The 60,692-nt window shown below is 40.3% G+C and overlaps 4 protein-coding genes across 4 annotated transcripts in view; 1 reads left to right on the top strand and 3 right to left on the bottom strand.

Moving 5' to 3' along the window:
* Positions 1-16,806: 16,806 nt before the first annotated feature.
* LOC311500097 (monocarboxylate transporter 12-B-like) lies at positions 16,807-24,371 on the bottom strand. Its single transcript, XM_084561276.1, has 8 exons — positions 23,746-24,371; positions 22,335-22,438; positions 21,883-22,026; positions 21,317-21,412; positions 20,968-21,124; positions 19,216-19,923; positions 18,872-19,131; positions 16,807-17,823 (listed from the first exon to the last, which is right to left on the bottom strand). The coding sequence occupies exons 1-8, from the start codon at positions 23,892-23,894 to the stop codon at positions 17,630-17,632; spliced, it is 1,812 nt and encodes a 603-aa protein (XP_084417402.1). The 5' UTR covers positions 23,895-24,371; the 3' UTR covers positions 16,807-17,629.
* A 2,395-nt stretch (positions 24,372-26,766) lies between these two features.
* On the bottom strand, positions 26,767-54,870 carry pank1a (pantothenate kinase 1a). The gene is made up of 8 exons (XM_084562310.1): positions 53,934-54,870; positions 42,008-42,154; positions 41,598-41,803; positions 40,284-40,537; positions 37,873-38,049; positions 36,377-36,500; positions 34,519-34,644; positions 26,767-34,404 (listed from the first exon to the last, which is right to left on the bottom strand). The coding sequence occupies exons 1-8, from the start codon at positions 54,202-54,204 to the stop codon at positions 34,345-34,347; spliced, it is 1,365 nt and encodes a 454-aa protein (XP_084418436.1). The 5' UTR covers positions 54,205-54,870; the 3' UTR covers positions 26,767-34,344.
* A 2,438-nt stretch (positions 54,871-57,308) lies between these two features.
* LOC311500127 (C-signal) lies at positions 57,309-59,641 on the bottom strand. Its single transcript, XM_084561341.1, has 4 exons — positions 59,279-59,641; positions 58,176-58,353; positions 57,967-58,061; positions 57,309-57,842 (listed from the first exon to the last, which is right to left on the bottom strand). The coding sequence occupies exons 1-4, from the start codon at positions 59,603-59,605 to the stop codon at positions 57,651-57,653; spliced, it is 792 nt and encodes a 263-aa protein (XP_084417467.1). The 5' UTR covers positions 59,606-59,641; the 3' UTR covers positions 57,309-57,650.
* A 523-nt stretch (positions 59,642-60,164) lies between these two features.
* nphp1 (nephronophthisis 1) overlaps positions 60,165-60,692 on the top strand; it is a 7,983-nt gene continuing 7,455 nt past the window's right edge. Inside the window, exon 1 of the mRNA XM_084561747.1 lies at positions 60,165-60,481. Coding sequence (XP_084417873.1) covers positions 60,416-60,481 — 66 coding nt within the window. The 5' untranslated portion in view covers positions 60,165-60,415. The remainder of the gene's footprint in view (positions 60,482-60,692) is intronic.

Below are 60,692 nucleotides of genomic sequence, written 5' to 3'. Positions count from 1 at the left end.
GGGTGTCCTGTGGTGTCTGTCTTTGGGTCCTATGGGTTGAGGGGAGGGGCCTCTGTGGATCATCCCACAGATACTTGATCAGTTTGGGATCTAGTGAATTTGGAGGCCAGGTCAACACCTTGTGCTGTTTTTCATGTTTTTTGAGTTGTTCCTAAACCGTTTTTGTGTGTGTGTCTGTGTCAGGCTGCATCCTGCTGGGGATGCCATCAAGGAGTGTCATTGCTATGGGGTGGGGGTGCCTGGTCTGGTCTAGGTGGGTGCTACATGTCTAAGTAACATCCACATGAATGCCAGGTCCAAAGGTTTCCCAGCAGAACATTGAATAGTCACAAGTTGGTCAGTGTTATTTACTTCTTCTGTCAGTGGTTTTAATGTTGTGGCTGACTGGTGTAAGGTTTAAAAGTAGGAGGGTTTGTCCTTCAGGCCAGAAATGTGGGCTTCCATGCCTCTTCCATCTCTTCCATCTCTACCTCAGCCGTTTGCTAGTTGGTTTGTGCACGACGCACAGAGCTGACGGCAAACAGACAGACCGCGGTTCAACCCCAAATCAGATGCATATTCTGAACTGTCGAAAGAATGCTCCTAACATTCAACTGATATCATCCCAACCCACGTGTCTTAATCTCAACATTTGGACTGTCACAGTCAGACAGCATGTGTTCAGTTCTGAGTGAAATGAACACAAGCCATCTGAGCCTTACTTACACTCCCAGAAATGTCAACTTCAACTTTGTGTGTTCTCCAGTCTCAAACCAAAGCAAGAAGAAACTGAAACTGAAACACACGGCCTGTAAGGACCAAGAGGTTCTTTCTCTAAATTAAAGCCTGGACAGCCACAAATCATGTGTGTGAACCAAATCAAGTGATCATCTAATAGCCTGTCAAAATCCTTCCTCTGTCTTCAACCATCGGCCAGAGTTTGAGAAAAGGTGTATATTTGAACTTTAAGAATGCTTTGAGTAGAGAAACACTGAAACCTCTGTGATTATCTCCATTTGTTCGACTCATGGCATAAAGGCTATGAATACATTGTTCAGAGAGCTATGTAATTCATGCAGGGCCATTCTCAACAGCTCTATCAGCTTCAGACATGGTCTGGCGACACATCATACGAACTGAAACCTTTACTCTGTGCAAAGTGACAGGAAATGAGGCAGTGGAAGAAAAGAGCAAATGTACAAATGCTAACACTGTAAACAGTAATATGCTGTATATGTGCACACACAATTTTCATACCACTTTACTTCACGTGCATATGAAAATAATGCAATACTAAAACAAAATGTCAAACAAAGACAATGGTGGATGGGCATGGAGGGAGGAGCCACCTCATTTCAACAGCGTGGTCTCATGACATTTTCTCACCTGAAACACTGACTTCTGCTCTACGCCTCATTAAATTCCACTCCTCTCCCGTGCATGTGTAAAAAAGAAAACCCACCACAGACTGAATAAAAAGAGCAAAACGTGATATTTCAGAGGCAGGATGTAGATATTTAGATGAAAGAAGCAGAAACAGTAGAATGTTGCACTCTGTGTTTCCCCTGCAGAGGGTCTGATAAAAAAGATTACACTGTTACTACTGTAAAACATCATTATCAGGATGATCTGTTAAATGAGAGTCAATATTAACAATACTACAACATTAACTTATTTAGGTGAGCCAAAACCTTTTCGAAGCAGGTTTGAAACTATATAGAGTCATTGTATTTAATGTTTTATGTGCATGAGTGACAGGATTTGTGCATGAATCACACATTACTGTAAGCATAATTAGCAGTGCAATGATTGTTAAAGGCTATATATATAATATTGAAAGTCTCTACACAAAATATGAGGTTTTCAACAAAAACAAGCTGCAGTTTTGTTTATTAGGAGTAAAAATAATGCCGACCGAGAACAGGAAATGAAACCAAACCGCAGAGGATTATGGGTAGAGGAAGACAGGTGTCATTCCTAATGCTTGGAAAGTGTTTAAATTACAGGAAGGCTCCTTCATCATTATATCATTTATAGTGCTGCACTGACTAATAGGTTTTAATGAATATAAAATATCTCATTAGCAAAGGTTTTATGAGGTTTTATTATTGCAAATGTTGTACAGTAGTACATATAACGTGGTCTGGATAGGAGCGCCGTTGTATCGTATCACAACTGCGATCTCCTCCACTGATGTGGGATTGTTTCGTGTAAACTGAGTCACAGATTTGCAGCAACGTGGCGGCAAAGATGTTATCAGACAAGTGGTATCTGCCCCTCTGCAGCCATTCCCCGAAGCCACCTCCTCCAAGCAATAAATGACCACATGAACCACGAAAACAATATTTCAGCATAGACAAGAAGCCCTGTGCCGTTACACGACAGTTGGAAGTCGAGGCTCTAAATTTTGCAAATGAGCCCTGGCCTGTGGCTTTCATCTAACCTCATGCAATTTTAACTGGCATCCACGCCAGAGAAGAAGAGGCAAGCTGTCATTTAAGATGATGCAACGTTGCACTTATTTGCTTTGATTACAGGTTGCTGACACTGCTGTGAGGCACATGACCTGTGCTGTGTGCAATTTCTATTTCTCCTTGCAAATAGGAAGATGAGCACACATCATAAATCCAACAATTTCAGGTTTATGCGGAACAAAACCAACTTTGGAAGACAGTTTGTAATTTTCTTGAAATGTTCTTCTTTTCTTTTCATGCATTCAACCAACCGCAAGTATTTTTGTAACAAAACACAGAAGTTAAAACTTTGTGGGACACCGCGTGATCGACCTCTTTAGTTTTTCATATTTAGATCAGTACCCTTTATTAGCAACAAACCTCTCAGATGCACACATGTTAAGTGCATGTTCCACCGTGTGCCATGTCTGTTTGTTTGTGTGTGTGTGTGTGTGTGTGTGTGTGTGTGTGCGTGTGTATGTGTGTGTGAAGTTTCCACAGAGAACAGTGGGCTGACTCAAAATGAGAGATCAGGGTTTCCTCTGCGAGCCTGCAAGACAGAAGACGAGTGGAAAACTGGTTTCACACACAGACACAATCACACACAGGCACAGTATTCTATGAAACAATACAAACATACACAAGCGGCATAGAATAAGCACTTAAACTGAAACAATGCAACACTCACTCACAGTATACTGTACACACACACTGATTACTGCGCACACCTTTGTTAATAAGGCGCGGCCCTCCTCAGCGGGGCACTGTTAGAGAGCAAACGCAAACGGCAAAAGGTTAACTATGCAGGAACACACAGAGGGGCTAAATAAACAACAGGATCGCCACAAGAGGTCAAAGGTCAAAAGGGATATTATAAAGCAAAAACATGGAACAGGATTTTAGGTGCATGCATGATTTGTGCTTTTATGAAAGCAAGAGGGGTTCAAAGATTTTCATTCAACAAGTGAGTTTACATTATGTAGACACTGGTTGAGAAATTTGGCCTTTTCAGACAGATGATTCTGTCTCATTTCATTTGAATGTAATGCAGCTACAGTGGCTTTACGGGTAACTTTGCAATCTCCATCTTCACTCTACAGATTTGTGAAGTCCAAACCGCATGTGAACTGCAAAAACCTCTTTAAGCTTCATGTTTGAATGATTGTTTTTGAGTCTTACCAAAAAATACACACAGACATGAACCCCTTTGATAAATGTATTAGGCATCTGCATCCAGGACTCTTTGCCAGCAGCAACTTTGAGGAATGCCTGAGGCTGACTTTCTGAAAACTCACCAGATAAATGCGGACTGTCCTGCAGGGATGCATGTAATTTCCATTGAACGGTCAGTCTATTTATGGGAACCAGATTTCACAGAGGAGGAGCTGATTCAAATGGAAGACTAGATGCAGGGGAGGGAGTCTCTGCAGCACTATGAGACACCAAAGAGGGAAACTTTTGCTGTCTTGAATAAGAGCTGAGCTGTGAAGCTACAACAAATGAATGTGATAAATTCTGCCAAACTTGCTCAAAATCAACTCGAAGGAAAGACTAACATGACCCAGACTGAAACAGATAGGGCCATGAAACATTGGGCCAAAAAAAGCAACATTAATGGGACATGCACTATTTGCACTATTACTAATACTACAGAGTACTTTATTTGCATCACTGTCAACACTACATATTTTATTGTTTCATGTTTTATACTGTACTCAACACGCTGCTAAAACTAAACGCGTATTTGTAATCACCACACCCACTTTTATACATAGCCAGTCTACTGCTGCTGTGTATTTTGAGCTAATGCAACAAATCTTCTCTCTCCATCTAAGCCTAAAACACCAAGTTGACATAAACTGAAATCACTAATTAAAGGCATATCCTTATTTTCTGTATACGGTAAATAACATTACAGTGTTAGATGTCCACGTTGAGCATGGCCACTGTTTCAAAGAATGAGGTACACACTTGTAAAAATCATCCCTGTGTGCCGTTCACACAAGTTTTCCCACGTTGTATGATGTGTACTGTATCTGCACAGTACAGCACGCCTGTTTGGTATTGCGACACACACTTTCTCATGTATTTAAGAAGTCATTTGCAATCAGTAATGAGAAACAGTAAAGTTTGCTTTCTAGAGGGCAAGAGGAAAGGCCGGCGCTCACAAGCGGAGCCCTCCACATGGTTGGGCTTTTAAGTGCTAATGAGAGCCAATAATTAACTGCTCATGCCAACTTTCAGGCAGAGGCTGAGCTGTGTGGCCATAAAACAGAAAGCACGAGGTGATGAGGTTTGTTTGAACCCTAGTGAAGTCCTACAATAAAGACAGAGCAGTGGAAATGAGCATAAAATGTCATAGCAAACACATTTCCATGACTTGTGTTGGAAAACATCATATAAAGGAATTTGATTGGAAAATTGTACTCCATATCTTGGATGCACATGAACCTGAGCATAGTGTTTCTAAATTTGGGATAATGAAGACAGCTGAATTCTGATTTACAGAGTCAAAATATATATATGTATATATAAATATTGCTAATACTATGTTTTTGCTCTGAATCTTCACTAAAACGTTCTTCCAAATGTTTGGTCGAGCTGCAGTCATTCTGTGAAGTACAGTTTTTTTAAGGTTAAATATAGTTGTAATCAAAACTCTTGTGGTGAACATAAAACAGCAGGTGAGAAAAGGCAACAGCCTGCAAGACAAAGAAATCTGCCACAACAAAGCCGCACATCTTTAACTTTTCTTTTTGTGTTTCTTTCTGCAACCTTGCTTGTTTTTCATCTGTGTTGTTTTATCGCACACTGCGAGGTTTTAATATTTAAATGCAGGTGCCCCCTCCGAAACCGTGGCTCTTTCAAAGAGAGACTCCGATCCTGATCTCATCTGTCTTCATTTTCTGTGAGTCCTCGTTCTCTTTTCTGCACTGTTTCTGTCTCTCCTGATGCTTCAGTTTCTTCTTCTGTCTCTTAACCTCTGAGGCAATTCTCTGCAAAATTGTGTGTGTGTCTGTATGCATGTATGTGTGTGGGAGGGTGGAGGGACTGGAAAGGTTATGGTGTTAAAGGTGTGAAAAAGTATGTGGCTTTCTTTTACCTCGATTGGCTTTAACGAGGTGAGAGAAAACCCAAATAATTGCGTGGCCAACTTACAGCGACATAAATCACAAAGACACACATAAGCCCAAACACACGCACAAAAGTGTCTGCAGGAAAGTGACCACTCGCACACATTCATGCTTCATGTCTCCTGCACTTTTTGAAATTGTTCATTTTAGATGAGGAGGCCACACACTTACAAGCACACTTCCAAGAAATTACTTATTCTGTGGTCTAAGAAAAATACACCGCCTGGCCAAAAACAAAGGTGCCAACAAAAAAAGGTGACACACACTAATATTTCGTTGGACCGCCTTTAGCTTTGATCACAGCACGCGTTTGCTGTGGCATCGTTTCGATAAGCTTCTGCAATGTCACAAGATTTCTTTCCATCCAGTGTTACATTAATTTTTCACCAAGATCTTGTATTGATGATGGGAGAGTCTGACCACTGCTCAAAGCCTTCTCCAGCACATCCCAAAGATTCTCAATGGGGTTAAGGTCTGGACTCTGTGGTGGCCAATCCATGTGTGAAAATGATGTCTCATGCTCCCTGAACCACTCTTTCACAATTTGAGCCCCATGAATCCTGACATTGTCATCTTGGAATATGCACGTGCCAATAGGGAAGAAAAAATCCATTGATGGAATAACCTGGTCATTCAGTATATTCAGGTAGTCAGCTGACCTCATTCTTTGGGCACATAATGTTGCTGAACCTAGACCTGAGCAACTGCAGCAACCCCAGATCATAGCATAGGCACTAGGCATGATGGGTGCATCACTTCATCTGCCTCTCTTCTTACCCTGATGCCCCCATCACTCTGGAACAGGGTAAATCTGGACTCATCATACCACATGACCTTCTTCCATTGCTCCAGAGTCCAATCTTGCTCCCTAGCAAATTGAAGCCTTTTTTCCGGTTAGTGGTTTTCTTAAGGCTACACAGCTGTTCGGTCCCAATTCCCTTCACATTGTACGTGTGGAAATGCTCTTACTTTCACTATTAAACATAGCCCTGAGTCCTACTGTTGTTTTTCTGCGATTTGATTTCACCAAATGTTTAAAAATCCTGATTGATCGTAATCGGCGAGCACATTTCTTCCTGAAAGACGATGGTTCCCCACTATCCTTCCAGTATTTAATAATGCGTTGGACCGTTCTTAACCCAATTTTAGTAGTTTTTACAATCTCCTTAGATGTTTTCTCTGCTTGATGCATGCCAGTGATTTGACCCTTCTCAAACAGACTAACATCTTTTCCACGACCACAGGATGTGTCTTTCAACATGGTTGTTTAAGAAATGAGAAGCTACTCATTGCAACAGTTGGGCTTAAATAACTTGTTGCTAGCTGAAAGATAATTACCCATGCAGTAATTATCCAATAGGAGACTCGTACCTATTTGCTTAGTTAAATCCAGGTGGCGACTTCTTTTTTGGCCAGGCAGTGTACATGTCCCTGTTTGCATGTCCAGTAACTCGATAATGTGCGTGAGGCTGTTCTGAGAACGCAGCCCTGACAGTAACAGCACCATACTCCGATTTGTACACATTAACGACGCGGCAGTCGCACACAAGACAATCTTTTGTGAACATATCGGTCGTGCGGATTAGTAGCCAGTAACTTCACACTAAATTCAGTCATCTGCCAATTTGACACCAAATTAGTGAGGATGTGTGTGAACGCAGGCTCCCAAACAGAGCTGCACTGTCAAGATGAGAAATGTCTTCAGTAAAATAATTGTGAGGTCATATTAAATGAAATGCTCCAAAAACCCAGTTTGCTTTACTGTAGAGTGCACAGGGTCTATAAAAATCATGTCGAATACACCAGTGACTGTAGACAGAGTTGTCCCTTCTCACAGATGAGTCTACTTTGATAACATACTGGTCTTTAGTGCATCTTTACCTCATGTTACACCAAAATACAGCAACTAAACTTAACTACTAGCGCCCCCTTGAAGGTAAACCAGTGTAATATACTGTATGAGTATCAGTGAGTGGTGTTAGAGATACTGAGCTCAAGATCATGTTGATTGCAAAAAGTGAACATGACAGCCACATTTGTGAAAAATAGCAGAGGCTGGAATATCTATATCCTGTAGCTTTGTGTTAATGGAAATAAGCTACAATTGTATGTGTGGAAAATAGTTGTTCATGAAATTATATTTGGTGGAGAAGATTCCACTGAGCTCCTTTAAACGCAACTAAAGAGAAAGTTTAGTAAGGGAGATCTGCTCCCTCATGTTATTTCCCCTCCTCTGTGGTGAGTATGGGTTCTTCCTACTACTCTACTTCCTCTTCACTTCCACTTTCTCATGCTGTCAGACTCACTTCATCCTGATTTTCTACATCACCTCTCTTGTCCTATGACCTACTGTCCTGACTTCTCTGAGACATTCACTCTCTGTGCTTTACATTCATTGTCAATCTATCACTCTGCCATCAGACGTCTATCATGCAACCTTCCTCCTCCCCGTCTCCACCTCTCCCAGGTCGTCCAAGCAGTCTTCGTCAGAGGTCCAGCTGTCTTCATCTGCTTCTCCACCGTCACCTGTGTCTTGACTCCAGGGGATCCTGTCCCGATCTTCCGTCATCATCTGGGATTCAGCTCAATGCTTTTATTCTAAAATGACAAATCAACGTCCTTTCAGTTCAAACCATTGGTGGTGATTAAGCTAATCAGAGCCAGGTAAATATCCAAGTTTTAATCTGTTGTCTGTGGTGACATTAGTCCATTGGCACATCAGTAGCAATGTGTTTGATATCTATCAGCAGTGATTGGTCTATCGTAAACTAGGTCGCCCGGCTAACTGCCAAAAATGGATAAATGGCTAAAACGGATGGATTGCCCTTCCAGAGAGACCTCAACTGCTACCACCAGTCAGGCTCACAGAAATTTCTTTTTCTAGCTGCTACAAGTGCGTGAGAGTAGGGGGTACATGGCTGGAGGTCAAATGTCTGAAGGGGTACTTGCTGTGAAAAGGTTGGGAACCACTGGTCTATCATGTAGGTATACCTCATATACTGTGTTTGTGTAGACTGAGGTTCTGTCCTGCAGTTTTTAATTTGTTGCTTTAAATGCTGCATAAAGATTACTGTAATGAAGTTTGGTTGTAGGTGTTACAAACCTGAATAATGATTCGGTGGTTTTTCCTCAACACATTCACAAATGCACTTCTAACTCTCTTAAGATGTCAGAAAACCATTTCACTGGTTTCAACAAATGAGAACATACCTGAATATGGGGAGAAATAATCCAGTGAGTGATTTGGTGTTCTTTCCTCAGCTTTACTGGAGTGAGGGAAAAACACAGCAGAACATAAAAGCAACCTGATCACTTCATCACAGGTACGTTAAACGCCAAGAAATAATGGAATGCAAAATAAACATAGAAAACATTTTAATATTACTGATTTCAAGCACTATTATGGTTTTTAAGCATATGTTTTTTTACCCTTGGTGTGCAAGTTATTGGATAGTGTGATCTTCCCATAGCATGCATTTATGTAGCTGCTGTCATTTACAACTTAAAACTGATTTGAGATTATATAATATTTTTCATAATGTCATATAAAGCATCAGTCCAGCTTCTTATCAGCAACTGTGGTGACAGTAGCCCACCTGCACGAAAACTCCTCAATTCTTCTATAACTCTTTGAGATCTATACCTTAACAGAAACTCCACTTATCCTTGCGGCTTAACCTCGTCTTGGTGAAAATTATTTTAAGAATACCCATGAACATCTGGTGTTTTCCGACATAAACAGCGTGTCCACATGGTGCCCTCACTTGGCCCGGAGAGGTAATTTATGCGTCTCTCATGACTGTTTTTATTGAGATGTTCTGAGTTCCGCGTTAACCTGATTACAACGCCATATCTCCATAAGTGTTGTGAATACAGCCCCCACCAAGCAAGCCTGCAGAATCTACCACTGCCTGTTTTCCATGCAAGAAAAAAACTGTTTTTCCCGTATTGGGAGTGGTCACTTAGGCCACATTTACACATAGCCGGGTATTTAGAGAAATGAATATTTCCTCCCCTCCGTTTTCAATAATAACATTGTGCACACAACATCGTTTTCAAAAAACTTGTCATTTACATCAACCCGCATAAATACACCGTCGCGCGCCATAATAACTATGCCAAACCTATGGGCGGCAGTATAGGGAAAAGAATAAAGCCATGCAAGCCAATCAAAATCCTCAGAATCGACACCAACGAATAACACGAGCGACATCCTGTTCCTTTCAAAACAGCAAACATGGCGCGAGGTCACATGACGTTAAGCATTTTCTGGCGCATAATGTGACATTTGAGAACCTAAAACCCCGCTTCTCCCAGTTGACACGGCAACACATAACCGGCGTTATCAGAAATCTCCACTTTGGCCGGAGTTTTTAGAAATAATCGTTTTCTGTGATAAAAACGGGGTTTTCGTGTAAATGAGAGGCCAAACCACAGGGAAATAGCTGCGTCTTCCCTTCGTGTAAATGGGGCCTCAATGCATTCTGGCTTAAGGGGTCGACAAAGGTCGCTTTCAAATGTAAATCTATCTATCTATCCACGCTGAATTGATTCCTCAACTGTCCTTTTTCCAGCTTCGTGTTGAACAATGATATTTTGCGTTTGGTACATCCCTAGGTGCATCTTAACAGGTTTATTTCAATACCAAAATAAAAGTAACTGAAAACACACACAGTGGGGAAGGATTGGACCACATGGTTGACCAAATAAAAGAAAGCAACAAACAAAAGGTCTAACTGGCATCAACCAATAATCCTAGTGTGTATGAACAAAAGTTACCAACGTGAGGAGGTGCAGAGGGTACCCATAGGCCCACGTCTGAATAACCACAAGGCAGGTAACAGAATCAAAGTAAGCAGCAGTCAAACAATAAAGCAGTCAAGCCGCAGAGAGTGATCCTGGGTCCCTCTTCATGTAGGCCCATGGTACTGACTGGACAATGTGGGTCCGAACCAACCAATCAGCAGGCACTGCCAGACTTCCCAGGTGGAAACCAATTGTGAAATCAGCACCTACAAAAACAAACAGGGGAGGGGGAGAGAGAGAAAAAAATACACCGAAAAATCCGCTGCCCTCTGCCTGGCGCGCAACACATTCTAAAGAAAGTAAATAATTCATAAGTCCCAGTAAATGTTTTATTGTGAATTCTGAAATTATTTTTAATTCAACCCGGAATGAGCAATAAACAGCTGTTTAGTGGGAAATACCGTTCTGATCCTAAACACATGACCTTAAGTTATCCAGAGACATCAGAACTTATAAAGAAGCCATTTTCCCTAATGGGATAATAATAAAAAAATAAACTCATAATATGGACACACGCAATAAAATGAGTACTAGATAGGTTTGTACTTGTTAAATAAGAACATCAGACCAGATTCAAATGAATTTAACAGCCTTTTAAAGTCACATACAACTAATCTAATTATCATGTTTCTATACACATCTGACAGTGTCCTGCTCTTTAAATGGAGGGATGATCAGGTCAGTCCAAGCAGTTAGACTTCATTATAAGTTCAATTCCCTTACACATTAATCTCTTTCAAGTACATTGAGTTTTCAGCGAGCTACAGTGAGCTCGTTAATCAGAGCAGAGAATACCCACTTATGTGAATCATAGTTGTAGTGAATATTGTTCTCACAGCAACCACAACAAGCAAGAATGAACCCAATCTACAAGTAACACATTTTCAACATTAATCCTCTAAAATGAAGACTACCTTGTTGGTTCGGTCAATGCATATCTGGTTCTACCTCTATCAGAGACACAACAGCCGCTTCGCTAATCTTTTCTGGGTGTTTTCGTCCAGGACTGTCGCTCAAAGGACAAAACTTGCAGTCTAGAAACTGTTTAGGCTGGCATACGACTACTAAACAAAAGTTCAGAGTACAAAGTACGTCAGTGTAAGTAAAGGCATAGAATAGGAATCTCCAAAATGTCTGATAGAGAGGTGTTTTACTTAATCACATGGGGTCAAAAGTGAGTTTTAAAGTTTTAGGACAGAGTTTATTCTCTGTCCAGCGACATAATTGACAAACTATGGGTAAAGAAAGAAAAGACTGAAACTTCAATTTCTAAAAACCCTGAGTATAACTTAGAAAGCACTCCACAGATACACACAGCTGTGCTGAATATAAAGTGTGGTGACAAGTGTTGACTGATCTAAGATATTTTAACTGCCACATGATCTCCTAGGCTCCAGCCCCACCCCGCGACAGGACAAGCCGTTACAGAAGATGAATGAACGAATGAATGATCTCCTACAGATTTCAGGCCAAAGCAATGAGCAGGAATTAACCCGGCTGGGGTGAATACATCCACGTGTTGCCAGGTGTGGCTCCATGGGCCTGATCTGAACATCACTTTTGTAAGATGAGTTTTGCTCATTTGGATTCAGTTACCTGTTGTTAAAAACAAGATGAAGGTGCTCTAATATCATTATCTTGTCCGGGTCTTGCGAGCCAGAGTTCAGGTTTCCATTCGAGGTGGAGGTATGTTTATCTTAAATGCACTTCTAACAAATACTCTTGGGTTTTTGCTGTCTTTTTGGGGCATGAACTGTTCAGTCAATATCCTCAGATGAAGCTCTGTTTGTGTCCGTGCAGTGATTCAAACAACACATTTATCTGATAAGTGGTTCACAGTGTCAGATTAGGTGATTACAGAGTCATAAATTCTTGGGTGAGACACATGACAGAGTACATGCTGGTCTGTCCTCCACTTAAGGCTCATTCCTGACCACTTCTTAGAGGAGAGTGTGACCATGAATCATGTGCAGCTCCACCTTCTTTTGCAAAGGAAAGGGTTATAGCACTGAATGCATTGTATGGAGTGAAACATGAAAGCAGCATCATGTTTTCACATAGCTGTAACACGCTATTAAGACACTTGCTCTCCAAGATGGGGGTGTGTTTCTGCAGTAATCAAAGGAGTTCAAGGTTTTTCGGGCATGACATGAGTGACAGTAGAACGGAGCATGGGCAGGTGGATTGGTGCGACGGGAGCAGCAACACAAACACTGTGTCAAGCCATCGTGATGAAAAGGGAGCTGAGACATGAGGAAAACCTTTCAGTTAACCAGCTTATCGACATACCACCTTAGGGTGGTGACGGAAAAGATGGCATTGTGTACACACCGAACTGAATTATGTCCACAGGGGGGCTGGGCTCAGGCTTAGAGAAAGGATAAGGAGCTTGAGTATCCTGAGGGAGCTTGGAGAAGAGCAGCTGCTGCTTCGCGTCCAAAGAGGTCATTTAAGGTGGTACAAACATCTGGTCAGGATGACTTTTGGGCGCCTGTCCTCCCTCCCCTTGGAGTTGGCAGGAGTCCGATGGAAGTATTAGATATCTTATCTTGCCTGGGAACAACTCGAGATCCCTCATGAGGAGGAAGTAGCAGAATTCCTGGGGAGAGGGAAATCTGGAATACCTAGTTTATCCTGCCGCCACTGTGATCCATCCATCAATCTGGTTTGGGTTTGATGGAGGGATATTTTGGACGCATTATACAAATGCACAGAAGAAGAAATCATTCAGAACTTAATTATGATAACAAAGAAAACTGTTTCTTTTGACTTTTTAACTAACTGACAGACTTAAATAAAAACTCTAAAGCTGCAGCCTAAACCATGAAGGAATACTTCAAACATAAACATTGCTGTGATATGCTTATCCTCCACTGTTATCTACCAGAAACTTAAACAATGACTGCAGTAGCTTTTCTAGAGTAAATATGCCAGCTGAAATACTACAAAGTAATGAACGAGATAACAGATGGCAAATAAAGTCTAGCAGATAAAGATAAGACTAGGGAACGTACAGAGGAAGTGTCTACATGTGTCCTTTTCATCTGTGCTTCCTCGGGAGAATCTTGTGTTTTGTACAGTGTTTGCCTTCCCACAGACAAGTGTGTGTGAGTGATGTGGTAACACACGCACACACACACACACACACAGTGGCATTATGCACCTGGCTGCAGCATGACAAAGTTTATCAGAGAGTGAATCTAGTGTAAACCAACAACGCAGGTGTCTTGTGTGTGTGTGCATGGTTGTGTGTGTGAGAGATGGCTGACACCAGTATGGCTGTTCTGTAGTTCAACCATGCTTAAATTATTTTAGAAAATGCATTTAGTTACATCAGTTCTTGTATGACTTGACTTTGAAAGGTTAATAAATGACCTCTATCGGTGAATCTTTACATGCTGTTTTATGTTAATTTCTAACGGCCAGTGAACACATTTTGGTGTCTGGACTGAAAAAACTGTTAATGTTTTGAATATCTCCACGACGTATCACTTTCTTCCCGTACATCTTTTTGTTATTTCCAGGCAGGAACTTGTATATAAACGTCAGTGGGCACAATGCAAATTTGAACAGAGCTATTAAAGTACCCTCAAAGCATGTGCTCCCTCATGGTGGCAATTTGTTCAAATGCTGTGCTCCAGCATCACGTTGGCTCTGCCTCCCCCATGTGGATTAGCAGTCTACAACCTCAGAGCAGAGTGAGCCAATGATGCTGATGCGTGCATGCTAGCGGTGCAGGCAGAAATTGGATACATATGTTTGCAGCATTTAATAGCTTCAGATCAAACAGTAAAACAAAGGCCTCTGCTGCAGTCTACTAATAAATTCTACAGCCATTAATCAGTTAAATTAATTCAGGCGTGAACATCAGACAGACAGAAAAGCAGAGGGGAAGTCCTTTTTTTTTTTAGTGTTCGGGGATGCCAACCTCAGAGGAAACCCCTCCTCTGCCTGCCTCCCACGCATCCACCTACACAGTGGAAACTTCTGTCTAAAAAACACACACACACACACACACAAACACACGTACACAGCGTTTGACGACGAGCGAGGCCACCTGCCGAGGCTTTCAGGTGACGTAACGCACCTTCTGGCAGCCATATTGCAAGTCTTGTTCTCGGAGGAAATGATTAAATGGCAAGTAAGTACATTGTGTTTACTAAAGTAATGCACGTAAATGCACATATCTGTGCTTTCCTTTAGTGTTCTCACTTTGTTAGACTTCTACTCTGCTACACTGCACCACTACCCCACATTTATCTTCCATTGTATCTGCATGTGTAGTTGACATAAAACATTTGAGCTTTAACAGTTAGTTAATCCTGTTTTCCTATTCTGAGTTTGACCTGAAGGCTTCACATTGAGCTCTGGGTAAATGTGATGTTATTTCATTTAACAAAAGAAAAAGTTAACATATTGAAAATGAGCAGCTGATTAATCTATACTCATTCATTTCAACTCTGTATTTAATAATGTAACTGTGAAATTGTGTGTTTTTTTCATGCTGACTATACGTTTTTTTCTGATAACACATCTTCTGCCTTCAAACAGGGTCATGTTTACTTTGCTCACGAGAACAGTCCATATGAACAGCCTCTTGTGGTATTCACAGCCTCATAAGGTTTACGTGTTGTGCAGACTTCCCATGCCGTAACCACATGCCCATAAGCTCCAGCTGAATGCAGAAATACACTTTCTCAAATAACAAACTAACACTGTTAACTTCAGTGTCTGAACACACCATTCACTACACACTGATCTATACAAAACTCAACTGTCTCACCAGAACTGGGCATCACAATGATCAGCAGTTTGTACTGCTGCCTAGAACACACTCCTGCTTGATCGTTTCGACAAGACGCACTCAACAAGTTACTCTTCTCAAAGTGACGTTGAGTCAACTTTAGATTTTTCAGACAAAAAGAAGGAACCTGTGTTCATAACAACCCGTGCCAGCTCAGCTGATGATTTATCCAATCTGCGATCCGCCTTTGTTGAAAACAAACCATTACAGAAGTCATGATGACAGACAACAGACGAGAGTTAAACACGAAACTGTTTACTGGAGACACAATTATAACTTATCAGATGTATGACTTTCGGAGAGAACATCACTGAACGCATGAACAGAGAGACCACAAGAAGCTTTGTTGAGGTGCTCTCTTCTTCTAGACTGTGCTACCAAACCTTCCTCACAGCATACTGCATAGATCACAGCTGAATTCAAATACCTTGATTGATCGTTGCTCTGTACAAAAGCCACTATTTTAAAGAACTGAAAGTGATTTAATTCGGGGTAATGTCTGTGTGATGGCTTTTTTCTTTTCTTACTAATTAAACACTTCACAAAAAGAAAACACAAGATCAACTGTCACGCAAAGAATCACACAAACTACGACACACACACACGTCACTGCTGAGGATGCAGAGAAGACACACAACGGTGGTTGCAGCAGCGGAACAATGCAGGGCTCCCCGTGTGGGGGTGTATACACACAGAACGGGATGTTCTCACAATCAAAGAAAACTCAAAACGCTTGAACAAATCCACTCGACCCAATGCACACACACGTGCATAAGGGTCGACGGGCAACGCGGCAAACACACACAGTTCACAGACCTACATGAAACACACCTGTACTTTTGTTATTTCAGTTTTTACTCACAAAGATCCAAATTCCTTCACATTTGTAATTATTTTGTCTTAATCAAATAATAAAAAAAAACATTTAACCTTTTTCTGTTCCACTAAAAAGACTGAAGTTGCAATGTTCATGCATCCTCAGTTGAGATGCATCTAAAACAGCAGACTGAGAAGCGTGTTTTTAAGGAGAAAGTTTTTGTTGTACACTTGTTCTGCTTTTCACTCCCCTACTGTCCAGGAGCAGCTGACTGATGGTAAACCACGTCTCCTGCCCCCTAGTGGCTGAAAATACCTACTCCACATTGAGCTTGTAGGTTAAGCGGCAAGACTCCGTCCTTAGGGCTTCTGAAAGGGTTAATGCCAACTCTAGAAACTCTTGCCAACTCTGTTTTTTCTACCACCAAGAATTCTGATAAAATATCGAACAAATATGTGCGTCACTGATGTATCCCTTTTTTCTTCTTCAGAGTGATGGAGCATGAAACTAAACCCTGGTGTGGTGTGAGAATTTGCCTGCACTTGTGTGAGGGAGTGGGTGTCACTGTGATTGTAAAGTGGCAATAGGTAAAAAATACAATACAAAACCATCTTCTTTGTGATTTTTGTTATGGATCTGGATGTTTGACATTTAAATGCATTATAAGCAACATTATACTTTTGTTACATATACACACGTGAACAGAATTGTTGGTACCCTTCCGTCAAAGAAGGAAAAGCCCACGACAAAAGCCTGGACAAAAATGATGGTACCCCCTAGAAAGGACTGAAAATAATTTGACCAACTATACTTTACTATACGGAGAAGCTACAGAGGGGTTACCTTTGAGGAGCTGTATGCTCTCATTGAAAATACCGTTTGTTCATAATCAAAGTTCATCTGTATCACGCACATAACATAACACTTGCTGATCAACATTGTCTGCTGTCCACAAGTTAATGCTAAGGTGAAAAACAAATGATTAAACAGAGAAATATGATGACTAGTCAAACCAAAGAAATATCCTCCATAGAGAAACATTTTTTTTTGTACTTCCTTCACTGCCACCAAAACAAGGAAGTGACACTTGGCGGTAGGAGAGATAAACAAAAACAGCACCACTATAACAGTATACATATAACAGAAAAAGGGCAATACTTGCAGTAAACAGTTTTACTGTTGGAAATGTTTAAACATATATTTTCCATAAACTTAAAGGGAAACACTATGATAGTCTGGCGACCTGTCCAGAGTGTACCCTGCTTCTTGCCCAGTGACAGCTGGGATAGGCTCCAGCCTCGCCGCGATCCCCCAGAGGACAAGCAGTTACAGAAAATGAATGAATGAATAAAGTGAAACAGAATCCAAATTAAACTGGTGTGAACAGTTTGTACACTTTAACACCATCTACTATCCACATTAAGCAGCGACCTCTTAAGTAACCTTAACGATACGATAACGATAACGATCGACCTCAACAATAAGACGTTGCAATATAGAGACACAAGTTCTGAGAGCTTTGTTTCTACTGGCCACTGTTCTTGAGCACATCCACACATAATTATATACCTAATTGTATTCTTTATAAACTCTTCTGCACAGACGGAAGACATCTAGACTGACACCTCATATATGATCATATGATGCCCTGCTGAAGTGCAGCAGCAGCTGCAGTGTGACTGGGATTTAAATGTGCCGCTGAGTTAGACTTGGACCTCCGGCAGCGTCTAACCAACATGGCAGATGCTACGATCACAGAGCTGAAGATGAAGGAAGCTCCACTGAGGAAGAAGGTTGCTGTATAGCTTCCCGTCTGGTCTACTAGCCAACCTGGAGACAAAGAGGACAGAAACATCAGTGGAGGAAACACAATTTTCTCTTAGTAGAGACAAAATGATGAACACGTCAGATCAATCAGACTGAGAGCTAAACCTGATCTGATTGCTTCTCTCTGGGTGGAATAAATACATGTTTGCTCCATACACATGTTTGCTGAAACATGGTGGTAGTACAATAACAAGCTGTTCAAACAAATAAAGTGAAGTGAACAAAGTCCAAATGAATGAGGCAGCACCATGAACGAATGAACTGAACAGAATGCTGTCAGCAAAGCAGCGGAAAACACTGCCTTCTTCTTCTGTTATGTCCCAGCGGATTCAACGCTACTCAGTGGGGAGAACCACTTTGTGTAATAGGTTCCATTCTGATTGATGTTTTATGGCATGTGAACACAGTGCCACTTAGAAGTATTTGCGCTCTTCAGAGTTTTTGACACATCTGCATAAAAATGACTTAAAACTTCAGCAGCTTTTCACACAAGTCCTGAAAGTAGACGCAGTGAGGTTCTGACGTTGGAATGCTGTGTTGTTTCATCTACAGACATGACACCGCTCATTTATTCCAAACAGTTCTCTCATCTAGCCACAAAACATCTTCCCTATAGTCTTCTGTCTTGTCCACATGATGTTTAGCAAACCGCGGATGGGTAGAAATGTTCTCTTTGGGAGAGCTTTTGAACTGATGGACTCTTTTAGTCTTGAAATGAACTAGTAATCCTAGAGGTGCACTTATAATATGTGATATTGGCCCATTTTCCTGAATAAACAAATACCAGTATAATATTTTTCTTCCGTTTGTTTAACTGGGTTCTCTTTGTCAACATTCAGGACTTGTGTGGAAATCCGTTTTGATTCATTTTGAATTCTGAAGGGCACGAAAACTGGGCATTTTCAGATTATTTTCTTAAGTCTATGTATGTTGGAACTTTCTAATCAGAATGAGTTTGATCAAATTAAATACATTTTCCCAATGTAAACGGGGTCAGGGATGCTCGAAGAACACATTGAAACGATGCAACAGTAAACTCATGAAGCCTTACCCCCAATTGGTGGGCTGATGAGGTAGGGGACGCCATGCAGGAAGTAGACCACACCCAGAGCAGAGGTGAGATAGGTGGGGCCCACGGTGTCAGAGATAACAACTGGCATTAGAGCAACATATGCACCATCAAAATACCCGTAGAGTAAGGAAAACAGCACCAGCAGGAAGAAGGAGTGGAGGAAGGGCATGAACAGACAGCAGATGCCCTCCATGAATGTCGCCACCATGTAGCTCAGCATGCGATACTTCTTCAGACACCTAGAGGCAAAGTAAACCAATCAATACAAGGCTTTAATTCAACGCCAACATTTATTTATCAAACAGAAACACACCCCTACTTACTTCCTGTCTGTGATCCATCCGAAAGTAATATTACCCACAATGCTGCTGACGCCAAATATGGACATGAGAAAAGCAGCGTGCTGATGCTCCACGCCAACACTGAGGGCATAAGGAACCATGTAAACTACTGGAGCGCTGCAGCCGTACGCCAGAAACAGGAAGGACACGGACAGAATCAGGAAGTTGGGTATCACAAGAAAGCCAATCTCCTCCCTGGACTCGAGCCAAAAGCAGTGACCTCTGGATGAAGTTCTTGTCTTCAGTAAAGTTTGTGGAGGACTGGTTTGATGGAAGTCATCCGTCGGTCCAGAGTCTTCTTTCTTTGCATCCATGTCTGCTGGCTTACTGGAGTTCGTGTTTTCCACCAATTTCAAGTCCTCAGTCGTGCTACTGTTGGGTAGATCTGAGAATTCGATCTCTCCCAGCACTGCCTTTGTTAGCTTGTTGCTGAATAAAATGCATTCAGCCAGCTTCAGATCTGGATCAGGCTGCCTTGGGACTGGTAGCAGTGCTACGTTCCCCTGGCCCAGTTTATCAGTGTCAAATCTAAAGTTTTTAAGTAATCCGTTGGCTATGAGGAGCCCTTGAGTGTTTATTCCCGGCTGCTTTGACTCGACTTGGCTGCAGTCGGTGGATGTTTCTTTAGTGGTATCCAACGTTGTCGTCATGCAGTCTTTCTCCAGGTTTGTCGTCTTATTCTCCCACATCCTTCAGCAGAGAATAAGAAAATATTTAGGTATATTTTACCTCTTCAATTCAAGGTCAATACCACTCTCTTTCTGTGCATTAACTGTCGACCTCATGTCATGAAACCATTAGCTTACCTTAGCCTACAAACTGGAACCTGAGGAATACAGTTCAAAACTAATCAGCACCTGTGGCTTTTACTAAATTTGTCATGATATCTGTGTTTGATCCACATTCAATCAAAAATGAAAAAGGAACACAGGAAGTTGCAAGCTGAAGCCATTTAATGGCTGGAAGCAGTGCCTATTTGTTGTCTCCGCTGGTTGCCCAGGAACCTCTCATCAGTCCACAACTTATTTTTAACTATTCAGTTTGTGTAGAGTTTAAACAAACAAAATGTACAGAAATGAATTATTTACAGCGACAGTCTCGAAGATCTCTGTTTCATTCTGTTTGGTGGCATCTATGGAGATAAGCATTAATGGCAGGTCTATTGTTAACCTGAATTCCTGCACAAATGTCTCCACAGACACACAGTTCATCAGTGGGTCATTGGATCAATCCCTATTGTGATTCCTCATTTGGCAATAGATAGTAAGTTAACAGACAAACAGAAATCTTCAAGATTAGCACTTTAAGAGGTTTATGGCCTTGTTTCTAATCTTAGTCCATAGGCTAAGCTAAGCAAAATGCAAAACATGCTATGCTCTGTTTAATTCTATATTAAATGTAGTGGATTTGAAGCCATTTGTTCATTTGTGGATTTTCTCTAGAACAAGTGGTGGCATCTCAACATTTTTAAATCCAAAACAGACCTCATCAGTCATGAGGTTATACTTTCTTGCAGTATTTAAATTAAAGCATCATATAACTATTGCACAATCCCAGCAGCCTCAGACAGCAGTATTTAAAGTTCCATTTAAGTTTCAATTAATTCATTAATTCTCTTTGGAGAATATGCAACAGGTCAGCCACTATCCTCCGGGTCTGACTAAGAACAAACTGCATAGTCAGGAATGGATAGACTTGTACTCTGACTTCAAATCAAGGAGGATGACGACTCACCTTTCACCTGCTCTTGTTTCCAGCGGCCTCATTAGAACACCGCAAACACACAGGTTGGAAACAAATCCTCCAAGGATGAGCAGAGCTCCTCTCCAGGAGTAATACTCTATGAGCAGCTGGACTACAGGAGCCAGGAGGAAGGTCCCGATGCCACTGCCTAAGGATGAGGTGAAATTGGATTTGATGGAACGAAACAAGGTAGGCAAAGAAGAAGGGAGAGACTGGGACAGGAACGTAAAAACAGACTAGAGAAAAGCGCAGCAAATGAAGTTAGTAGGAAGAAAAAGGGAGGAAGATGAGGTGTAGATGACAAGAGAACAAAATAGCAGGTAAGTAAAGATGTCACTACCAGACAGGGCGATGCCATAGGCTAGAGCTTTCCTCTCATTGAAGTACCTCCCAACCATCGCTATGGCTGGTGTGTAGCTGAGAGCAAAGCCGAGACCTGTTGAGGATGGATAAAAGAATTTGGAGTTTGGCAAAAAGCTGCCAAGTGTTGCCAGATCTGAAAAGAAGTTTTTGGGCTGTCCAAAGGATTTCAACATGCAGATGCTCCCTACTACACATGCAGGTGCTTTTGTCCAAATGGACTAACAATAGTTATGATGAGCTTCTCAAGAACAGAACTGTCATCAAAAATTAGCAAATTTTAAGATACTGAAGTTAGATATTTGTTTTTATCCGTAAGTGGTTGCATGAAATTCAAAGCAGCTGAAACTGTCTATGAACTACTGAGGTGTAATGCATGCTTATCTTTGGTCACCATCTGATATTTTGCTGTCGTCCATCACTGAACTCTTTATGTATTACATATTATATCTTTGTATATATGGAATCAGGGCTAATGAAGCATACACGGACAGATAATGCTAATAAATCACCCAGGTATTTTAAAAAGTTAATGTGCCTGTGTACCTGTGAGGACACCCATAGACGTGTAGAGATACTCCAGGCTGGTAGCAAACGAGCTGAGGATCAGGCCAGCTGACGAAAGCAGTCCTCCCAGAACTACTGTAGCTCTGCAGGACAGACGGTTGCCAAGGAAACTGCCCAGAGGAGCTGCAAACACAAAGACAAAGGGTTGCACAGAGGGTGTTAATAATCTCCTGTGGTGTTGAGGAATGAACTATATAATACTCTAAAGCAGCGTGCATATGGTGTAATACCATTGGTGTTCTTCCATATGTGATTATACTATTCATTATTGCGATCTTCATTTTTCTTTCTTTGTTTTTAGCAAATTGGGAAAAAAAGTTTTGCATGTTTTGCATCTGCCTGCCTGCTTTTTATCAACATGTTCAAGTATTTTTTTTTTTTTAAGTCTGGTCTAGCAGTGGCACTGATAGACTTGCAGAGGCCTGTCTTACCACACAGCATGGTGGTGGAGTCGATCAGACTGTGGATCCAGGCGGTGGTGGAGTAATCCTTCTCAAAGTGCATCTGGAACTCCACGAAGAACATGGAAACACATCTGGATAGAGAGAGAAGAGGAGAGATGGTCCAGATCTAGTTGGTTTTTAACATTCTTTAATGGGGCACTAAGATAATCACACTAGTGAGACTATGCAGACTTATTACATTTAGAATGTTATAAATGTGTAGAGAAAGTATTTGGCAGATAAAAAAAAGAGATCAGACTACTGGTAAGGATGCCTCGTATTGGAGCTTTTCATGACGCATAATGATCTAGAGAGTTAAGAGAGTTAAGAAATAAGATTTAACCGACATGTTTTTCAGTTTAAGGCTGTCATTCAGAGCCAGCAGTCTGATTGTTTTGTACTTGTTGACCTGTTTTTTTATGACTCTCATTGTCAGTTGTGTAGCGGCAGATAACACGGGCCAGGGTGTAGTTGTGACCAGATGAAAGAAAACGAAACTCCATTGATTCAATAAAGTAATAACTATACATATGATTTGATCAGTGTGCTTTCATCTTCATTTGCAAACCTGTTGTCTTTTCTTGCTCTGTTTGCAGACACAGCACAGGAAAGGTGCCAGTAATGGTACTGTTCTGTCTTGAATATGTTAAATGGTGGAGGCAAAAGAGGACTACAAAGCAAAGCTAAAAGTTGAGCATCTAACCAACAGTTTATAATCAAAGATTCTGTTGACTATTAAGGAAAATGTGGCTTTATGAGGGTTAATTATACAAGTGAAATTATCTCCTGTACAGACACATGGCAGAGAAGCACTCTCTGAGTCGTCAAAATAAATTTCTTTGTTTTTTGTCTGAAATCTGTCCCATTATCGCAAACTATAAAATCACAATGAGCTAATTGGTGGAATGTACTTAATTAGAATTCTAATATATTTTGCAGCTCTCTACCTCACTATTTACTCCACTACATTCATTGGATCATCAAATATTTTGAATGATCTTTTAAGCTAAGTGAAATGCCAGATGAGAAGTGGAGGTAGCGTGCTGCTTGTGCAAAGCTGTGAACATGGAAACATCTCAGCTGGGAGTCTTAATGGAAAAAGAAAAGGTGGCTGCTGGGACAGGTTAAAACTTTGCGCTGAGATGGATTGAACTGGTGCCAAGTTCTAACACATAGGCGTTAAGTTAATGACCATGACTAAGAACATGTTTTAAGAATAAATGCAGCGGGTTAAAAATTTCTTGTACTTGCTCTTTCATTATAAAACAGACAAAATGTGTTGCTTCTCAAACTCTGGGAAAACCTCACCAAGTCTATAGATGTATGTGTGTATATAATTTGTCAGGATAATGAAGAGTTTCACACCTCTAGAGAGAAACACACATGACACACTCTTCACCTGGTTACTGCACGGATGCAGATGGTGGCGAGGAAACAACTGGCGACAATCATCCAACCCCAGCCGCCTTCCAGTGGGGTCGGGGCTCCAGACGGCCCTCTGCCTCCTTTAAGCCTCTCCTCCGCGGAAACTGCCATCACTCCGGCCATTCAGGAACCTTAACAACCGTTATTCCCTTTCTTTGTGTTCCTTCGTCGTTGTCGTCGTCCTCCTCCTCCTCAGCCCCTGAGAAAAGAGAGAAAATTAATTAAATCATGAACACCAGCATCTTATTGATTTAATTCAGTGCAAATTAGTTTGCATCTGCATGCCTGAGTATTATGCACAGATTTCTGCAAAGAAATGTGCATGTTATAACGAGTGCACAAGAAGACAGTGGCACAACATTTAGCATCAGTAACAGAATTATTGCAGCATTATCCTGTCAATATATAGCAGATTTTTGATCTCATGAAAGCTTTTTTACTAAAATGCTAATGTCTCTATGATGTAAATTACAGCTTACAGTGGCAATGTTAATATGGTGATGTATAGCAAGTATAAAACAAACATGAACACCACTGTTCAGCATGTTAGCGAGCTAACATTTGCTTGTCAACACTAACCTACAATTCACTGAGCAGAGCAAAGTCCATTTTCAGGCATAAATGAAAGGAGTCACTAAAATGATTACAACTCATCCACATGGGAACAGGATACCTGTACTTTACTGGCTGTAGTTTGGTTTCATTCCTTGTATCACACAGAAAAACAACCTACTCATCAAACAATAGCCAGAACGGCCATTAAACAACAGGTATCCCCACCCATCATCTTATTTACATCTCAAAAGGGAAACTCTTGCAGTTCCCGGTAGTCAGACCTTTTTACTGTCCTCATTTAAATGTAACAGTGTCTGTGGTATGAAATGTGTTTTTACCTGCATGTGTCAAGCGTGTTTTCCTGATTTTTCAACTATTTAGATGATTTTGCTGACTGGGGTTTAGTCTTTCTGGATGCCCTCAGTGGTCGAGCTAAAGCCCACAGCCACATTTTTCAGTTAACAACAGCAGCCAACACCCTTATTTACTAGGGAAAAACAGTCAAAGAAGTCAAATAAAACAGCTCTAATGGTGAGTGAAGACCATGTTTATGGCAGAGAGGTATGCGAGAATGTTACCATCATTTTTGCCTTTGGAATAATGGGAATTAATGCGATAAAGCTATTTTACTGATACAGTTTCATTTTCATGTATAAGAATGCAGCAACATAATCTCGCTTTTGGTGCTAACTGTTGGATCTTGATCGCTCTCATTTCACCCCCTTTAAGGTGTCAAGCTCATGTCGGTGCAAACCAGTAACAGCGAAGCAGCCCATTTTCATTTACATGCATGTGTACATTTCCATTTGAAAAGCTCCGACTTTCACACCAGCTGAGCTGTTTTTGAATTTCAGCTACTCGGCTGGAATTTAGCAGCATGTTGCTAAAAAAGCTGGAATAAAGAACTGAAACCTATTTCAATTTACAAATAATTCCACTGCCAATATTATTTAAAACATAAAAAGAAGTAAATATGTAGAGCTGTCCCATCTGTCCTCCTGCTCTCATGTGCCCGTCCAAAGGTTTCTGTACAGCTTAATTTTGCTTTGTCAACTGTTGCTTAGTTTTATCTCTTGAACTAACAGGTTGCAAAGTTTGCATGTGTGTGTTGAGTGACAGCATGAGGACGTCACAGAACAGACCACTGCTGAAAGGTAAACTAGCACTAAGCCATGAAAACAGACGAGTTTGCAACAGCTTTGTTGATTCATGTTTGTCTCGAAACAAAGCCAGGGATCATGGTTTAATTTGTCGTTTCATTCATTTGAAAATTAAAATGAAAGCCCTAAACCTGGTTCTCCAGTCTCCAAGATTTACATGTAAACTTACAAATTAAGTATTTATTTTGCAGGCTTTTGCAGTGTGGGGATCTTTTAGGACACTCAGTGTGCTAAATAGGGTTTGTAGTCTAAACAGAATAAACTGGCAGAAAACTAAAATGTAGATAGAGAAAGAGAGACAGACTGGGAAAATAGGGAGAGAATATAAATAGCACAGTCAGTTCAAGCTGAACAAGATAAGAAAAAAGTGTTTAAGTGTTTTTACTTACGTCAGGCTCCAGTCTCTGCTCCTCTGTGTCACCACTACATAGCTTAGGTGTTCATCAGAACCTCTAAGAAATGTCATAAATAAAAATAAACCTAGAAAGTTTTCCTGTTGCTGCCTCCACTGCAAACGCCGTGAAGGTGCTCTGCAACACAACTGAGTCAGCAGGCTGAAGATATGAGGGGAAGCAGGAGGAGCCGGAGTAGACCGTAGAGGAGGAGAGGTCCCTAAATACTCCCACAGACATGGGTGTTTCTTAATGCTAACGTTTTTTTTCTTACTTTGTTTTAGTTGATGGTGTTTTTTATTGCTGTGTTGTATAACAGTCACATAATAGAACACTGCATGTCAGGTACAAGATATGTGTGCAAATAAATATGTACATATTTTATTTGCTGTAGTAAAGATAATGTTGATGTCCTGTCTTTACATTCCTTCAAAAACTTTTTTTTTTGTGGAATTTATTTTCAAGTTGGCAGAGAAGGAAGTACAATTTAAAACCTCTTTAAAATTTTAATAAGTTGGGATACACATATTTCACTTTTCTTTTTTTTTATTCCCTATCAAGTAAATAATGTAATTATTATTATTATGTAATAATTTTAAACGGAGCATACTAATATGTCTAGTAGCCTAGCTTAAGCTAACATTTGTCAAACCATACAGTAGCTTATGTATACTGCTTCATTTATTTTTTCATTGTTTTATTTCTACATCCTACAAATTAATAAAAAAAAAAAAGCAGGTATAATCATTAAGCTAACCACCTGGCTGAGGCTAATAAGCTAACCACCTAGTTGAACCTAACAGAAATTATCAATACTTTTTACTTTACTACTTTTAAGATCAGTTGGAATGCATTTAAATTATTTCCTATCACTTAAAACCAATGTCAAGTTTACACTTGTTTTTATGTTGTTTATTTTATTTTCCTGATCCATAATTAGTTTATCAGTGTAGCTGGCATATTTTCAAGCTGGCTAGTACAGTAGCAGCCTACCTGAAGCTAACTTAAAACTATACTTGTTTCTTTTTAACGTTGGTTGGTTTAATTTTTCCTTTTACTTTATTAAACGTAAATTAGTGGCTATTTTACACTTAAAATCAGCTGTTTCTGTAAATAATTTTATTTTCCAATTCCACGCAGTTGCCATTTAAAAGCTAGCTACCTAGTGGAGTACCTAAGCTAACAGTCATTTCCTCCGGCCTAATTACTCTTAACTGAAGCTAACGAGAAACTAAACTGGCAAGATAATATTAGTTATCCACAGTGCCACAGTAAAAGTATGAGCAATATTAGCTAACTAAAGCAGGTAAGCTACAAAGCTATCTGGTGAAAGTCAGCTGGAGATAGGTGGCCACAGCTAAAATGGCTGGAGCTTTTGTGGATCATTATCTATAGTTGAAACCAGATGTTTACATACACTGTGTTAAAAGACACAAACATTTTTTCCTCACTGTCTGAAGTTAAATCAGACTAAACCTCTCCTGTTTTAGGTCAGTTAGGATTACCAAAATTATTTCTATTTGCTAAATGCCACAATAATGAGAGAGAGAATTTGTTAGAGAATTTTGTATTACTTTCTTCAAAGTCAGAAGTTTACATACATTTCCTTAGTATTTGGTAGCATTGCCTTTAAACTGTATGACTTGGGTCAAATGTTTTGGGTATCCTTCCACAAGCTTCTCACAATAGTTTGCTGGAATTCTGGTCCATTCCTCCTGACAGAACTTGTGTAACTGAGTCAGGGTTGTAGGCCGCCCCACTCACACACGCCTTTTCAGATCTGCCCACAAATTTTCTATGGAATCGAGATCGGGGCTTTGTGATGGCCACTCCAAAACATTGATTTTGTTGTCCTTAAGCCACTTTGTAACTACTTTGGCGGTATGCTTAGGGTCATTGTACATTTGGAAGACCCATTTGCGCCCAAGATTTAACTTCCCGGCTGATCTCTTGAGATGTTGCTTCAATATTTCCACATAATGTTCTTTCCTCATGATGCCGTCTATTTTATGAGGTGCACCAGTTCCTCCTGCGGCAAAACAGCCCCACAACATGATGCTACCACCCCCATACTTCACAGTTGGGATGGTGTTCTCAGGCTTACAAGCTTCCCCCTTTTTCCTCCAAATGTAACGATGGTCGTTATGGCCAAACAGTTCCACTTTAGTTTCATCAGACCACAGGACATGTCTCCAAAAAGTAAGGTCTTTGTCCCTATGTGCATTTGCAAACTGTAATCTGTCTTTTTTTATGTCGTTTTTGGAGTAATGACTTCTTTCTCGCTGAGTGGCCTTTCAGTCCATGTTGGTACAGGACTCGTTTCACTGTGGATGACAGTCTCTTACCAGCTTCAGCCATCATCTTGACAAGGTGTTTAGCTTTTGTTCTGGGGTTGATTTGCACGTTTGATTCGGACCAAAACACGTTCATCTCTGGGACACAGAACCCGTCTCCTTCCTGAGTGGTATGATGGCTGGACATTCCCATGGTGTCTATACTTGCCTATAATTGTTTGAACAGATGAACGTGGCACCTTCAAGCTTCTGGAAATTGTACCCAAGGATGAACCAGTCTTGTAGAGCACCACAATTCTCTTCCTGATATCTTGGCTGATTTCTTTTGATTTTCCCATGATGTCAAACAAGGAAGCAGTGTGTTTGAGGTGTAGCCTTAAAATACATCCACAGGTGTGCCTCCAGTTAACTCAGATGTTGTCTGTTAACCTATCAGAAGCTTCCAAAAATCATCATCAGGGCTTTCCTTCATTGTTTAAAGACATAGTAATCTTTGTGTATGTAAACTTCTGACTTTGAAGTAATAAAAAATTCTCTAACAAATTCTCTCTCATTATTGTGGCATCTAGCAAATAGAAATAATTTTGGTAATCCTAACTGACCTAAAACAGGAGAGGTTTAGTCTGATTTAACTTCAGACAGTGAGGAAAAAAATTTTCTTTTAACACAGTGTATGTAAACATCTGGTTTCAACTGTATTTAGTAGTCTCATTCTTCCATTACACACATTTATTTGAATACTGTGCTTTAATACAGTGCTGAATAAAAAAATCTTTATAATCTCTCATCTTTAGGCCTTTCAGGTCTCTAGCCTTTCTTTACAAATTATGTAAGATTTTACAAAATTACACATACGTTATGTAGCTCTAACCCAACAGTAAAAAATTAAAATTAATCTCAACTAACAGCTAGAGTAAATTATGACTGCATTCACACTGAATGTACTTTAACCTTCTATAAATGTTGATATTAGTAAATATATTTTATACGTTACCTCATAACTGTATACTTGTCTGCTTCTTGCCCTTCCTTTTTTTTATATGCAAGTGAATAAAAATATTTAGACACACCATCTCATCCAGTTTTAGTTTAATTCCTTTTCAGAGAAAAATGTCTTCACTTCAGTACATACACATTGCACAAGGCATGGAGCCTTTTTTTCTTTTCTTTTTAACCCTTTCTTTTTCAAACCAAAGTTAAAAGCAGCAGCAGAACTGACGCTAACAACCAGCACTGGGCTTCCCAAAACGTCAACCGAACAAACAACCGGCACTGAAATCCAGCAGACAGAAAATATGCAACCAGACTGTGGCCACCAAGAGCATCCAAACAACTTAGAGGAAAGATCTGGTTCAACAAGCCACCATTCAGAGAGAATTATCGGTAACACATGAACTTACAATGGATGGCATAAACTTTAGACAATCACAGAAAGCTATTGAAAAATGCATCTAATGAGGAATCTCATAAACCATACACCACATGTAGACTAAAACAGACTCCTAAAGTATTTACTAATAATGTTTGTCACAGCTCTTGTAATATTACTGTTAAAGGTGATAAAAGTGGTTTGTCTCGATGCGTCTTCAGTCTGCGTTGGGATCGAATACAGTGCCAAATCGTGCAAGGGAAACCTGGCCCTGAACAGTTAAAACGACGTTTTCAACAGACAGATTGCTGGTGTAGAATATATCATATTATTATTATTATTATTATTTACAAAAATCTCTGTACAATCAAATACACAAGGGTGAAAAGGTCTGTCCTGCTTGTCGAGCATTCCAAGACTGTTTTGAAGGGTGGATGTGTTCAGTTAACAGGATGTATGACAAGATTAAGAACAGCACAAAAGGTCAACAAAACGAGGGTTAAAAATATAGGAAGGGGAACTTTAGGTTATGGTAACTCGAATGCAACATGAGGTTTGATGAGTCACAAAGCTGTAGTTTTTTCATCCACCAAGAATAACTGTTACTGTGGCTCAGTGTGTACATATTTAGGTTGCACATACTGTGGCTTTTGGTGAATAATCATGTCCCAAACATCCTGGTACGAGCATCCACCTTACAAAGTGTTAACAGCTAAATCAGCAGGACAGAAACTCCAGGAGGAGAAACGCTCTCCGTCAAGATTCAAACAGGATTGCAAACAGGAGGGCAAAGCTAACAAACACATTTTTTAGAACACATTTACAAACAAGTTAAATCAACTCTGATAGGGAAGAGTTTGTTTGGAAGGGACGAAGAGATCGATGGTTGAGTTACTGCATAGCTTGTAGGTTAGATTTCACCATGGACGACATATTTGCCCCGAAGCTCCTTACAGTACAGAGAAACACATACATAAATGGTCCCAATAGGAAATGAACCCCAAACCCCAAAAGTGTTAGTTGATTTTTAAACAGCAAACACTAAAATAACAACTTAGACCACTTTTAAAGCAAACAAACACCCACTCTGTTGTCCAGTGACAACAGAAACCCCACTGCGTAGAAGTTAATATACTTAAAGGACTGAATTCTTGATTCACATTGTATCTGTTAGAGTGACAGAAAATACTTCACATACAGTGATGCTGCTTTCATTGTCAGGTCTCGTGTTACTTTGAGTCTGACTCAAACAGTGATGCTGCAGCAACAGTTAGGTCAAAAATACAGTTAGTGTCTGAACTCGTGGTATTCCCAAGACATTCTGTAACACTGGCTTTAACAGTCTTGTGGAGACATACAGGTACACTTTAAATGATCATCTATGTTCTGCATAGAGGACATGTCTCATATTAAAATGACAATAAAACATGGAATTGACACCGGGCATGAGCCAAACAGCAAGCAGTTGACTGTGAAGAGATACAACAACTGGTGTTCACTAATACATGACAATGTGTTGAGAGATTTCATGCACTGCAGGTATGCTTTCAAAAGTGTTGCAAATGTTTGAAAAGATTGTTGCAGCCTGACAGGGGTTAAATCGAAGGGATTTACAGTTTTGGGAACAATCACACAGGTTCTATTGTGCCAACCAAAAAAAAATAAAAATAAACTCACATTATTACTAATCACTGGCCACAAAAAACTGCAGAACAAAAATATTAAAAGGACATACAGTACGTTAAAAACAATGTTCCCCAAAAACAAAGAAAAATGAGAAAAGAGAGGTCGGAAAAGATGTAGAATTCTGAAATCCACTGTGGTACTCTAGGAAGATAATATTGTTTTTGTGCTAAGACACACATGGGGTCAGCAGTTGAGTTGTAAATGCTGTTAACTGCACTGAATCTTCTTTTACAGAATAACGGCAAAACACACAAAACAGCAAAGCAAGAGTAAAACCCAGCCACAAAAAAAAATTATCTGCACCCACAACGTTACAAAAGCACTGAGATGACGTTCAGCACGTGTCAAATACACAGGAAACTGAAGGGCACAAACATGATGCAACCAGGATAACACACGCACACTGAAGGCAACTGATTGAGCTTTAGCAGATTAAAAGAAGAGGGTGGCACAAGAATAAACCAACACCAGCTTGATTTCAAAGAAGCGGAGTGGCACCTGACAGGTTGAGGTCACTATTGTCATCCAAACATGAGCTGGAGCAAGGCAAGTAAAAACAGAAAAACAGCGTTTGTGTCACTGTTTGAAGTGTTGTCACAACCAAACACAGAGATGACTCGATGATTCCAGAGGAAACGATTTCAAAACACTCAAACTGCAATTTAACACTTGGAACACTTGCATAAGTGGTGGCATTGGTGTTATTTAAGCCGATGGGTGGTTAATGAAGCAGAAAAACAACACGATCCTTTAGCATGATCTATAAATGTTGATTCAGTTACACAAAAAAATACATTTAAATGAGAAGTGATGATAAGAATAATAAGAAGTGAGCAGCCTATAACCCAAGTGCCCCATGTGTTTTTTTTTTCTTTGTACAAATTAACCATGAAAACAACAAACATGTTAGCAGCAAACATGTTAGTCTGGGTCAAAGTGTAGTCTTCGTGTATGTTAGATGATGAAGCAGAGATAACAACAAGCGGTAGCTTGTTTTTGTCAATAAGACCTTTAAAATACTTGCGTAGCCGACATGAAACTAGGTTTTCCCCCTCTGTAATCCAGATGAATTACTGTAGGTGATGATTTGGAGGTATGGGTGATTTTAAGAATAACTGCAAACTGGGGAAAGAGCACAGTTCCTCAGCAGGAAGTGAAGGCATGTAGACAGTGGTACCAAAGACAGACTGGACAGCTTTATAGCTCAGCTGCTTTGACAAAAAAAAAAAAAAGAAATGAAAGGCGGTAAAGGTCCAGTCTGGGAAGGGAAGATGTGAGGACCATGACGTTACAGAAAGAAATACACTTGTGGTCCACGTTTCTCCAAAATTGCTGTTACTGATTAATTCTACAATTATGATGACTTGAAATCCTACTGAGAATGAAGCCTCTTTACAGCTGTCGTTGCTACAAATAGTAAATTACATTTCCTATAAGATGAGACATGCATGTAACTTACAATTCCCAGCTTTGCTGCGGATCAAGTTCCTTTAAAAAGGCCATGGCGTCTCTAAAATAAGACTAGCAGACACACATGCTACTTTCAAGTATTTTTACACCTTTATCCTGTTAATAGATTATTTTAAAAATCGCTTTAATTCTGTCTGGGGAGCACGTGCTAGTGTGGGCTAACAGGCAAGGCTTCCCTGGCACATTATTCTTAGGTAGAGGCATGCAAACTGAATACGTGAGGCCATCTCCCTGTCCAGTGTCCTTTCATACACCTTTGTTTGCATAAGTATGGTGACCAAGTGCCCTTTAACTGAAGCTTAATCTATGTGGACTTGGGCACGTTCCAGGTTTGAAATTAAGTACAGAGTATCTGAAAAGTAATTTCCAGTGGGGAAATTAGTGGGGGGAAGTTGGAGGGGGCTAAACTTCAGATACTGAACTTGGAGAACAACCACCAACAATATCTGCACCCTCAGAACAGTCTAAACTGTCTGACAGTAGGTGAACTTATTCTGCAGATGGCATAATCAGTGTATTTTACATTAGCGGTGACTCTGGGCAAAAAGCATCTTGGTCCCCCCCTCTCTCAAAAGGTGTGATACCATTCTTCTGTATCTCCATCAACAGCCGAGATGCTCAACCTTTTATCAAGCCTCATTAACTCACACTGCAACATCCGAACAAGGCAGCAGGGTGGCACAATATTCAGAGGGAAGGAGGAAAAGGACACAATCAGATGGCAAAGCACTGCACATCACAACACAGTAGCCGTGGTGATGCCACTCTACAGAAATTAACAATGCACTCCAATCTGCTGAAAGACAATGTCTTGGTCCCGTCATTGAACACTAAACTCAGCAGGTTGGGCGTGCATGGCAACATGGTGGTGTTAGAGTTGTGTATGATTAGGCAGAAGGAGGAGGGACAAAGAAAGAAAAGCAAAGGCCAAATGTAGTGGAGCAAAAGAAAGACAGTTTTTTCCCATGTGAGCTGAAGGAGGCAAGTATTGTATGAATCTCAACAGGATTTGGCTTCAGTGCACTCCTTAGAAGACTGTAGCATGGCGAGCAACACTTTGTGCAACCACAAACTACATCCTGACCCTCTAATGATGTTTCTGTGGTCACAGAAAAGGTATTTCCTTGAGTCGCTGGTGGTAAAAAATTACTTCTTTTCTGTGCAGATATTTTATCCTGTTGCACAAATAGTTGCCCGGCACGCTACCGTCCCCAGGACCTAATGCTACAGTAGCTATTCACACAAACACACAATAACAAAAAAAAAACTAAAAAAAAAAAACAAACACTAAAATACTTTAAGTCTCTGCTTCCTGATGCAGGGCTGATTACAGGAATCAACAGACCTGATTACAGGAAACCATAAATTAAAGATTACAATATTAAAACCTCTATGATAGGGAGAAATCTAGGAGAGGGATGTTAGAGGTTATCATTATTTACAATGTTAAATTATTAAAATGGCTTTTCTCAGTTTCTGCCTTTCTCTCTCTCTTTCTCTTAGTGTTCCTTTAGTGGTCTCTGTGAATGGGACCGCTCAGCAGCGTCAAAAGTCGGTGACGTCACAGCATTGATAGTTGGTGACATTGCGGCGTTCAGGGGTGACATCGTCTTGTCGAGAGTTGGTGATGTCGTGACGAGATTTCCTTCACGGGTCCTCTGTTGCCTTGAGCAGCTCCATCAGCGCTCCCACAGCGCCAAAATAACCCTGGAGCAAAAAGACGAACATGTGAATACATACACTTTAAAAGAAGTGATGCAGGTTTCTGAAGGCGATTTCATTTCATTACATTGAACTGCAGCTTTTTGGTCAAGTGCTCACCTCATGTTCCAGGAAGAGCGCTCTCAGCTGTCCTTTGGACCAGAAGTCCATGGCATAAGCTAGCAGTTTCGTGGAGACCGTGTTGATACGAAGGAAGTTCCCCACAAACACCACGCGCTCGATTTTCTGGGATGCGGAGAGACGTACAAATATGCAGATTATTCAAAACCTTTTATGCGTGTGACACCTAAGCAACAACAACAGCAACAATCAGACAGTTTACTAAGGAAAACTGTCTGATTATGAACTGCAATGTTTTGGTTTGCTTTAATCCACAGAGATGAGTTAAATGATGTTGTTTATATTTCTCTCTCCTCTTATTTCCTCTGATCTCTCTACAGATTGACTGATAAAGACCAAAATTATGAAAAAAGAGAAGGAAAAATAATATTGTTTCCTAGTCATTTAAATAGCAGCTCCAAATGATGTGCTCACCTTCTTCAAACCACATGGTGGTGCTGGGGAGCCAATAAACTGGTTACGCAGTATCTCATGTAGTACTAGTTAGGTAACCACAGTAACAATTACATGTGCTACTATCCAAATGTTGATTAAAATGTACAACATAAAATGAAAACCTTTTCTTAAAGCCCGGGAATGTCTAAAGTGCTAAACTCAGCTATGACTATCTCATTTTTGTGCCGTAATTAACTGAGTTATAACTGAATTTCCTTAAATATATTTCCAGCTAATAACCAGACATTATGCAATGTCCTTAAAAGAAGATGAGCATTTGGATTTATACCAATACTGTAAAATTATTAATCCTGTTTGCAAAATTGTTTCAAATAGATAAATCATTGCAAAACAAGGATTGTAAAAATTTATTTTTCCTGGTGTTTAAATAATATTTGTTTAACTCACAGTTTGATTAACTTAGAGGGACAGAGGTTGTCCTCATGTTGTAAATTGCATTGCGTAATATTCACTTCAGAACAAGGGACTGTGGGTGTAAAAGCTTGGCTCAACTAGTGCAGTGGGACAAGTCTAATTATGAGGTAATTCACCTCTGACAGAAGTGAGGTCCCTTCCTGCACATTTCTTTATTTGTTTATAGCTCAGTCATGTCTTTTAAAAACTAATTAGCTGTTTAATGGCCAGTATGTCCCAGTTTGCTGACCAGATAGCAGGTATGATTATTTTTAATGTCTGCATTTTAATCCTAAAACCTTTCAGGGAAGCACAGTTTAGCTTTGTACAGAAAAATACACTTTAATTTTACAGTCGATGGGCGTGAGCGTCTTCGCTGCAGCTCTGCGTGCAGTGATAGCCCTGTACAATGCTGCTTGATCGCCATGCCACAAGGCAACACTGTAAAGAAGCTCACAGCACACAGAAAGACTCGGACTAGTCCAGGAAATCTGAGTGAGACCGTTTCAAATCCAGCTCCTGTATACACTTCCCACTGAAATCTTATAAGTTAGTAAACTGTTATGGCAACACCCACGATCCCAAAACTGCCTGACAGCTCATTGTTGATTATTTAAAACTCATGACAGCTTGGACATAAACAGTGCACTGGAAGGAAACAAACAGTTTTTGAGGCTCTTTAAATAAAACCTCTCGTTTAAAAATAATTATTTTATATAATATATCGTACTAATCAATGTTAGGAAGTCACAAATATATATTAATAGTGTGTGTATAATCAGAATTGGGTTTATTTTTTGTTGTTAGTCATGCTGAGTGACCAGAAAAGCTCCAGTTTAGGTGTTGGTGGATTTCTGATATGCTGACAAGCTAAACCTGGCAGTGTGTTTGTGTTTCTAAGCATTTCAACACCAGCATATGCTCACTGTTGAAGACGATCATGTCGCCCATATGTTTGTTATTACATAACAGGGTGTGGAGGGTGTACCTCATTGACAGCACACATGCGTGCTATGGATCCTATGTTGTTAGTGATGGTGACCAGCGTGGCTCGGGCCAGGTCTTCCTTACTGATGCTGTCTCGCTTCTCTTTGCTCATCATGTGACCAAAACTGTAAAACAACATGTAACACAAAATCTGTCATATTGTGTGTGAACGCAGACACATACTCATCTTGGAGTACTATTTAAATCTGATGAATTCTTGAAAAGTTAAAAACAAAAAACGAAGACAAATGTCACAACAACCTTCAGAAGCAACAGAAAACATGTCTTGTTTGCCACAGACAGAATGGAACACCACCATAACAAGAAACACTGGTTGCAATCTGACCACTGGGACAGAATCTGTTGTTACTTTGCTTTATGGATCAACCTTTAAACCCAGAGCTGCAGTAGGTTTATTATGTACAGTATATATGCTGAACCCAGATTAGCAAGTACTGCTCATTTCATCCAGCATTTCATGCATGTCAGCATAAGGTGTCTTTGTATGTTGTTCTTAACTCTGTCAACACAGTTTGGATATTTCATTTTCACCATTATGTTGGGATTTCATCGTTTGATGAGGAGAAATGAATACAGATGTGTTACTTTAGGGTTGTAACCAAATCACCAGTTTCTAAGTCAACCTTGATTAACCATCCATCCTTTTTGTCCAACAGGCTAAGCATGGTACTCCAGACATCCTTCTCCCTTGCAATGCATTCTGGAACCACATTAGCAATCCAAGGGCATTCAACAATTGAGATATGTTACCCTTCAACAGGCGCCCAGGAAGCATCTTTATAAGATGGCTCTGGCTTCTGTAAAGCGTCTTGAGACCATTTGTATTGTCATTGACACTACATAAATAAAACTGAATTGAACTGAACCAGATGCCCAACCCACCTCAACTGGCCCTTCTACTCCAAGCTCCCTCCCAATGTCTGAGCTCCTAATCCTATCTTGAAGGCTGAGCCCAGCCACCCTAAGAAGGAAACTCATGTTTTGAGTCGCTATGCAGGATTCATACAGACAGGTGATGTTTAGATCCGTTTGGGCAGGTAAATATTCAACTTTTTAACTTGTTTTATCTTTAATATCTGAAACTCCAAGGTGAATGCTTTTGTGTCTTTTATATTCATCTCTGATTAAAAAAAACAGATTAGATTAAAGATTAGATTAAAAAATGTGCATATTGGTCATGGTTTGGTAATAAAATCAGCATCCCCCAATACTGGGTGTGACTTTACTTCATAACTATTTAAGTCAACAATGATTAGGAGGCAGTCTTGGCAAAAAGGCACTGACATTAAGTCAGTGGAAAGAATGACCCATCCATGCTATGTCGGGCAAAGAGTTATTTTTTCTCTTTTATCTTCATCTTTTATCTTGATCTTTGTCTATAACAGGACTTGTAACAACAACAACCTTTTTATGAATGATCATTGACGCATTTAGCGTTCAGAAGAAGTGTATCTCCATCAACACTGTCACACTCACCTGGACGCCACTGCAGAGCCCTGTAGACCAAAGCGCTCGTAGTCTCCTCCGTAGATATCTTTCACCAGCTTGTCCACGTTTGTAGAGTCGCCCTTGCTGGCCATTTCCAATGCCTCCTCGAACGTCTCACAGCCCGTCAGCAGACAGCAAAGGCCCAGGAATGTACCACCTCCCAGACTGGAAGTAAGAGAAAGAGAGGGGTTAAAACAGAGCGCAAAGGAGACCATACTAGATGGAGAAGGGAGGAAAAAATATGCTGATGAGTTTGAGAAGGCATTGGAAAAGTTGAGAGTGGGGAAGACTATAAGGAAAAATAAAAGAAGATGGGAATGAGTAGATGAGAACAAAAGGGCAAGGAAAGGAAACAGCACTGAAGATGTGATTGTTTGCTGCCCGCAGTAAAATAGATAAATGAAAGAGTGTCAGAAGAAGTTATCTCAGACAATGCAGATCTGATCCTCAAACCCCAAGAAGACTTCACTGCCTGGTTTACCAGTTTAACAGACATCACATGAATGTCACATTGGTCATTTTTATCTGTAAAACGTGACACGAATGCTCGAGATAATAAACATCAGGGTGGTAAGGGAGGAGAAATACAGTCAAATACTTGGGCAGCTGTTTTGAAACTAAAAAACACCACACCACCTTGACTTGACCTCCAACACTCACACCTAGCAAACATATTAGTTTGCTCATGTTTTCCATTTCCTTGTACGACAAGCACGACAAGTTGAATTAAAGGGGCTTTCACACTAAGTCCAAATTATCCACCTTTATTCAAAATGTCCAGCTCGGTCCTCACAAATATAGTTTAACAAGTACACACACAATGTTACGTCATGGTGAGCAGCCGCAATAAGACACAATTGCCTTTTACAGAACAAGGAAGTTACAAATGAGCGGCGGCGGTGTAGTATGACAACTCATGCTCAAACAGGCCGTTTGGTTGGTTGGACTAGTTTCACAGATGAACAAACTGTTCAAGTTTTAAATAAATCTTTTTTTTCATCAACAGGTTGTCAACATGTCTGGGAGGGACTGTTTTCTCGTCAGTTTTTACACTATCTAATCACATCTAGTTCAACTGTTACATAAGTGCGAAGGTACACCAGGTGATAACAGGTGTTACTGCTGGAATTCAAACAACTGCTTCAGGCAGAAGAGCTAAAGCTACACCTTCACCTTTGAACATATTTACTGATGAAATTCCAAGTTCCAAACTCTTAAACAAAATATGTTTTTTAGTTGTGAACAAACTTAGGCCAGACTGGAAAGATGCTTGACAATCTATCTGTGGAAATCGTCCTCTCCTCCCTTCTTGCCAGCACCCGTTTCCCAATACTGAAATCTTGTAATTCATTTCACCCCAGTGTTTCAGTTTATATGTTCATTTCAGAGCCTGGTTATGTCGTTACTGTAGTTTTATTTGATTTCAAATAAAATCCATAGTTTTTCTGGTTGTTTGAGAAGGTAAAATTGTCTCTGGTTTAAATAATAAAAGTGTAGGTGCCACTGTGCTGTGAAGGTTTGGGTTTTTTTTCAGTTTAACTTCCTCATTTTTACTGTAATTTGCTTAATATTTGTTTCTCCTCACTCAGGGATCTGTTTAAAATGTTAACAAAAGTCAACATCAGCTACTGCCTTTTATTTACACACTCTACACACAGCGCTGCAAGAGAAAGGCCCAGAGCATCCTCAGCAACAAACACCATCCAGTTAGCTCTATGCTCAGGTGGAAGGTCTCAAGATTCAACCTGAGGGCATCAATAATTACAGGTCACGGTTCTATAACAGTTTCTATAACAGCCACTATCAGGATGACAGAGAGGGACAACCAGACTGGAAGGAATAACCATATCAAGAACACCTCTCTACAAACAATCACATCACACACCTCACAGACTGGACTGTTTCTCTGATATACAGAGAGCTATTATTTTTATTCACCACAATGTGCAACAATGTTACCTACTGGGTACTTTTATATTTCTTGTTTATATTTTAGTAATAATAGTGTGTATTTAGGATTTATTTCTCATTCTCTGCTGCTATTTAAAATGTTTACCTTAGACTGACTCAGGGAACCTTGCACAAGTATTCCAGTGTACCTGTACTCCCTTGTACCTGTGTAAATGGAAATACATTCTATTCTATTCTAATCTATTTATAATTTTACTTTTCATGCTCAAGGAAGCTTTCTTAGAAAATGGTTTGGCTCAGACTGGAAACCTGCTTCCACCAAACTGCAGTCAGATCTTGATTAATTCACTCTTTAACTAACACTTCTTCCCTCCCTTCCTGATCTTGAGACTGAACAATGAACCGAAACCGAAACCCCTCTTCCCGTGATTTTGCTGCTGTTAATTGGTGTGTGTGTATAAATATAAATAGGTGTCTGTCCTCCTCACCTGGTCCCAGTCACCCGTTTGTAGTTGTTCTCAGAGTACACTGCCAGTATGGAGACCCCAGAGCCGATGTTGACCAGCAGCATAGGGAAAGGATTGTCCAGCGTGCAGGGCTTCTTCACACAGCTCTGAGTGTCTGACGGGTTCTGGAAGTAGTAGCACTCCGGGTGTCCGTTGAAGCCCATCCGGTCGACGAACAGTAGGCCACGGATCAGGCAATCCAGCTCATCCAGCTTCAGCAGCTCCAGGTCAGCCATCTGCAGCACAAAACGAGGAGGCTTAACAAACTGAAAAGACGCTATTTAGCTGCTAAAGACTGGGCGTCTAAGCCTATGTTGGTGTAGGCATACATACTTCTGCGCTGGTGTGTCGGACTCGCTCTGTAATTATGCTGCTAAAACGCTAGTCGTCTAATCAGCTATGTTGAGTTTGTCTGTGTACGTCAAACCACGGCGACTGCTAACAGGCTGGTCATGTTGGAGTTGGAGCTAATAAATACTGAACGGTCACTTTTACTTAAATCACTGCAACACATAGAAGAGAGAAGGACTCTGAGAAGATGGTGTGTAGGAGGCACATTTCAGATCAAATACTGCTGTTTTAGTCTGAATCCCTGCAGCTTGACATAAACTACAGCGAGGGGTATGGAACTATAGTGTATTTAGGTACCTGCCTATCTGATGCAGAACCAAAAATATGTCAGATCTGAGCTCCATAAACTCAAGTTAAGTGCTGCAGTGCCAAAAGAGAGTTCATTGATCCTACTGCACCACAAGACAGGGTCAACGAACTCAGGTAGTGAGACAGGCAGATATAAAAAGCACCAATTACCAAACAGGTAAACATTTGGGAAAACACCAGACAAATGTGTTAAGGTCATTTGTACGTCTCAAATTCAAGGACACTGAGGCAGAGAGGAATGTTTGCTCAAATTAGAGTGTAACTGTTAAGAAATATAATGCTGTTAACTGTAAATGAAACAGAGATGACTACGAGGCCTAATTAGTATCACAGTAACTGTGGCTCCAAAGAACAATTTAATTTACAGTCATAATTTTTTCCTGACTGTTTATTTTCTAGTCAATAAATGTATCATCTTCTATGACAAATGTTAGACAAAGAAAAGTAAGACATCGATTTGAGGAGCTGGAACTGTGAAATGTTTGTGTTAAAATAGTTTGAAGAGTAATCAATTAAAAAATTTTGGACAATCAATCAATTTATTAAGCAGTTAACTGTTGCAACCAGGCGTTAAATAAATATTTGTACTTTATACTAAACAGACTTCTTCTGGTGAGTGTCTGGTCGTACACTCACCGTTCTGAAGTCATTCTCGAACTTGTACGCTCCTCCTCCTGTGGCGCAGAGTGTTGTGTGCAGACTGGAGAAGTTCTTGTCGTGTCCCATCTGAATAAAACGGGGCATGGCCTGCGTTGGGAAACGGATGAAGTGCAGGTTCCCCGTCCTGCCACACATGGTCAAGTTCCTCAGCTCCAGGTGGACGTCGCGGACGCCCGTTTTACCTGAGAGCGCAAGGAATAGTGGTTATTAAAACACAGGTTTCCTGCCTGATTTGTGTTGTGTTTTCATTTTAACATTCTAATGACCTAAAGACTATTCAGTGTGGTGAGCTGAAGCTTCAGGATCTATCTGGTCCTATCCTATCTGAGAGCACACGGGTGCATGTGTGTGTGAGTGTGTGTGTGTGTGTGTGTGAACAGACATACCATAGGCCACGTTTGAGGTGAGGTAGCGGCGGATGGACTTGAGGTTTTCCACTTCTTCTTGTTCTTCCTCTGCAGTTATGTCGACTGGCTCAAAGTACACCAGCTTGACCAAGGTCCCACCGATGTCCATACCAAACCAGGGGAAGGCTGAGATGAAAAGAGACTGTAATTAATCTCTTTGCTTTTAAAAAGCAAGACATCATACAGATCAGCATGACAAATCTGCATCTTTAAAAAAGACTATTCACTTAATGCATGGGGAAAAAATAAATTTACAGAGCTAAACCCACTGTAAGATAAGTGGACGTACAACAATATATTATGGATAGAATAATACCAGAAAATAAGAAGAGAACAAGAGAAAAAAAAATAAGCTTGGTTATGAATTTATGTTCATATTAAAATTCCGTTTCATTTGCTACATGTGCACTCAAATGCAACACCTTCTCTTAGTTTCTGCTTCTCTCTATGTTGTAGTGGGTTTTGATGAAACGTTTAGAACAAGAACAATAGTCCAACAAGAACTAGAATGCCCATCATATCAGACAATGCCTTTAAGTGGCTTATTTTGCCCAAGCAACAGTCCAACACCAGTTTTGGTTATATCTTCAGACTTTTCATTTTTATATAGAATAGTTAATTCCAGCCCAGTCAGTCACAACCTGTGATTAACCTGTGACATATACTCACTTGCAAAACATTAGGTACACTAGTGAAAATGTATTCTAATCCAACAGTCTTGCACTAAAGCTTAGCTTCATGGCTGTTCTAATGTTCAGTTTATGTTGAGACAGCATCAGAGAGGCGGTGATTCAACTGTCTGATCATTTGGGAGTATGTAATTTGTGGTGCTAGAATCTGAACTGAATTAAATTAAAATTAAATATTAAACTAAAAAGAGTTTGTCAAAATAATAAAAACATATGTCGTTACAACACAATACAATTCAATAATAACACAAACCCCAGCCTCTCAGTTATTTTCAACAAATGCCAAATACCATAATGTTCATGAAGCTAACATTTAGAGCAGGCCGTTTTTACAGGTTTACCTAATGAAATGCAAGTGAGTGTATCTCTGGTATGAGCTCACATCCTACATGCACATGCAGCAGTAAAGCAGCAGTAACGTCGGTGCACAGAGAAGGCTGGAGATGAACTGAGAAGGGTCTTGACAGTAACTTGGTTCGAACATCGAGTTCAGCACGAAAATCTTCCAGCACAACTGAACAGGAAAAAAAAAAAAAAACACCACCACAGCTCAACAATACCCAAGGTCGCCATGGAAACAGATCACCCCCCTCCCATCAGCATCTCCTCTTCTCAGCCTCCCATTTGCTCTTTCACTCAGCTTCTCCTCTCCGTCTCTCAGCCTCGACTGCGGTCTCATACACAACATCCATCTTCCTTTCTCTTCCTCTCTCCATCTCCCCACATCTCTGCCACGTATTCTCCTCTCTTGCTCCCTCAGTTTTTGCTTTTCCCTTTCACTTTACCTCTATTTTTATTCTGCCATTCTCCTCTTCCTGTGTAGTTGCGTTTTAGATCTCTCGATCAATTTAATTCAATTAACGTCAGACTTACTAACGTGGATGGAAGACAACTGATACAGCAGGATGTTTACTACGCCCTGCTAAACAACAAATACATTTGCCTTGCACACTACATTTAATTTCTTCAGTTCAGATCACAGGCTTTATTTGCATATTTTGAGCCCAAATAATTATATATAATTAATCAGTTTAAATTTAATTACTTTAATAAACTGAATAATTTCAGTTGGTTTATCAAATATAAATGGCGCATTCCCATGCTCCTATTACGATAATTTATTCCTCTTTTATTACATAATTGTAAAACCAAATGATTAATCGAAATCATAATCAATAAAACCAGATTAATCAATAAAGAAAATAAGTGTTATGGCTGGCAAAATATAAGCAAAACTAAATAAATAGAATTGCAGTTAACTAGACAATCTGTCTGAAAAATGTGACCACGTAGAAGAACACTGGGGCCATTTTGAAATTGGTGTGGTATATTTGTGGATCAACAAAAGCACATTGTATCCAGAGACAGCACGTCCAAGTGTTTCCGAAACGGCTAAAGGAAAGACACAGAGCAACTAATCAAACTGTATTTTCCGTCTTCTCTTCTAGGTGTGCGTATGGTGCTATTTTTAGAAGCCACCTGCACCCATCCACTCCTGTTTGCATTGGCCGGTCAATAAATACCAAAGTTCTGAATGGAGCATGCGTTTGAAATATGGTGTGATAACAGTCCTGGTAACACAGTGAGGTTACTGAGGGTCAAAGCAGAGAGGAAGTATTCTTCTGCTCTTTGATATTTGATATTTAAGTTTTTGAGTCTTTACTTGAGCTTTACGGAGGTGAAAGAGGAATGACGAGGGAAGCTTAACGCATGACATTTGAAACAGGCAGAGCCATTTTGACCAGTCAGTGTGTCTAGAGTTTGGAACAATGAAAATCCTGTGCAAGACAACACGTGTTCCCTTAAACATGTTGTTGTTGTGGAAAGTTGCAGCATTTACCGAAAGAATGCATTGAATCCATCTATTTAGTGCATGATGGTGGGGAGAAACCAAGACACGGCAAACTCAATCACAGAGAAAACATTATTTTTTGTATATATGTTAAAAAATTAGGATGATTATCTACCTATTGAATTTATTTGTTATATAAGACTTTCCCCTTCTCTTCCTGAATAATTGTTTATATGGTGAGTCTGTAATAAGTACCGAACAAGCAGTTCAAGAGTCTGGACTTTTGTACTGGACTTAGGCCAAAGGTTTATATGGTACTAAGATGTTTTACTTGATGGATTATAACTCACAGAATGCAAATATTTGTCTGTAAAAGATCTGCAGTGTTGCTTAGACTATCCGTGTTTCATGATCTCTAAAGACAAAAAACATAGTTATTCCTAGTAAAACACTGAACTGGATTGACTGGAATACCAGAGCATCAGGCACTAAAAGTCAGCATGCAGACAATCTGGTCCTCTTTGTGCTGTCAGCGTGGCCCTGACATGATGATCAGGAGATGTGACTATTTCACAACAGACTGCTGCAGGGAACACAGTGACTCTGTCTGGCTTATTGAGGCAAAGTCCACCTTTAGATTAGAGCCACCAGATTTGAGTTTTGGGATTCCAGGTCACGGGAGAAGCACTTGTAAACACGGATTTCATGTAACGTAAGTTAGGAACACTTGTTGTGTTAGATAAAGTCCTTGTATTGGGAAACCCAGTAGTGGCATATACTGTAAGTGCTGCAAGTTACAGCCTTGAAGTGCTACACAACTTTCAATCTAGTGTTTATCATGAATCATATCTAGTGTCTGATATGATACTGTTTGTTGTGATCTAGAAAAGTGAATGTGCAATATCATGTAGTATACGAGTGTTTGGACCTGCAGTCAGTTATAAACTATTGAATTCCTGAGGGGACCTCACAGCTCACTAGTAAAGGAGGTGTACAGTGTATGGGTGCATAAACTGAGGAGGATTACAGTTTAAGATCTCATTATTTTTCTGGCCTTACTGTCTGTGTCTTCTCCTTGTCCAAATAATAATAAATGCTAAAAAGTCCAAAACTAAAATTGTAAACCATTAGGGCTGGCTTTTAAAAAAAGACTTTCTGCTTCAAATCAATATTGATTTGAAAGATCCGATATCGATTCATAAAATCCTAGGATTCTTTTCAACACATACGATTTCCCGCATGATTTCATTAGAAATCTCACTGCGGCCTCGTGAGACTGGTTTCGTACAGCAAATGTTGCTAGACACTGCAAAGAGATTAGTCCTCATGTGACAACTACAGGTAAAATACGGTGGAAATACCACAAATCTCCGGAACCAATGACAATATTAGATTTAGTTTTAAGCAAAATTGTTTCAAAACTGAAATACCTCTAAGTGACTTGATATTGAATCGGGACACCGAATCCGAATCGAATTGATTCGGCCTGTAAATCATGTAACACATGATTTCCTGTTTTCTTCTTTAAGGTTCTTTAAGGAGCATTGTAATTTTAAAACGGTATACATGCTCACTGCCTATAATAGTGCATTTTTTTTTTTTCATTTTTTGTTTTGTAGTCTGTGGTACTCTTACTGTGTTACTGTATACTATAATATAAGTATTTTACTTTAATATTTAATAATACACACAAAAATGTTCTGTCATTGATTTGTTAATCGTCCAAAGTTGTTTCATATTTTTTTTGTTCCAACTATTTTAATGACAATAAATAAATTATCAGTAAAGACCTTAAGACGCTCTTTTATGCCCAGTAGTAACTAAACCAAAGTGTATGACTGCTAGCACCGCAGTAGCTAATGCTACCTGCCGATATTACAGCAGCAGTTGTTAGTGTTAGGTTACTTTCAGCAGGGGTCACCTATAACGTCATTTGTTGTTTGGCTGACTTTTTGCTACAGTCCCCTCTCACCCACTGACCTGCACGATTGTCTGTAAACAAGAACTGAAATGCATAGATTTTATAGACAGATCAAGTGCACACACTGGAGGATTAACCAGTGGCATCTTCATTGTCTCTAAGTGGATCTGATAAACTGATGTACATAGTTAGTAACATTACTAAACATAGATGAGTTGTGTTTTTATTCTATGGCTGGTTTCCTATTTTACACCTGTGACAATATGTCTTTGGTTCTTTAAATTTTCTGTTTTATCACAAAGCAGGAACACCAGGACAATCTACACGTGCTTCCCACAGCAGCTTTCTTTAATGAGGTCGGCAGCTTCACCTTCAAACCTTGTACCGAGCACCAAAGCTGAGAAATGCTGGGAACATTTCACAGTTCTGCCTTACACCTGCCTCTGATATCATGAAAGGTAACACTGCAAGCAAGGAGGCCAGCCAAAGTACATGACGGCGACTGCCTCAAGTGACAATCACATTTTCCTCCACAACCTCAGCCAAAAACACACTTGCAACCAACACATGACATGATTAAAATTCATATTAAAACAACCAAAATTCTTTATTTTGAACATCTCATAACCAGAAATTATTATCTACTGCCTGAAATAAATATTATATTGATATTTTCAGTTGCAAGGAGACAGTATTTTAAATTGATGACATTCCTGTGACCACTTATATGCGTGTTTGCAAAATAAAGCTTTCATTTCCTTTCTCAGAATTAGATGTTGACATAATGGAATTTCCTGACACTAAAACTACAATGAAACAATAGTGGTAAGGAAGACATCTATAAGTAAAGGAGGAAAATCCACACACTTTATTAAACAATCAATGACTTAATATGGACAGACTATTGCAGTAAATGACTGATCCTATCCTATCAATAAATATGCCAGAAGTTGTTGCACATGCACAGTTTCAACCTTTACCCCAATGTTATCAGCGAAGTTTAACGCCTTAAGGAACCCCATGTTCAGCCTTCAGCACATGTGGACAGCTGTGTGCAAACATGCCACACGTGTCTGTGTCACATCTACTCTATAAACAGGCCTGCTATGCAGCTCTGTTTGACACACTGTATGTAAAGTAAAAGACGAGAGGGAGCGACCTCAAGACACCAAGAAGAAGACCTCCTTTGTTTTATTTGGCTGAACAATAACAAAGATTGTGTGTAACGTCTTAGAGAGAATAAGGCTGATGATAGGGAAAACACTACACTGCTGTATACAAGAGCTGAGACGCATCGCCAGGCACCTGGAGTAAGATGGCTTATAATATGTACAGTTTGGAAATGTATAGAAATACAATAATAATCCAAAAACCCTATAAGGACAGTCCCGGTACCGTTATAAGCTCCAAAATGGGTAATTCCCTCCCACCATGTGTGTCAACATAAAAATCAATGGCCACAAAAACTGTAAAACCAATGTTTGTTACAATGGATGATATCAGAGAAAGGATGTCAAACACATTTAACTGAATGTGAGGACAATGTTGACACTAACATTCCTGTCTGCCAGTCCTTTGGCATTATTAGATCCATTGTGAAACGCTCTGGAGACCTCCCTGACTCAAGAAGGTCAACATTAGCTATGTCGGTCCAAAGTTTCCACATCATGAAAAATGCATTACTGTGCTGTAATTGCTTTGCCCTCAGTGTGTCAGTTCCTCTGGACGGATGCTGTCCTGGGAGAAATTAGCTTAGCAAATAATAACGAACAGCCTGATAACTTCCTTGTAGGATTAATAAATGCCTCCAGTTTCAATAACAAACACATATAAAGTCCATTTACTTCAAGGCAAAGACGTGGCCTACAATGGAGTTTTCATTCTCTTAGTATCGTGCATGATATGTGCAGAACAGGCATGTTATTTAAGTATTTCTTGTGGCATATGTCATAGTTGTACCATGTATTTAAAATAATAACATCTACCTAATCAGTGAAGTCTGAGTTCATGTATTAACCATAAGCATCCTCTAAATTATGAAGTAGTAGTAGTACTTTGACATTTATCGATTGTTTTTTTTTTTCCCCCAATGATCACTCTGCTGTGCAGAGAACAAATAGGAAACACGATGCCGGAGGAAACATTTCTGCTTTGCTGTCACTGATGTAAGGAAACATGGCTGAACTTGCACATAAACCTGAAACTCATTTAGCAGTTCTTCAGAATTCCTGTCAACCTTAGACCAAGGCATTTAAATCCCCTTGAGTGTTGCTGCCTGGAGGCAAACACTAAAGCACTACTGAAAAAACTCAATCCTTGAACTTCCTTCCATAAATAAGGGAAAAATATAAAACAAAATCAAATTTCCCCCTTTCAAGTGTGTCCTACAGTTACCCTAAGTGCCCACTTTTCTATTTAAAAATCACAGCGACACACACATTGCTCAAACACACAGCCAAAGGTCAGTGTGGCAAGGAGCTGGGTGGGAGTGTGGTTTGTTTTCATGTAGGTGAAAGGTCTTTGGCCTTACACACACCTGCTTCACACTGCATGCCTGTATGGTAGAGCCAGTTTGTATGAGGGCATAGTCTGATTTTAATTACAGTTTTGAAGCTCTGATAAATGTATCTTCCCACTATGCTAACTGTTAAACCTTCCAACAGGACATCGGAGATTATCAGACACGATCGTCCTATTAAGTTTTGAATGGCTTGAGATTTAGCCCTAGGTTTCTAAGAAAGGCTAGGTGTATGTGTGTGTCACTGCAAAGAGACAAGAGCAACAGTTGCGTTCCTGATCAAGTTTAGCTGTCCTGTCCTTTGATAAGACAAGAAAATCCACCAGCAGGCAGTTGAAACACTGTACACTACAAAGTATAACAGGAGGTTTTGTCCTGATTCAGGGTTTCACCATTATTGTCCTTCTCTGTTCTGTTGTGCATCAGTTTTACTTACTTTTGCTAACAAACACAGTTCAGATTATTATCACAGTACTAATCGCAGTACTATTGCCGTAACTTCAATGATACTGCTTTAACTTTCTACCTGTTTTTGTGCTGTAGTGTTGCTTGTAGTGTCCATTGCTACTACAGTAGACCTCATTTATTCAATCAACCAGTCAACAGATAAAAAATAAATCTCCCACTATCATTTAAATGCCAAGTATTCCCTCCTCTCAGGTTTTGCACTCTAAAGGCCGTGGCACACCAGACTGATGGGCCCTGCTGGCAGGCGCTGGACCATTGATGAGCATCTGTGACCCTAGTTTTGGCCGTGTCTCTCTTTTGGCTGTGTCTCTCACACCGTTGACACCAGTCAGACAATTGGCACTGGAACGAGTTGTTCAGAAATCACACTGATGGCTTATCAGCTTAGAACACGAGTTGAAATAATTTAGAAAAATGACACAATAATATGATCATATAAATTGAATAAACTGAAGACCAACTAATCAGCATACTTAACGAGAGGCCAGCTCTGTATAACGGTTTGTAGCTCTTCCTAGCCTCCCAGCTTTCAAGCATCCCAGCTAATACTAGTGCTTCAGGTTTTGAAAGACAAATACAGACTACTGCCACTAACAAGTATGACGAGTTATTTCTTTTCACTAAGGTGCACAACTTATGTGCCTCCTCGCTGCAACTGTTTGGTCCAGACACAGGGAACATGAGGCAAAAAATCATTAAGACAATACAATGTTTCAAAATCGTGAAAAATGGCCATGACAATGTTACTTCAACATTTGCAAATTCAAAGGTCATCAATTTACAATGTCATAAACTCATAAATAGTAGCTGGTCAGTTTTATCCTGATGACATTGAGACATACTGTATTATGATGACATGGTGGCTGTCATGAGCACTTTTAACTACCACTAGGGCAATTCGACTGATACATCGAATGCGTTAATACCTGCAGCAAGATTTGGCAATGCAGCTGTTACTATTATATCTGTGTGTACCTCCTAAGGTAGAATTGAGCAGCTATCAAGTGTATTATGTCTACTAAATATAAGACAACAGATTTAACAGGAAGAAAGACTGTGAGACCTTTTTAGTTTCTCAGAGATACTAAACCGATGCAGGATTTCACAGCTTCAGATAGGAGAAGTAGTTTCGGTCGGTTTTTGGGTGGGCTGTACACTTCCCCTCATCTTAATTTACATGATCTCTGACCAAATCTCCCCCTCCTGGAATTGCCTACAGCCTCACTGATACTTGTTAGCACAGACTTTTCACCATTCACCTACAAAGAACAGTAGTAGAACATTGACAAAACCTGTGACAGAGCTTTATGGCAAACCTGACTTCTTTATGGGAGTTATTTGTTTACTAATTTAACACTTGTGCTCAGGCTGTAATGGTTGATCCAAACGAGCGGGACACTGGGTGTGCCATAGTACTTAATTGCAGGATCCTCCCTTTAAAATGAGAAAGTCAACACTTGAACCCAGAAACATCCGGTGAGTTTCAATTGTGGCTTTAATTTGAATTTGATGACCCCTCCACCCCACAGAAACCAAGCACACCCCCAACACCTGTGTCACTATGAAATCTATCCCACTTCCAACTATGTTTTCGTTCATCTTTTTTTCTATCATGTCACCCTATTATCTGTAACGGAGTCAAAACACTGAGTCACATCTAAAAACCTGAGACCAAACACTGCATTCTGGGCATCAGTTGGATTTTATGCGCGGCCGTTTTTCTACCAAGACAATACCAACTAGTGGCCTTGCAAATTAAACGTATTAGTATTGTTTTGGCTAGCTGTGGCGTAATGCAAGAATTACACTTCTCCAAAGATGTACGTAAACATCCGTGTAGACCTACAGCACAGAAGTCAGAAGTACGACTCCAGTCTAAAATCACTATGAAGCTGTATGCATAACTCCACGTACATTATCAGCTCAATTCATCTGTAGAGTAAATTCCAGTTCCACTTAACAATTCTATTACGGTATTACAAATCTGTATATTTTAATCTAACATGTGCGCTGCAATGGACCTAAATGCTAAAGATCAGCAAAAATACAGCTTCCTAACACTGCTGAGCTGTTTGTAATTTAAGGTGACCCCACACAGCAGATGTGATGGTGCAATACTGCTCCTCCAAAGACACGTGTCCCATTTACACATGGACGTAGCGGTCTGCAACAGTTGTTCAACACACAAACAAACCATGAACCATGAATATGAAGCTGATGAGCTGAAAGTGAAGGTTTCCTACACTCTCTTGCTCTGTTACTATTGGTAAATTCCCTGTGCTGGATGGCCAGGATTATCTTGACCGCCCACCCATCTATTCAGCCCACTATTGAATACTCCATAGAAGACATGACATTATGATATCAAGAGTATGCAGTATTATTACTGGTACATTTTTGCTCTGTTTTAAAACTCCCCAAGATGACTTCATACTATCTTTTTGAGGTCAGTCAGTCATGACAGGAAAAAGTGTGAAAAATATTACAATATCTCAGAAGGACGTTTTAAACAATAAGTTAACTTGCACAAAATGTTTTTGCAAAAAAAGTTACTCCTGGCTCAAACAAGGGCTGCTACAGGCCGGGTTTCCCAAAAGTAACCCCATTTCCTAAACCACCTCAAACCCTGTCTAGGAAAAACAAAAGTCTGAGGACAAAAGTGCCCCCAGGGCAGAAAAAGCTCAGTGTGTTATGCGGGTTTATTGGGACAACTGGCCTCCATCCAAGGATAACTCCACCATAAAGCTGAGGAGCTCTGGCCGGACATTTCAAAATAGCAAAGCATCGCTGTCTTCCTGCTGATGCCTGCAGCATCACATTTATACAATAATTAGTCAATTCTTCATCATAGATCATAATGTAAGAAATCAATGTTAGGTTTGCGGACAGTGAAGTTTTATCATGGTCGTATTCATGTTTCTTACTGGTTTATCTAGCTTTTCAACACTTCGGTACAACTGAAGTGAATTATCTCATCACAGTCACAGATAGAGAATCCACAGGACATACTGTAGTGTCTTTCAGCGCGTCTTTGTGAGCAAAAGAAGTAATTCTGTTTTATCATAATGCACTGGATATTTTGTCTTCTTAGACCACTGGTATCAGTTTTAAACATATTTGCTAACGACTACATGACAAGCAACAATTGATAGAGACGTAATTACAATATTTACAATTTAGTATTAAAAGTTGCTACTTGCAAACTTGAAATATATTGATTATACTGTGACATGCTTTTCTCAGCATTATAACTGCTAAATTGATTTCATTGGACAGTTTTTCAATTTTCTAGAAAGCAGAAAAAGATTCTGCCCTGACCCTTTCCTTCCTCTCTCCACCTTGCCTTAACTATGTTGTGATGGATGGAAAGAATGAAGGAATGCCGTCTGGGTGATCTGGAAACCAATTCCTAACCCTGCAGCCGGTCTCCCTGCAAACATCTCCACAGACGCAGGAACTAGTTTTACCATGACAGCCACACACACTGCCACAACAAAACCCAAGAGACTGATGGAAGAGCCAAATCTCACAGCAACTGTCTGTCTGCAACAGTAGGACTTTAACAGCACATGCAAAGAGGTGTTTTAAATGAGCAACACTCTCAGCTGTCTGAGTGAAACAATAAACTGTGATGGTAATCAGTAGAAAGAAGAGGCGTTTTTTTACGCCAGCCTGACAAGTTATGGAGTGAGTACTGAGTCAAAGATAGATTCAATTTCTTTCTATAACCTTAATATAATGAAACCAAACCGACTTACCTGGTTTCTTTTCACTTATAAGCTTCATGATAAGGCGAAATATCAGCTCACTGTCACAGGTGAGTAAAAAAATAAAAAATACAAAAAACGATATTAAATAATCTTAACGGAGCAAATTTACAGAACCCCAAAAGAGTCTTGGATGCCAGAACAGACTTCACACAGCGAAGAAAACGACAGTTTCACACATTCTGCGTTAATACCGCAAACTTTAACAGGATGATCCTCACATCATCCGAAACACTCGGTAAATAAGTGGGCGGGGCTCCGGACCATTCACACGTCCTACTGTAGACAAGAGTCGAACGCTGATTGGCTGAGGCAAGCCAAGCCCACTTATCAGGAGCTTTTTCACCACCGGAGACCGACCAATCACAGCGCTCCAAATGCAACTTGAGGGTTCATAAAAACAAAAGGAGGTCTCCCTGACGACGGCAAGCTTGTAGATTGGACAGATCAGCCTGATCAAAAACAGGAGATCCGAAGAGACAATATTGTGATCTAAAACGTAGATTAATCACGAAGCTATAATAAAATCAGCAAAAGACGAGGCGGTGAGCGGGGAATACTTGGTGTCAGAGGTGGTTTCCCTTGTTTTACAAGACGGTTGTGTAAACAACGGCCGATCGCTATTGCACAGTAGCTGCAGAGTCAACCCGGTTTGTGTCAACCAAGCAACACATCATGAGAAAAATCATGTCAGAGCAATGACTGTGAATAGTTGAACAACAGTGGTTAAAATAACTCGGTTTTACTTACGGGGTCTATGCCGCCTGATAGACTCCGTCCTCCTCCGTAGCCTGCACCTCTTGGCCGGGGACCCGTTGCACTCCGCATCTTCTCCGCGGTGCAGGTGATGCATGTTTTCAAACGAGCTGCTGTTGGGTCCGGCCCCGGAGCCGAATGCACTGCCGCTGCCGTTAGCTGCCACAACGACGTGGCCGTGAAACCCCCTCTGGCTCTGCCCATTGTTGACATGAAAAGGTCCCGACGCTCCTTTCTTGTCCATCATTGACTTGGCTTTATCCATGGCAGCAGCTAGCCTAGCCTAGCCTAGCTTAGCTTAGCATCTGCAGGAAACAGAACGTAAGAGCCCGAACACTAGCAACAGTAACCAAGCTACTTTAGCTTAGCTAGCTAATATTAGCATGCAAGCTAATGAGACAGCTGTGCAACCGGCGAACGCCTTATTATACCCCCCTATCACCTTAAAATGCCAAGCTAAACTGTGGCGTACATTTTGCCACAATGTCGTTTAAAATAAAAGAGGCGAACAGTCGTTAAAATACAGTGTTTCCTTTGAGGTCACTCGCGGTCATTTCCCCACATTGAGATCGTGGCAGGCGCAGCGGCAGCCTGTGTGTGTGTGTGTTCATGGATTGCGACGTCACTCCTCCTCCTCCAGCCGAGGCCCGAACCCGTTCACCTCCTCCGACCGGTTTTCTCTCCTCTGCAGTAAAAAGACGCCGTAATCCAACGCTTGTCTAACACAAAGAGATGCAAGAAAGGGCTCGCCGCGTGTCAGTTGCAACGGAACTGCGGTGGCTTCCCCGCCGAGATATCACGGTCTACCGCTCTGGTCCGTGCAGCTGCGGGTCGCTTTTATTTATAAGCGTCGCTGTGGCTGGTGGTGCTGGTGCTGCTTGCTGTCATTCTCATTCCCCGCAGTCCTTTCCACGCGTGATGTGCGCACAGAACTGACAGTCAATATATCAGCCAGGAACATGAACTGTAGTAACCCCATAGTAGCAGACAAAAACACAGCCAGATATATATATTTATTTATTTTAAGGGATGTCCTCTGATAACAAAATCAATTGTCTAGCTGAAGAGCATTTAAAACGTCAAATCTTGACCACAATTAGCCTGCTAATAAAATGTTTATCATATATAGCTACAACGAAGTTACGCTTTTATGTAACAGATATTAGAGAGACCTGGTGGAAATTGAAAACAGAGGATTAGATAACAAGCACAGTGTTATCAAGCACAGCCAAGATACAAAGGTCAAACACCATCTCAGCTGGATAAAGCACAACAATCAGATCTCAGTTTCTCCGAAACCATGACTTCTAAGTCTTCCTACTTTAGCAATACTAATAAAAATAAGTATAATACATCAATAGCAGTTCATTATTGTAAAGTAGATAATTTTCTTCTGCACTTAAAACTTTTGAAGCTAACTGTTACAATGCAAACATGGTCTTAATCACTAATATCAATCACTGCATGTATTATTGAATGTTATAATATCACCATTATTACCCCCTTTAAGCAAATATAAGAAAGTACATGTATTGCAACAAATATACTGTGAAGACCATCTTACTGCAGGTTAAAAAAAAATGTCAGTATGTCACCATTAGAGAAACTGGAGACTGCCGATGCCAGTGAATATTAACATAATCTGGAAAGGCTGCCATCTTCTGGCCAAACATCTCGTATGGCTCATGATAGGGCTAAATGTGGGGAATGACTGTATGTTGTATGATTTGGTGGGGTATACCAGTCTTACTGCTGACATACGGAATATTAATTAATATATTTTAACTCTTTGCAACCTAAACATTGTGATATAAACCTAATAAACAGAATAGACTTGGTAGGAGTCAGGTTAATGTCGTATAAAAAGCCCCTGAGAGGATTGAGTTTGGATGTTACTATGCAAAATAGTCATAACCTACTCACCTAAGACTCTTTTTCTGCTGTGTGTGGCTTGCACAAACACAACACACTCATATACATACAGTGTTGCAGATATATTCCTCAAAATATGGTGCATTTCTTAAAATTAGAATACAAAGAAGTCAGAATCCATTCATTATTGATATGGTCCTGTATATGACATTTATGCTAACTGTTATCCAAAGACAGCTTGTGAATTTTAAACCACACACCAAACAATGTAGCTCTAACCTGCACAGGTGCTGCTTTAAACAGATCTGTTTTTCGTGGAAAGATTTGTGGGTTTATTTGCTTCCATGAGATCATCTAAACCCCTCTGGTTAACTTTGCTAATTACCACTGGAAACAGGAAGTTATAGCTGTGTGTCAAGGTTTGGACACTCCTGGGTAAATCATATATTGTTATCCCCGCTGCAAAAAATTTATTCTAAAAAGCTTCAGCTTGCATTTCTTGAACATACTTTATAGTGTATTTATGTACCCTTTGATCGTTGTCTTGTTGTAGAAGCCGCATTCTTGACTGACAGCATGATATTTGCATTCAGAATTTGCTGCTATTTCTACAATCCATTCTTCCAGTCTTTCTTGTGTCACCGGTTTCCAGAGCAAAATAATTATCATCTGCAGTTGGTTCTGAAATCACATATGCTGGTGTTGTTTTTCATATTTCATATATTTGTTTTTCGTGGAGTAAAGTCACTGATTAAATTTATTTTCCTCACTGTATGAATACCTGTTCATTGAAGATCAGTGGCAGTGAAAAGGTGTACCGCTTGTGTCAGCCCTGTGCCAGGTAAACTACCCTGCAGCTCAATTGCAGCCATAATTATTATTATTTTTTTTTTTTGACTTTATCTGAGAGATTTTCAGTAGAGTGAGACAGGAAGTAATGAGGTGAGAAAGGTGAGGGCTAAGTCCTCAGTTTGTCGTGAAACTGCTCAACCAAGTGAGCTATGGGGCACATTTTTCTGGGTTTTCCAATAGATCTTAGCAGACAATGGGAACTGCAAGGTGCTTTGATTCTATGTTTAAGACTACCACTCCTTAGTTAACACCTGTTACCTGTCCAGTGTTTCCTGTGTCACTGGCAACTCTGAAGCAGAATATTTCTCCTCTCTCCACAACTCTTGTTCCTAAAACATCTCTCACCCATGCTGATGTTGGTATGCATTCTTCAGACATGCAGCAAAAGTTACACTGTGGTAAAGCAGAGCAGGAGGCCCACAGTGTTGGCCATCAAGATGGATGGCACAAGTTTTCCGCTTTGTCGACTTGTGTTTTCAGATCCTCTGCCAGCTGTTGAGAAGAGCCTGTGGGTGTTGTGTATAACCAGAGGAACTGTTATCTTACCACAGGTTCGGATAATTCATTTATATTCCTTTAATATAAACCACTCTGTATTAATAATTAATATTGCAAAGAAAACAAACTCAAAACAAATCATCGGGATTAGTGTGATATTACATTTTTCATATAACCAAAATAAGCCAACAATAAGGCATAACATTAGATCAAAAGCGTAGTTACAACAGCATCAAATCTCATCTTAAGGCCTCTTAATGTCTTAATGTGATGACATCATGAGTAACATAAGAGTTAGTCAGTTCCAACCCTGATTTGTCTTTGATTATTTAGACCGTGTCTCTGTGGTAAGCTCCTGTACAGCACAAGCTTCAAGTCCAGAGATTTTTCAGGGTAAAGTCCAGCTTATCTCAGCAGAGTCTCAGCACTGCTAATCGATGTATGGTCGACAATAGAAGTGAGTAAATTCATCGCCTTCTTTGTCCATTTCTACCAAGGTAGTTCAGCCCCATCCCAGTTGTACGCCTTTCCAGTCTTTTCGATACTCAGAGTGTCTATGATGCTCATCAGACAGTGCACAGAGTGTTCAGTGCTGAACAGTTTGTCTTTTGGCACATTCTTATGATAAGGCCGAGAGAGGCTTGTGTCGACCGTTCCAGGATGTAAGGACACGCACACCACCTGGAAACAGAATCAAATGGAGATGGGTTTAAATGCATGTGTAGGGGCGTCAGCTACTGATTGTCCAACACACATTCACTGATAGTTCAGAAGAGAGATAGAGTCTACCTGAAATAACACTAACCTTAGGTCGACTGCGGCCCAGCTCTATTGACAAATTCCTGGTGGCCATGTTGAGAGCTGCTTTAGACATTCTGTAGCTGTACCAACCACCAAGACCTGAGAGGTGAAAAGAGGAAAATCATATGTGCTAGTATAAGTGTTTTGCTAACCTGCCTGCAGTGGCTATATAACATATGTGTAAAGAAAGTGTTTCAGTAACACAACACATACCGTTGTCTCCTATAGATCCCACTTTGGCTGTGATGTTGACAATGACGCCGCTGTGCTGCTTGGCTTTTTCAGCAGGCTGCTGACCGAAACCACCACCTCCCTTTTGAAGGAGGGGGGTAAAATACTTGGCCATGACCAGGGGCCCCACAGTGTTGGTCATCAGGGTTGAAATGATGCCCTGAAACAAACAACACATCAATGCAGATTAATAGTTTAATCAAATTCATGACGTGGAAGGTGTCTGGTGGGACGAATGAATGACCAGCTGAGTGTAAAAGAAACAAACCTAATATTAATAATAATTTGTGATCCTTTTGACTCTATAGATCATCAGAAAGGTCACCGTGGTTCCTTGGACCTTAGCATGGGCATGACTGAGACCACCAGGACACTATGAGTCTCAGAAGTGTTCAAAATCAAAATTTTATGGATGAGTATAGGAGCGAGTCTGCTGCATTTTTTCTGTGTTGTAAGTTAATTAAAGGTGTCAAGCAGGTTGATCTAATAGAAACATGTTTGCTATACTGGCATTAGTATGGCTTGGTACTTTAAATATATGCCGAAGTGTATGTAGATGGTGCATCGTGAAGTGCATACACTTGCGAACAGGTACATCGATCAACATTGTGACCACCTAGATTTTTTGTGTAGGTCTCCCTTGTGCCTCCAAAACATGACTCATCCAAGAATGAACTCGGGCCTTCTGAGGGTGTCCTGCGGTGTTGTTAGTTGTTGTTATTGGGGGCCTTTGGGTCCTATGGATTGAGGGGAGGGGCCTCTGTGGATCATCCCACAGATACTTGATCAGTTTGGGATCTAGTGAATTTGGAGGCCAGGTCAACACCTTGTGCCGTTCTTCATGTTTTTTGAGTTATTCCTAAAGCGTTTTTCTGTGTGTGCCTGTGTTTCCCAGCAGAACATTGGATTGTCACAAGATGGTCAATGTAACTTCACCTGTCAGTGGTTTTAATGTTGTGGCTGATCCGTGTATGGCTCAATTAAATTAGAGTATTTTTGACTGGAGTTTGAAACTGGAGAAGTCTTCCCACTTTTCTGGTTCTTCTGGATAATTGCTTCTAAAATAAACCCAAAATACGCTTTACCTGTGCAGAAACATCCCTCAGGCTAGTCTCTCCTTTCCCGGAGGGGTGAAGCATCGCCGAGGAGTTGACGATTAGATCCAGCCGCCCAAAGCTCTCCTTCACACGCTCCGCAGCTCCGCGGATGTCCTCCTCATGGTTCACATCCAGTTTGAGGACCGTCAGTCTGCCCGGGTGTTGGCCGGCCAGGCCTCGCAGCTCTGCCGCTCCGTCTGGGTTTCGGCATGTCGCTATGACAGAAGCGAGGGATTTATTTTTTAATATATTTTTGCAGAATTCAAGACCCAGTCCTCTACTGGCCCCTTGAATGAGCGCGATGGAGGCAGCCATAGTAGAAAAATGACATAACAAGCAGAGTTTGCTGCATTCAAGTCCGTTTAAAAGGGTAGTAACATGTCAATTTTGAGTTAGAAACTCGCACGGATAATTAAAGATAGGTGGCTTTCATAAGTTCTGTAAACCACTTTCATTATTAATTCGTATTCCATTGGTAAAACTGTGAATATATCTTTTAAAATCATAATTTTGATATTCGTACAGGAAATGTAACAGTCTGTACTTGAAGGTAACACGTTTCACAACATGTAAGTGCGCCCCCTGCACGTCATGCTGAAGGGACTTACACAACTTTGAATAAGCGTGCATAACATTAGATAATCCTGTGTATTGGCTAGATTTGGTATAATACATATATAAAAAATATATATACTATAATATATATATATATATAAAATATGACTTTCCTTCGATCACTTGGTGACGAAGTGAGGAAAATACATATAGCTGTAGTCACTGAATTTCTTACACCTCCCTCCTCCAGTCCAATAGGTGGCAGTAGCTTAATGTCAAACGCAAGCAATTGAGGGAAAAGACAGGTCAGATCGTGTCTGTATCAACGTATTTTGAATTCAGTTATGAATATAAAAAAAACTTAAATACATAACTTTAAAATATATTTACGGCAACTAATCAAACAATATAACAACGAACGAGGTTGTAGACGATTGAATAAAGCAGAAGAAGAAGAAGACGGTTGCCTAGCGACCAGTGGAAGTGTAGCGTCAGCTAGCAAGCTCGGCTAACTGCTAACACATTGGAGTATGTGACCGTTGACTGTGTATGTGACTAACAGCGTATAAAATGCCACTAAAAAGAAGAGGACCTTTGCAGCTCGCCCAGAGAGAAGTGGACGAAATAAAAAAACAGGTTTGGTAAAGAATGACGCGTGCGAGTACAGTAATATTTGAACACAACTGTGACTAAGCCAAAGCAAACAATTGAGTGAATGTCAAACACAGATTAAGTGAATATGCAAGTTTTAGCACTTGTTGTACCGGTTCTGTCACTAACCGACCACTTTACAAATTAAGTAATCCAAAGGCTTGGTCCTGAACATGGCGTGGCTTGTTTTAGCATA

This window comes from Chelon labrosus, assembly GCF_963514085.1.
Source record: "Chelon labrosus genome assembly, chromosome: 15".
NCBI classification, from domain to species: domain Eukaryota; kingdom Metazoa; phylum Chordata; class Actinopteri; order Mugiliformes; family Mugilidae; genus Chelon; species Chelon labrosus.
This window is presented reverse-complemented; position numbering and strand designations above follow the sequence as displayed.

Coding starts and splice junctions, on each gene's coding strand:
- LOC311500097 (XM_084561276.1), bottom strand. CDS start 23,894: ATGGCCGGAGTGATGGCAGTTTCCGCGGAGGAGAGGCTTAAAGGAGGC. Junction 21,413..21,882: donor GTCTATGGGTGTCCTCACAG/GTACACAGGCAC, acceptor CATCCTCAACAG/GTCTCGGCTTTGCTCTCAGC. Junction 21,125..21,316: donor CTATGGCATCGCCCTGTCTG/GTAGTGACATCT, acceptor CCTCATCCTTAG/GCAGTGGCATCGGGACCTTC.
- pank1a (XM_084562310.1), bottom strand. CDS start 54,204: ATGGATAAAGCCAAGTCAATGATGGACAAGAAAGGAGCGTCGGGACCT. Junction 42,155..53,933: donor TATCAGGCGGCATAGACCCC/GTAAGTAAAACC, acceptor TTTTCATCTCAG/CCTTCCCCTGGTTTGGTATG. Junction 41,804..42,007: donor CACCTCAAACGTGGCCTATG/GTATGTCTGTTC, acceptor TTGCGCTCTCAG/GTAAAACGGGCGTCCGCGAC.
- LOC311500127 (XM_084561341.1), bottom strand. CDS start 59,605: ATGGCTGCCTCCATCGCGCTCATTCAAGGGGCCAGTAGAGGACTGGGT. Junction 58,062..58,175: donor GGGATCTATAGGAGACAACG/GTATGTGTTGTG, acceptor TTCACCTCTCAG/GTCTTGGTGGTTGGTACAGC. Junction 57,843..57,966: donor TGGGCCGCAGTCGACCTAAG/GTTAGTGTTATT, acceptor TTCTGTTTCCAG/GTGGTGTGCGTGTCCTTACA.